Source organism: Chenopodium album, chromosome 4 (genome assembly GCF_948465745.1).
Source record: "Chenopodium album chromosome 4, dcCheAlbu1.1, whole genome shotgun sequence".
Taxonomy (NCBI): Eukaryota; Viridiplantae; Streptophyta; class Magnoliopsida; order Caryophyllales; family Amaranthaceae; genus Chenopodium; species Chenopodium album.
The window spans coordinates 72,949,036-73,021,124 of record NC_137837.1 but is presented as its reverse complement, the minus strand read 5'-3'; the positions used below and the strand labels follow the sequence as shown (position 1 = coordinate 73,021,124).

The window sequence follows — 72,089 nt, the reverse complement described above, 5'->3', positions numbered from 1 at the left end:
CACATATGTCATACAATGTTTTCCGTCGTAAATATCCACCTTAACGACGGAAAAAAATGTCCGTCGTAAGTATTCCGTCATAATTTAGCCTATTTCTAGTAGTGGATAACCTTCCAGAACCGGCAAATAAGGAAGACATACAATTGCTCACACTGTCTATGAAGAAGGCATCGCAACTACTACGTGAGGCTCTCAAAGTTATGAACGAACTCCATAAGAAATATGATGAGCTTCCATGTCCAAAGGAAGAAACTAAAAAATTCACACCAGTAAGAACGACTTATGAGGAAAAATATTTTCCCTTACAAGTCACCGAAAAACCCAAGAAGAGCAATAGAATTTACACTCCAATTGGGATCCCATATGCGCAAATGTTCGAAATGCTCTCCGAGAGTGGCGAGGTCAAACCTCTCGAACCGAGACCATTTGAGTCATTAAAAAGGACAGATAGATATTACTGCCAGTACCATCAATCAGGAGGGCACACCATAGAAAACTGTTTCAAATTCAAGGATTTGGTACAGAAAATGATTGATGAAAAGAAATTAGTCCAAGTTCAACAAGAAGAGGATATAACCGTTAATGGAGTGTGGGACAGTGATGAAGAAGATGTCTACCTAAAGGACATAGTAGGACCTTCACCTTCTGTATCATACACCACAGACGATATTTGGGCTGAAGAAGATTCATCAATAGACGTCCTCACAAGATTCGGGAGGATGCAACCTCCCGTCTCAACACAGCCTATACCTACCGTACAACAAGTTCCCATACCTATCATCGAAGACAACGACATTGTTAAACAGTTTAAGAAGACAAAAGTTGAGATGAATGTGTGGAAGCACCTGGCAACATCTCGAGAACATAGGTTGGTTGTAATGAATGCCTTGGATAAAATCGGGATAGATTCTGACACTACTCCTGAGGGACTAGCTAACTTCCTCACAAGTGACCTTCCTAGTCCGATTAATCTAATCACCTTCTCTGACAAAGATTTACCCCCAGAAGGTGACAAACACTACAAGGCATTAAACCTCACGGTAGTCTGCAAAAGGATGAATGTTCCCATGACTCTTGTAGACAATGGATCAGCTATCAATGTCTGTCCACTTAGAACTGCGAGGATGCTCGGCATAAGGGATGAGGATTTAACTCTGTCCACACAAGGAATAAGAGCTTACGATAATACTCGCCGTCAAGCTCTTGGCAAAATAACCCTAAATGTGACGGCAGGAGCAATAGAACATGCCACTACTTTTCAAGTAGTAGACATCAAAGCCTCATTCAATTTGTTGTTGGAACGCCCTTGGCTTCATGATCTAAAAGTCGTCCCTTCATCTCTCCACCAACAAGTGAAAGCCATAGTTGGAGGAATTCCAATCACTATTGATGCTTCGCCGATGAGAATCAAATCCATAGAAAATCCAATCATCAATGTGGAGCACGACGAAGATGATGAAGACCTATGGGGCTTTAACGAAAAAGTCTCCTTAATCCAAGAGGATGAAAGGACATCTCTTTGCCATGACCCCCATTCCAACATGATCGTCAATACCATGATGAAGAAACAAGGACACTTCCCTGGGATGACCCTAGGAAAGAAGAAGGGGATTGCAAAATCGCTGGAGTCACCTGGCCTCCCTAAGCTAGATACTTTCGGACTTGGTTTCGAACCGACTCGGAAAGATCTCAAGCGAGCCCAGGACAAGTTGAAAGCACGTAGGGACGCTCGCGTTCAAAAGAAAGCAATTCCAATGGATCAGTACCCTCTTACGCTTAATGGTCAGTTCATAAAAGAAGGAGAGGACTATCCATGCCATGAATTTCCCGAGCCATTTGTTGTAAATGGCATACGACAACCAGGATTCGAGATTTTCTTGGAGTGCTACTTCACCGATGAAATCCCAACTCCCGTCCATAAGGAGAAAGCACCCCCATGCTTTGACTTTAACGTCATGGGATTACTGTTTGGGCGAGAAAAGAATGAGCCAACTTATGAAGAAGATAACTCCTCGCTCATTCAAACAGTCCTACAAAGCGAAAACTTCGACCCCTCGAAGCTAATTACTCCAGCCGAAGGATCACTACAAGGGTGGCGCAAGACTATCAAAGTGACTACTCCAAGTGGAAGGAAGATATCAATCACGATAGGGCAAGGGCCGATGTTCGAAGAGTCGTCTGAGTTAGAGTTCGAGTCAGAGTCTTTCCGTTTAGAGTCTTCTAAGTCTTTAGCAATAACACCTCCCCTTCCTATTTCTCCTCCTATGATAGTTAGTGATCCAGTCCCTGAGGACATATCACTCTTTGATGTAATGATCTCAGAGTATAATAATATTTCTCATTTTCCTTACTTCTCGTGTTCTTCCCTAACCCAAGATGACGAGCATTGCTTAGCTAACGATGAAAAAGACAAAGAAATTATTAAAGCAATGGAAACACTCGAAAAGAAAACACCAGTAATCAAAGAAACTGAAACAGTTGACATCTCGAATGATTCAACTCATAGAAGAGAAGTTAAAATCGGACTAACGTTGAATAAACAAGAAAGAACCGATTTAATTAACTTGCTTAAAGAATTTATCGATGTATTTGCTTGGTCATATGAAGATATGCCAGGCATTAACAGAGAAATAGCTCAACACACTATACCACTAATCCCAGGAATGAAACCTGTAAAACAAAAGTTGCGTCGAATGAAACCTGACGTAGCACTTAAAATAAAAGAAGAAATTCAAAAACAAATAACTGCAGGTTTCATCAAGGTATCCAAATACCCCAAATGGGTCGCCAACGTCGTCCCAGTTCCAAAGAAAGACGGAAGGGTAAGGATGTGTGTCGACTATCAAGATCTAAATAAGGCAAGTCCAAAGGATGACTTCCCTTTGCCACACATCGATATTCTGGTAGACAACACGGAAAATCACGCGCTCCTCTCATTCATGGATGGATACGCAGGGTACAATCAGATTCTCATGGCAGAAGAAGACATGGAGAAAACGACCTTTATCACACCATGGGGCACTTACTGCTACATGGTAATGCCATTTGGGTTGAAAAACGCGGGTGCTACTTACCAACGTGCAGCAACTACTTTACTCCATGACATGATGCATAAAGAAGTCGAAGTATATGTTGACAAAATGATTGTGAAATCAAAGGACCGTCCAGGCCATCAAGTAGCCTTAAGGAAATTTTTCGAAAGGCTAAGAAAATATAATATGAGGTTGAATCCATCAAAATGTGCTTTTGGAGTTACCTTGGGCAAGCTTTTGGGATACGTCATAAGCTCTAGAGGAATAGAGGTAGATCCAACCAAGATTAAAGCAATCATGTCGATGTCACCGCCCAAGACTGAGAAACAGATTCGAGGATTTATTGGCCGGTTGCAATACATAAGTAGGTTCATATCAAAACTGACAACGATATGTGAACCAATCTTCAAGAAGCTCAAGAAGAATGTACCAGTAATATGGGATGACGAGTGTCAAAAAGCCTTTGACAAGATCAAAGCCTATCTCGCAAATCCTCCCGTATTAGCGCCAGCATTTCCCGGAATACCTCTTAGGTTATACTTGACGGTTACCAAAGAGACAATGGGAGCCATGCTAGCACAAGAGGTAGAAGGCAAAGAGAACGCAATCTATTACCTAAGTAAAAAGATGCTCGAATACGAAACACGCTATACACCGCTCGAGAAATTGTGCCTCGCCTTGGTGTGGGCCACAACTAAGTTGAAACATTACATGTTGGTACATATCGTTTTCGTAGTCTCCCGATTGGATCCACTCAAGTATCTGTTCGAGAAATCAACACTCAATGGACGTATTTCAAGATGGATAGTCAATCTAGCCCAGTTTGATGTACGGTTTATGCCACAAAAAGCTATTAAAGGATCCGTGGTGTCAGAATTTCTGGCAGACTTTCCAATAGAAGACTCGACACCAATACATGACAATGAATTTCCAGATGAAGATTTGATGATTACTGAAGATGATACTTGGACCTTTTATTTCGACGGAGCGTCAAACCAAAAGGGATGTGGCGTCGGAGTGCTACTAGTATCACCTAAGGAAGAACACGTTCCAATCTCAATAAAGCTTGATTTCGACGTTACTAACAACGTTGCTGAATATGAAGCATGCGTGGTGGGCCTTGAAACAGCCCTGGCATTGGGAGTAAAGAAGTTAAGGATATTCGGAGACTCTTCTTTGATCATCAATCAGATATTTAAAAGATGGAAAGTGAGGAGCGAAAGCCTAGCCCCTTACCAAACCTATCTGGAAACTCTTACCGATCAGTTAGAGAAGGTAGAATACACATATCTACCTAGAGAAGAAAACCAATTTGCTGATGCCTTGGCGAGATTAGCCTCAATGGTTAGGATTCCCACGGAAATCGAGCAAATGCCTCTAACTATCGAAAAAAGGCATAAACCAGCGTATATACAGGCTATAGAAGACGACGACTTAGTCCAAGATGAAGAAGAAGAACAAGAAGAAGAACCATGGTACACAGACATACTCAACTATGTCACCAATGGAAAATACCCTCCTCATGCTGACAAAAGAGCAAAGCGAGCACTGAGACTTTTGGCTTCTCAATATGTACTCATAGACAATGAGCTACCTAAAAGGGTACCTAAAGGTCGAGCTCTCCTATGTGTAGGAAAGGTGGATGCACAAAGAATAATGAGAATAGTTCACGAAGGAATCTGTGGAACTCATGTAAATGGAAAAATGTTAGTCCAGAAAATAATGCGAGAAGGATATTATTGGACTACAATAAATAGGGATTGCCATCAATACGTAAAAAGATGCCCTAAGTGTCAAATTTACGCCAATTTACAACAAGTCCCTCCATCTTTGCTCTACACCTACACATCGCTATGGCCATTCTCTACATGGGGAATTGACATAATTGGCAAAATCACTCCCCCAGGGACAGGAGGCCACGAATTTATTCTAGTAGCAATTGATTACTTTACAAAGTGGGTCGAAGCGCTAAACTCACTGCAAAACATGTAGCACTCTTTATCGAGAGAAATATTATTTGTCGATATGGAGTCCCACATGAAATGATAAGTGACAATGGAACTCACTTTCAAGCCGAATGTGAAGAATTGCTACAAAAATATGGCATCCAACATCATCATTCGTCCCCTTATAGACCTCAAGCAAACGGAGCAGTCGAGGCAGCTAATAAGAATCTAAAGACTATCATCGAGAAAATGACAGAAAATTATAAGGATTGGCCTGACAAGCTCCACTTCGCATTATGGGGTTATCGCACGTCAATCCGTACATCAACGGGAAATACGTCATTTTCCTTGGTATATGGAATGGAAGCTGTACAACCTGTCGAACTAGAAATATCATCTCTACGCATTGCGCTAGAGAGTAAACTCGATGAAGTTGAATGGACTAGGGCGAGATATGAAGAATTGATTCTACTCGACGAAAAACGACTAGAAGCCCTACATCACACTCAGTGTTATCAAACTCGTATGGCTAGACATTTTAATAAGAAGGTCAAGACAAGAAATATCAAAGTAGGGGATTTGGTATTAAAAACACTAAGGAAAAATGTTTTAGACCCAAGGGGAAAATTTAGACCTAATTGGTCTGGCCCCTACATTGTCAAAACAATCCTGTCAGGTGGTGCAGCAAAACTAACTGATATGGATGGCAATGAATTCTCAAACATGACCAATCTTGACCAACTTAAAAAATACTACCCATAATTACTTGAGTAGGATACTCAAGAGAGCTACGTTCGGCCTGATTCATTAGGAAAGGATACGTAGGCAACCCTTTACGGGTGCGGCCACTTTATTTTTCGACATCTCCGCATTCCAGAATCAATTAAAAAGTCAACAGAAAATCGGCAAATTATTGGCGTCGCAGAACAGAGCCTGGCGCCAGCCAGAGGTCATCAGCGCCAGCCGATGGAATTGGCGCCTGGCGCCAGACCTCAATAGCTGGCGCCAAACCTCAATTACTGGCGCCAATTCGGAAAAAAAATCTGGGCAAATTTCGGTGTTGTAGGGAATAGTTTCAAGCCTTTAAAATCCCACTAGCTTGAACCCCACTGTGATCATACACTAAAGTACGGTGGCGTCCAAAAGGGAAGAAGATAGAGCAAAAGAGTCGCCAACAAGTTTTTGAGGAACTTGTAAACCGTTCACGAGGTGAAGGTTACACCCCTTAACGATCCAAGAGATCGTCAACTCCATAAGGTCATGAACCAAATAAGGGTTCGGGGATGATGGTACAAATTCAACCTAAAAGAGATTGAACCTGCCCTAATAATAGGCCTCTACTTTATTCTGCTCGTATTCATGTGCGCTTTCTGACTAACATACAATCAATAGGATTAACCCTAAACCTATTTATCTATGTTGGTTGAATTTTAATGCACAAATAAACTATTATTGGCGATCACTTGAATTATAGTCACAATTAACCTAACAAGATTATTAATTATCTTATCAAGCGTGATTGCAAATACCAATTCCCTTTAAACATACATAAAAGGTGATCAAGCAATAACAATATATAATATATATCAAGAAACATAATAAATAATCAACATCATTAATAATAATATTACTAATCATAATCATAATCATCATAATCATGTTAAAGCACAGCAAGATCCTAGGCATGATACTAACAAGATTAATAACAAACCCTAGCATGTCACTAAGCAATAAAAATCAAATCTTTAACCCTAACATGATACTAACGATCATAAATATTAGAAAGATAATAAAAGGCATCATAACAATCATATTTAATATTAAAATTAACCTAGACATGATACTAGGAATATCATAATGACAATATAAACATGATTTCTACATCATAATATCAATTAATCAATTAAAGCACTTACTTGGATGCCTCGTACCTCTTTCTAATAACAAAATACACGCGTTAGTAACTTCAAGGAAAATAATAATCAAAACAATTAAATTAAATAATTGAAAGAGAGATTTGGGACCAAACCCTCAGAAATTAAAACCTTTCACGTCTAGGGCGAAGGCAACTTCGAATATGGCTAGATGTTTCTAGATCTTGTGAATGCGGAATTTTGTATTAAAAAGAAAGAAAGAATTAAAGGAAGAATGAATGAATGTTAAGAATTATTGATGAAAGAGATGAAGATGATGAAAAGAATTGATGAACGATTTGTTAATGAAAAGAGTTGATTATTGGTAATTAATGAATAATTTGTGAAAACTTAAGAATAAAGAGAATTGGTGACTCTTGGTGAATCAAAACGGAGTTTTTGATACCATATTTATAGAGAAAATCATCCAAAAAAGATAATTTATCAAAACAGAGTCTGAAGACCACAAAATCACCTTGGCGCCAGCCCTGGCTCATTGGCGCCAAGACCAGTGGCTAGCGCCAGGCGCCAATGGCTGGCGTCTGGCACCAATCCTGATTCCAGGCGCCAAGGCCTGGGGTTGGACGCCAAATTGGATTTCAACGCGTTTTCGAAAATCTGATAAATTTCCCGTACTGGAAGATAAAACAATATAATTTCAGTCAAAAATGCTATTTGATCTAATTAAAACTCTGAAGAGTCCTAATTGAATTAAGAATGATAAGACCTTCTAGAATGTTCTAGAAGACTAAAACCATTCCTAATTGCATTAGGAATGATAAATCATATTAGGCCCTCCCCTAGATCATTGGGCCGCACTTAAAACTCAAACCAGGCCCAGTTTAGTAAATTGGCCATAAATTCCTCAATATTCATCGGAATTGGGCTTATAATATATCATTGGAAAGGTCTTTGCAAGCCCCATCCAACTACACCACTATTGGATCCATATCATAGACCAACCAAACTGGATTGGCTGTTTTCTTAAAATAAAGTTTTCAAAAACAGGAAGAAGAGAAAAGAAATAAAACTTTCCGCAATACTAGACCTTTCCACACTTTCGTTTCATTCGATTATGATTCGACGTGAAAGGTACTCATCACTGGGTTTGGTTTTGGGGAGACACAAATGGGTGTCTACAGAAGCCCCCACTTTGACTGAGTTTGGAGAAACGCAAGTTTTTGAAAACGAAAGCCAAAGTAACGATAGGGACGGAGAATGATTCAGAACGTTCTGCGGTCCTAAACCAATCTTGTAACGCCGATACCTGCAAAACTAGCGTTAGTTAAACAGATAAAAGAGTTAAGAAACGTGTATCTTGCACCGTCGAGCACACGTCTCTGAAAGTAACCGATTGTTGCTATTGCTATTGTTGTGACGACCTCCTGCAAGCTAGAGAATGTCATCCCGCTTGAAAACTGCTACGCCTTGTAACTGCTTCCAAATTAGAAGATTGCTTTGCCTGAAACTATCCTCTCCGCTGTGATAATATTCCACGTCCAAGGGAATATCATCGAAAATTATTTCTCTTGAAATAATTCTCATCCGCATTATGATCATCTTCCATGCCTCAGGAATTATGATCGAAGACAATTCCGCCCTGAAATCACCTTTAGTTGTTTGTGACAAATTTCCGCAAGCTAGGGAATGATGCCGAAGACATCTTCTCTTGAAGTCATCCTCATTTGATGCGATAATTTCCCAAAGGAAAATACCGAAGATCCATGCCTGTCGATCCTTAAAAGTTCGCCTGAACTTTGCTCGTGCTATGCCTGTACGTCGGCGCTCTTTGCTCTTGAACCTGTATGTCGGTGCCCTATGCTCTTGAACCTATATGTCGGTGCTTTTTGCTAATGAGCCAATGCTTAGGCGCTTTAAGCTTAGTGAGACGATCTTTTCATCAGGTCGATCACTTTACGTAATCAAGCCGATTACCTAATCATGTCAAATTGCTTAGAGGGGCTAACTGGCGTACCAAGGAACCCAAAATATATTGCAGAAAGCTAGCACAACCCCAACAGGTGGTTGGCTGCTTTGGCGTCGCTGAAAATCAATCAGCGCCAGACTTATGGCATTAGCGCCATACGCTGGCATTGGCGTCTGGCGCCAAGCACAGAATGTGACGCCAATGCCTAGGGACTGGCGCCAGCACGGGAATCACTTTAAATTCCCGTTTTCAGTTCATTTCGTGCTCTGGTTTGTTGCGAACGCTGCTCGAAAGAAGTCGAAACTTCAATTGATCGTTGCTCATTCGTTTCTCAACCGAATTCGCTCAAATTTGTTGCAAATCAAAGCTCTTCTCATCCATATTCCCGATCTATGTAAGTTTTCCTCCAACTCACACCGGTTTTTATGAATTCTTGGCATGTTCATTCACGAATTTCATGAAAATTCGAAACTTATGATGCTCAATTTGCTTTGTTTATCAAGTTTTATTCCCTGAAATTGCTTGCTTATGTTTGTATGTTGCCTTGGGAGTAATTTGAGACTTGTTTGACTCAATTTGGTGAAGAAATGAGCAATCTGCCATTGTTGGACCTCCTAAGGTCGTGAAGAACAATGTGGCTCGTTCTTGTAGTTTTTGCTAGCAATTCTTGTTCAATTTGTCACAATAATCACTATAGTGTTGCAAGAAATTGTTTGATTGCTTGAAAAAATGTTGTCATGCTCAATTTGAATTTGTGCTCTGTTTTAGTACTACGTACTCTGTTTTTGCGAACATAGTATCATGCGGCCAGGCAAACCTTTAGATAATATAGAACCTTAATTTATGATGATTCTGCACAATGTAGCATGGCTAGACAACGAGGATCAAGTTCACGGTCCCGAAACACTAGACGGGAGCATGAGCCCGTGGAAGACGACACTACACCGTCCACTTCGCTTGGTCAGTTCCCAGAGTGGGATGAGCAGACCTTGTTCTTTGCCCCTGTCCACCATATTTCTGAGAGGGTGAGACGGGGAACCGAGCCTGGGAGGACACGGCATCACGGCTCTGGCTGTGATGGTCTAGGCAATTTGTATAGGATGCATATCGCCAGAGATCGAGAGACGAGACTCCTATGGGAGTCTTGCGGACTGGTTGCCCTATTCGAGACCTCCGAGGCTATGGTCGCCTCTAGCGGGGGTCACCACGTAGTACGCGCTCTGGTGGAGTTCTTCTGGGACACCACCAACACTTTTCATTTTCCATGGGGTGAGATGATGGTCACTCCTACAGACTTCAGTCTCATCACAGGACTGGAGTTTACTTCTGTGCCGCTGCCATTCGACGGCGGTATCGACGTATTTTCTCCAGAGGTCGAGGAACTGTTGGGGCCGACTGTTGTTCGGGCCCGAGCTGAGGTCGAGACGACTCAGTTCAGTGCTAGGGGGATTCGCCGCTCAACGCTGGCAGCGGCTCTTGACGACGATGCGACCACCCGAGAACAGCGGGTGCGCATCTTTGTGCTGATGTTGTTGTCAGGGACATTCTCCCCTGACAGGGGTAGTAGGGCGTTGCTTTACTACCTCCCTGCTGTTCGCGACCTCCGGCGGATCGGGACTTATGACTGGGCCAGCTTGGCCTATACTGACTTCGTTCGCGCACTAAGGGACTCGTGTCGCCATCGGTCCTTTAGGACGAACGTTGCTTTGTCTGCTTTCTGGAAAGTCGTAGAGGTAAACATTATTTCCTATAAAGTTTAGCCCTATATGTTAGGCAGCATTTACTCATGCTTTAGCTTTTTTGTAGATCTGGTTCTACGAGTATTTTCCTTCCATTGCGCCGGCGAGACCATCGTCGAGGGGGTATCCGGTGAGCGCCTCTTGGGGCGGCCACCACGCGGACCTGTCTACTGCACGTGTCCGGAGTCGGATCATCTCGGTACAAATTTTAGTGCTTATCTTGCTCTTCTGCGACGTTTTAGACATGTTCTTACCGATTGGTATTTTATAGGGACCTGAGGTAGTATACCGACCATGGGGTGGTTGGACAGTCCCTGGATTAGCCGCACAGTACTCTGCTGAGTGCCGCTACTTTCTGGGGACCTACGGAGCGGTTGCGTACTTAGGAGAGAGAGTTGCTAGACAGCACTCTTCTGATATTTTTGTTGTTCCTGCTCCTCCACCACATCACATGTTCGACGAGAGAGAGTTATCGAGCATGGCCGAGGAGTCTGGTTCCCTCTGGCGGTCCCATGTGATCCTTGGGCGGAGTTATGCTGAGGAGCTACTTCCTTTGTTAGCTCCAGCCCCTGTGCCGGCCGAGGATGTGAGGGTAAGATCCTTAGCTTTTTATTTTTCGCTAAGTAGCCCCCAAGTAATACCTTACTGATTTCTTTCCGTCTTATCAGGATGGTCCCACTGAGTTTGTGCCACCCCGTATGTCCATCCACTACCAGGGGATGTACGGGCCGATCGAGGAGATGATTTCTCCGGCTCCTGAGGGCGAGCGCTTCGTGGAGCGGTCGATTCCTCGTCACCAGACCAGGGTAAGTCTAGTTCTAATTCAGAATTTTGTATTCAGTTATCATGCATTTTACTGACTTAACTTTCCTTGACAGTTCTCACGCGAGGTGGTTTCGGCTATGGCACAATGCATAGATGCCTTCCGGAGCCAACTCGTTCGGATGAGGAATGCGGCTACCTGTCGTCGAAACGCCACTGTCCGAGAGGTAACTTTTCTTTACTTATTATTTCTGCACTATGCTTCAGTTTTTACCTTGCTTCTGATTTAATTCTTTTTGCAGGGTCAGCCGATTGCTTCTCACACCCGTACGAGGCCTGAGGGGCGGAGAGAGCTGGTGAGGTCTAGCTCGAGACGTCGTCGCACTTCGTCAGGAGGTAGAGGTGGTCGTTCCGAGGCTGCTCGAGCCGACGTTGCTGAGGGCTCAGGGTCTTCTTCTAAGGGTGCTCCTGCTGCACCGGTAGGAGAGGCTACCTCGGCTTTTAGAGATGATGGGATGCACGAGGTTGGCTCGTCATCGCAGCAGCCTCCGCGGTCTCAGCCTCAGGTTGACCTTGGCTGGAGCGGTCCTGTTTTGGGTTTTCCTCCTTCTACGGAGACTGGAACTGGTGCTGAGGCCGAAGCTGGTGGAGAGGTGACTCCTCGGACGGCGCAGTTTTATGGCATGATGGGCCTACGTCCTCCGGCGCCGTAGTTCATTTCTGTATATGCATTTTATTTTGACTTTTTATAGAACTTTGCCTTTGACTTATTATTTAGACACTTTGTTTATTGTAAATTCATTATTATCTATTATTATGTTAGTGTACGTTAGTGTGTGCAAATGTGATAACAATTTTGCGCAAAAATTCCGTCATTTTCATTATTGATGGAGGGTATTATCCGACTCTCTCCCCCAAAATAAAAAGGAAAAATAAAACGGAGAGAAAGGCTGATTTTCGAATTTTAATATAAAATCCAAAAAAGGAAATAAAAAATTAACTAAAAATAATTGCTATATTTAATTAATTAAGAAAAGGATAGAAAGATATTTAAAAGAAATTAAAACAGGGCCATAAAGTCATTAACCGACTCCAATTTAATATCAAAACGCAAACTGAGCACGCGCGGCTGTCCTGCTGACTTGGCGCCAGCTGGCGCCAGCCTGTGGCGCGTGGCGCCAGGCGCTATTTCTGGCGTGTGGTGCCAAAAGCTGATGGGTGACGCCAATACCCGGTGTGTGACGCCAATTGACGTTGACTCCGTATTCCAATTAGATTGAAATTCCTCGCAAATTGTGCATAAATAGCCCCCTGCTCAGCCGATTCGCTTTAGAATATTGGAACATTGATACACATTGTTTTAGAATAGGGTATGATGAAATTAGCCCTTTTCCAGAGGAATTTGGTGTTATTTTAGGCTTCCCTGCAATAGACCTGGTAGTAATCCCTAGAGTAGATGCATATTACTATAAGGATTTTGAGCGCTTTTTTAACTTGAAGGAAAGGGATGTATCAAAGATAGTAGATGGCAACGTAGTGAACTTAAAAGAATTCGCACGCTATTATTTTGATAAACCGCTTTCTGAATCTTTCCACATATATAGAAGAAGGGCGTTCTTATTCTACATGCTTAATCAATATTGTCTTAGTAGTGGTAAAATTAACGAGGGTCAATCAATTATAACCACTGTGCTAGAACAAATTGAATCAGGGAGAAATCCAATGCCATTGATAGTTGGAGAGACTATGATTAGTCTAGATGAGTTGAAAAGGGACCCAAAAGCACCTCTTCGCGGTTCTCCAATTTTATTACAGGTAGAAAAATAATATTTTTAATTACAGAAATCAAAAAATATATTTTTGTATTGTAATATTAATTTATTTGCATTGGAATTTCTTACAGATGTGGCTAATGGAGAGGCTAGGATTAATTAGCCCTCCGGACGACTTTGAAGATTATACGCCCACTTGCTTTGTGAGAAGAAAGAAGTGCATCCCTAAAATTGGGCGCCATGGGTGGAAGAAAGTCTTTAAATCACGTGATTTCGCTATCAAGTGGGTCATCCCATGGTGGAAAATAAAAAGGATGGTTGGTGTTAACAAGCAACCTTTCTGCCGTCTTCCAAGCTTGTTTCGCATGACATATTATTACCCCTGCAGAGTAAAGAGACAATATGGCTTGCTTCAAAATATTCCTTCCGGGGATCTTCGTCCTCCCTATGAGTATCCCATATCTCAAGAAGTAGATAAATTTGACACTTACTGGAGCGCTATACCTTTATGGGAAGTGATTACCCAAAAGGTTCCCCCTTCTTTACCTAATGATGTAAAGAAGTGGTTGCTGAAGAAGTCTTCCATTGATCAGGGTAGAACCGATGTGAAGAATCGTCTAGGTGACAGGGTAACACCGGCCAAGGAATGCTTAGGTGCAAGAATTGAGTTCAAGACACCTACAATGCCTAAGAAGAAGAATACTACTAAAGACAAGGGGAAAAGGAAAGCTACAGACAAGAAGGTTTGGGTGGAAAAGAAGCATGGGGTGCTAGCTGAAGGAGAAACAATCTATTCGAAAATTGAATGTAGGTCCTCTAAAGGATGCCTACTAGCTAAAGTAATGGATGAAGAGGAGGAGGCGGAAAAGAATTGGAAAAGGACAAAGAAGGAGAAGAAAGACTAGAACATTGCTTAGCTTTAGATTTATTAGATTCTTAATTTTTATTTAAAGTTAATTTATTTCAGCCTTATTTAAATTCCATTAACAATGCAATTTTATTTCATTAATGAAATTTCAGCTTTCAATTAAATTGTTACTTTAAATTTATTTTATTAAAGCAATGAACAACCGAACAAAATTACTTTTCGGAAATCTTTCGAGTACGGAAGTCGAAAATTTTTCGAAAAACACCGAAATTTGCCCAGATTTTATGACTGAATTGGCGTCAGTAATTGCAGATTGGCGCCAGCTATTAAGGTCTGGCGCCAGGCGCCAATACCGTCGTCTGGCGCTAATGGCTTTTGGCTGGCGCCAGACTCTGTTCTGTGACGCCAGTTTCTTTTTCGACTTTTGTTGACTTTTTGTTGATTTTGGAACGCGGAGACGTCGAAAAATAAAGTGGCCGCACCCGTAATGGGTTGCCTACGTATCCTTTCCTAAGGAATCAGGCCGAACGTAGCTCTCTTGAGTGTCCTACTCAAGTAATTATGGGTAGTATTTTTTAAGTTGGTCAAGATTGGTCATGTTTGAGAATTCATTGCCATCCATATCAGTTAATTTTGCTGCACCACCTGACAGGATTGTTTTGACAATGTAGGGGCCGGACCAATTAGGTCTAAACTTTCCCCTTGGATCTAAAACATTTTTCCTTAGAGCTTTTAATACCAAATCTCCTACTTTGATATTTCTTGTCTTGACCTTCTTATTAAAATGTCTAGCCATACGAGTTTGATAGCACTGAGTGTGATGTAGAGCTTCTAGTCGTTTTTCGTCGAGTAGGATCAATTCTTCATATCGTGCCCTAGTCCATTCAACTTCATCGAGTTTACTCTCTAGCGCAATACGTAGAGATGGTATTTCTAGTTAGACAGGTTGTACGGTATCCATTCCATATACCAAAGAAAATGGTGTATTTCCTGTTGACGTACGGATTGACGTGCGATAACCCCACAATGCAAAGTGAAGTTTGTCAGGCCAATCCTTATAATTTTCTGTCATTTTCTCGATGATAGTCTTTAAATTCTTATTAGCTGCCTCGACTGCTCCGTTTGCTTGAGGTCTATAAGGGGACGAATGATGATGTTGGATATCGTATTTATGTAGCAATTCTTCACATTCGGCTTGAAAGTGAGTTCCATTGTCACTTATCATTTCATGTGGGACTCCATATCGACAAATGATTTTTCTCTCAATAAAAAGTGCTACATGTTTTGTAGTGATTTTAGCATATGATTGCGCTTCAACCCACTTCGTAAAGTAATCAATTGCTACTAGAATAAATTCATGGCCTCCTGTCCCCGGAGGAGCGATCTTGCCAATTATGTCAATTCCCCATGTAGAGAATGGCCATGGTGATGTGTAGGTGTAGAGCAAAGATGGAGGAACGTGTTGTAAATTGGCATAAATTTGACACTTAGGGCATCTTTTCACATATTGATGGCAGTCCCTATTCATGGTAGTCCAATAATACCCTTCTCGCATTATTTTCTGGACTAACATTTTGCCATTTATATGAGTTCCACAGATTCCTTCGTGGACCATTCTCATTATTCTTTGTGCATCCACCTTCCCTACACATAGGAGGGCTCGACCTTTAGGTACCCTTTTATGTAGCTCGTTGTCTATGAGTACATATTGAGAAGCCAAAAGTCTCAAGGCTCGTTTTGCTCTTTTGTCAGCATGAGGAGGGTATTCTCCATTGGTGACATAGTTGAGAATGTCTGTGTACCATGGTTCTTCTTCTTGTTCTTCATCTTCATCTTGGACTGGGTTGTCGTCTTCTATAGCCTATATATATGCCGGTTTGTGCCTTTTTTCGATAGTTAGAGGCATTTGCTCGATATCCGTGGGAATCCTAACCATTGAGGCTAATCTTGCCAAGGAATCAGCAAATTGATTTTCTTCTCTAGGTAGATATGTGTATTCCACCTTCTCTAACTGATCGGTAAGAGTTTCCAGATAAGTTTGGTAAGGGGCTAGGCTTTCGCTCCTTACTTTCCACCTTTCAGATATTTGATTGATGATTAGAGAGGAATCTCCGAATATCCTTAACTTCTTTACTCCCAATGCCAAGGCCTACCACACATGCTTCATATTCAGCAGCATTGTTGGTAACGTCGAAATCGAGCTTTATTGAGATTGGGACGTGTTCTTCTTTAGGTGATACTAGTAGCACTCCGACGCCACATCCCTTTTGGTTTGAGGCTCCGTCGAAATACAAGGTCCAAGTATCATCTTCGGTGACCATCAAATCTTCATCTGGAAATTCGTTGTCCTGTATTGGTGTCGAGTCTTCTATTGGAAAGTCTGCCAGAAAGTCTGACACCACAGATCCTTTAATAGCTTTTTGTGGCATAAACCGCACATCGAACTGGGCTAAGTTGACTATCCATCTTGAAATAGGTCCATTGAGCGTTGATTTCTCAAATAAGTATTTGAGTGGATCCAATCGAGATACCACGAAAACGGTATGCACCAACATGTAATGTCTCAACTTAGTTGTGGCCCACACCAAAGCGAGGCACAATTTCTCGAGTGGTGTATAGCGTGTTTCGTATTCGAGCATCTTCTTACTTAAGTAATAGATTGCATTCTCTTTGTTTTCTGCCTCTTGTGCTAGCATGGCTCCCATTGTCTCTTTGGTAACCGTCAAATATAACCTAAGAGGTATTCCGGGAAGTGCTGGCGCTAATACGGGAGGATTTGCAAGATAGGCTTTGATCCGGTCAAAGGCTTTTTGACACTCGTCATCCCATATTACTGGTACATTCTTCTTGAGCTTTTTGAAGATTGGTTCACATATCGTTGTTAGTTTTGATATGAACCTGCTTATGTATTGCAACCGGCCAATGAATCCTCGAATCTGTTTCTCGGTCTTGGGCGGTGGCATTGACATGATTGCTTCAATCTTGGTTGGATCTATCTCTATTCCTCTAGAGCTTATGACGTACCCCAAGAGCTTACCTGAGGTGACTCCAAAAGCACATTTTGATGGATTCAACCTCATATTGTATTTTCTTAACCTTTCGAAAAATTTCCTTAAGGCTACTTGATGGCCTGGACGGTCCTTTGATTTCACAATCATGTCGTCAACATATACTTCAACTTCTTTGTGCATCATGTCATGGAGCAAGGCAGTTGTCGCGCGTTGGTAAGTAGCACCTGCGTTTTTCAACCCAAATGGCATTACCGTGTAACAGTAAATGCCCCATGGTGTGATGAAAGTTATCTTCTCCATGTCTTCTTCCGCCATGAGAATCTGATTGTACCCTGCGTATCCGTCCATGAATGAGAGAAGCGCGTGATTTGTTGTGTTGTCTACCAGAATATCGATGTGTGGCAAAGGGAAGTCGTCCTTTGGACTTGCCTTATTTAGATCTCGATAGCCGACACACATCCTTACCCTTCCGTCTTTCTTTGGAACTGGGACGACGTTGGCGACCCATTCGGGGTATTTGGATACCTTGATGAAACCTGCAGTTATTTGTTTTTGAACTTCTTCTTTTATCTTAAGTGCTACGTCGGGTTTCATTCGACGTAACTTTTGTTTTACAGGTTTCATTCCTGGGATTAATGGTATAGTGTGTTGAGCTATTTCTCTGTTAATGCCTGGCATATCTTCATATGACCAAGCAAATACATCGATAAATTCTTTAAGCAAGTTAATTAAATCGGTTCTTTCTTGTTTATTCAATGTTAGTCGGATTTTAACTTCTCTTTTATGAGTTGAATCATTTGAGATGTCAACTGTTTCAGTCTCTTCAATTATCGGTGTTTTCTTTTCAAGTGTTTCCATTGCTTTAATAATTTTTTTATCTTTTTCATCGTTAGCTAAGCAATGTTCGTCATCTTGGGTTAGGGAAGAACACGAGAAGTAAGAAGAATGAGCGATATTATTATACTCTGAGATCATTACATCAAAGAGTGATATGTCCTCAGGGACTGGGTCACTAACTATCCTAGGAGAAGAAATAGGAAGGGGAGGCGTTATAGTTAAAGCCTTAGAAGGTTCTAAAGGGGAAGACTCTGACTCAGACTCTGACTCTGACTCTGACGATTCTTCGAACATTGGCCCTTGCCCTGTCGTGATCGATATCTTCCTTTCACTCGGAGTAGTCACCTTGATAGTCTTGCGCCACCCTTGCAATAATCCTTCAGCTGGAGTAATTAGCTTTGAGGGGTCGAAGTTTTCACTTTCTAGGACCGTTTGAATGAGTGAGGAGTTATCTTCTTCATAAACTGGCTCATTCTTTTCTCGCCCAAACAGTAATCCCATGACGTTAAAGTCAAAGCATGGGGGTGCTTTCTCCTTATGGACGGGAGTTGGGATTTCGTCAATGAAGTAGCAATCCAAAAAAATCTCGAATCCTGGTTGTCGTATGCCATTTACAACAAATGGTTCAGGAAATTCATGGCATGGATAGTCCTCTCCTTCTTTTATAAACTGACCATTAAGCGTAAGGGGGTACTGATCCATTGGAATTGCTTTCTTTTGAATGCGAGCGTCTCTACGTGCTTTCAATTTGTCCTGGGCTCGCTTGAGATCTTTCCGAGTCGGTTCGAAACCAAGTCCGAAAGTATCTAGCTTAGGGAGGCCAGGTGACTCTATCGATTTGGCTATCCCCTTCTTCTTTCCTAAGGTCATCCCAGGGAAATGTCCTTGTTTCTTTAGCATAGTGTTGATAATCATGTTGGAATGGGGGTCGTGGTAAAGAGATGTCCTTTCATCCTCTTGGATTAAGGAGACTTCTTCGTTAAAGCCCCATAGGTCTTCATCATCTTCGTCATGCTCCACGTTGATGATTGGATTCTCTATTGATTTGATCCTCATTGGCGAAGCATCAATAGTGATGGGGATTCCTCCAACTATGGCTTTCACTTGTTGGTGGAGAGATGAAGGGACGGCCTTTAGATCATGGAGCCAAGGGCGTCCTAACAACAGATTGAATGAGGCTTTGATGTCTACCACTTGAAAAGTAGTAGCATGTTCTATTGCTCCTGCCGTCACATTTAGGGTTATTTTGCCAAGAGCTTGACGTCGAGTATTATCGTAAGCTCTTATTCCTTGTGTGGACGGAGTTAAATCCTCATCCTTTATGCCAAGCATCCTTGCAGTCCTAAGTGGACAGACATTAATAGCCGATCCATTGTCTACAAGAGTCATGGGAACATTCATTCTTTTGCAGACTACCGTAAGGTTTAACGCTTTGTAGTGCTTGTCACCTTCCGGGGGTAAATCTTTATCAGAGAAGGTGATTAGATTAATTGGACTAGGGAGATCACTCGTGAGGAAGTTAGCTAGTCCCTCAGGAGTGGTGTCAGAATCTATCCCGATTTTATCCAAGGCGTTCATCACAGCCAACCTATGTTCTCGAGATGTTGCTAAAAGCTTCCATACATTCATCTCAACTTTTGTCTTCTTGAATTGTTTAACAATGTCATTGTCTTCGATGACAGGTATGGGAACTTGTTGTACAGTAGGCATGGGTTGTGTTGAAACGGGAGGTTGTATTCTCCCGGATCTTGTGAGGACGTCTATTGATGAATCTTCTTCAGCCCAAATGTCGTCCGTGGTGTATGATACAGAAGGTGAAGGTCTTAATATGTCTTTTAGATAGACATCTTCTTCGTCACTGTCCCATACTCCATTAACATTTATATCCTCTTCTTGTTGAACTTGGACTAATTCCTTTCTATCAACCATTTTCTGCACCAAGTCCTTGAACTTGAAGCAGTTTTCTAGGGTGTATCCTCCTGACTGATGGTATTGACAGTAATATCTATCTGTCCTTTTTAATGATTCAAATGGTCTCGGTTCGAGAGGTTTGACCTTGCCACTCTCAGAGAGCATTTTAAACATTTGTGCATACGGGATCCCAATTGGAGTATAAACTTTATTGCTCTTCTTGGGTCTTTCGGTGACTTGTAAGGGAAAGTGTTTTGCCTCATAAGTCGTTTTTACTGGTGTGAATTCTCTCTTAGGTTCTTCATCATATTCCTTGTGAAGTTCATTCAAAATTTTGAGAGTTTCATGTAACAGTTGCGATGTCTCCCTCAGATACAGTGTGAGTATTCGTATCTCTACCTCATTTGCTGGTTCTAGAAGATTATCTTCGACATCGAAAAAGGTCTCTTCTTCTTCCTCTTCGACGTTGGTTGCTTTGACAGGTTTGATGAGGGATGAGGGGTCAACTTCGCTTTCTTCATCGGAGATAGCCAATGTGTGAGCTAGAGGTGCATTGTCAATACTCGGTTTCTTACTGGCAGGAGGCAACGGCAGCTTGTTACTGTCAATTAGGTCTTGGATAGCTTCCTTAAGCTTCCAACAGCTTTCAGTAGAATGGCCCCTACCTTGATGATATTTGCAATGCGCATTGGGGTTCCAATTAGGCGACCTCTTCTCGACTGGTGGATCTCCAAATGGTTCAATGGGAGTTATAAGACCTTTTGCATTTAGCCGATCAAACGCGGTGTCATAACTCATGCCAATAGGAGTGAAGTTTCTCCTAAACAGTTTCTTTTGTACTTGGTTGTTCATGGCGAGGACTTCTCCCAGATTAAAGGCGCTAACATTATTTGAGTGGGCGGTTTTGGAAGAAGAAGGATTGTCGTTCTTCTTTCCTTTCCAGCCACTGTTGGAGTTATTGTTGGCAGCTTTAGATTTAGCTAAGTCATCTTCAATATTAATCCCAATATCATAAACAGCCTTACAGGTATGAAGGTTATTTTGATATTTAAGATGTTTTGAATATTTTTCTTGGAGATTTTTAATGAACAATCTCACGGACTCTTTTTCACTTGGTACCTCAATCATTTTAGCTGAGGTTTCTCTCCACTTGTTAAAGAAAGATGTGAAGCCTTCATTCTCCTTCTTCTTGAGAATTTCAAGTTCTCTATGGTCAGTTTCGACTTGAACGTTGCACTTGTACCTATCGACGAAAGCGTTTGCTATGGATTCCCAGGTAGAGGTCTTTTCTTTTTCAAGAGGAAAAAACCATTGTTGGCAAACGATCTCGAGAGATAGCGAGAACAGAGAAGGGAAAACTTTCTTATCGATACCCTTGATACTCATTATTGTTTCAAATGCCCTTAGATGGAAGTAGGGGTTGTCGATTGCCCTAAACTTTCGGATGTCGTTGGCACTGAACTTCTGCGGAAGAAGATCCTTATCCACTGAGACCCCTTGGGATGTGATTTCTTGAAACTTGTAGTCGCTGGACAACTTCCTTAGGCTTTCTTGCATGAGGTCCATTTGTTGTTGCTTCGCGGGATCCTCGATCTTAAGTGCGAGAAGCTTCAGTGTCTCAGTTACAGTAGCCAATAGGTTCTTGAGATCGTTAACTTCTTCCTGAGTTGCCATTATAACTCTTGCTTTCCTCTTGCGAGCTATAGGTTTGTCGAAAAGTTGGACTTGTACGAAGAGGTTATCTTTGATTAATCGTCCTTCCTTTCTTGACCACGCGCTGTAAATTAAGCCAGTTTGCGTTTTAATTACTTGACTCGAATCAGTTTGACTTTATGGCTTTTATTTTAAAAAAAGTATGCATATTTTTAGGGAACAATAATGTACATGTGTTTAGGGAACTTAAGTATTATTATTTATTGGAGGATTAATATCCGACTTACCCCCCTAAAAAAAATGACAAAAAATAACGCGCGCACACAAGACTCCCTTAATCATGGTCAAGACATGTGTATTAGTGTGTGTATTGAGTGTAAGTGACATGCTTGGACTCTTGTGTAAGACCATGGGACTTAGTGCCTAACTCGAATATTGATTCAATTAAGCATTATTGCCGGCAAAATTAACCGGATTAAACTGGAAACTGATTAATTAGACATTAGGTGATGACTCGACAAATAATCCAAACTATCGGCCAAGCGACAGGACTGGCGTCACAATATGGTGGTTGGCGCCAGACTTTTTAGTAAATCTCTAGCGCTACACACCATACAGTGGCGCTACAGCCCAGATTTTGGCACCAATAATGGAGCCTCGGTCTGGGACTGTTTTCGATATTATTAGTCAACTAGGGTATGCCTAAAGTCGTACTAGGTCAATTCCGATTAAAAGAAGAAAAAACTTTATTGACTCGAATTAATTAATTAATTAGGCAAAGTTCTTTAAGTCATTAATTTTAATCTCAACACAAATCAACAAACGGTTAAGAGAACATAGAATATATATGCACAACAAATAATGCACAATTAGTCAAGTAAGCACAATATGATGCAATGAGTTCGCAACCTAACCATGGCTCTAGTTCTCTAAAGTTCGGTATATGGTTTAGTCAAATAGGGTCCATGGTTAATTGTCCAGATGCACCGCGTAGAAGCCTAACCGTGAAGGGTTAACGCGTGTGGATAGAACACCGCGAGTTTTTAGAAAAAACTCGCTTCCATGGTTTGGTGAATTCAACCTCTCAGATGTACCCTTTGTTGCCAGGAGCGTTCAATCAGGTAGATAGAGCATGAATTCCCAGAGGGTAGAACACATATGTGTTTCAGAAAAGTGAGAAAAAATTCAATCAGGAAGTAGGATCGAGCAAACAATACGAAAAACCGGTCGAAATTAGAACGCATATTTCTGGCTCGGTATTGGGGGAAATTGGCGCCAGCAAACAGAGACTGGCGCCAACTTTTAACTGTAGCGCCTGGCGCCAATATTGGCGTCTGGCGCTACGGCAAAAAGTGTGGCGCCAAGCTCTGGCCCCTGACGCTACTTCCCACATGCCTCAGCAGCTTTCTGTGCTCAATAAAATCATCCAGTTTCGCGCGGTGTTATTTCAGTCCTAGTTGTGAAAGACATTTCTCAAATTTCCTACGTGTAAAATCCTATGTTTTTGACTCATTACGGATGGTCTTTCCAATAAGAACCTTTTTATGCATATGACAATAATGTTAATCAAAATTACGCACATGAAATACTTAGAACTTTTCGAGTCTCATCCTTTCATTCTAAATCATTGCCGAAACAAATTCAGGAATTAAAATAGAAATCCTCCCCAGTGGAGTCGCCAAAAACTGTAGGGAATAGTTTCAAGCCTTTAAAATCCCACTAGCTTGAACCCCACTGTGATCATACACTAAAGTACGGTGGCGTCCAAAAGGGAAGAAGATAGAGCAAAAGAGTCGCCAACAAGTTTTTGAGGAACTTGTAAACCGTTCACGAGGTGAAGGTTACACCCCTTAACGATCCAAGAGATCGTCAACTCAATAAGGTCATGAACCAAATAAGGGTTCGGGGATGATGGTACAAATTCAACCTAAAAGAGATTGAACCTGCCCTAATAATAGGCCTCTACTTTATTCTGCTCGTATTCATGTGCGCTTTCTGACTAACATACAATCAATAGGATTAACCCTAAACCTATTTATCTATGTTGGTTGAATTTTAATGCACAAATAAACTATTATTGGCGATCACTTGAATTATAGTCACAATTAACCTAACAAGATTATTAATTATCTTATCAAGCGTGATTGCAAATACCAATTCCCTTTAAACATACATAAAAGGTGATCAAGCAATAACAATATATAATATATATCAAGCAACATAATAAATAATCAACATCATTAATAATAATATTACTAATCATAATCATAATCATCATAATCATGTTAAAGCACAGCAAGATCCTAGGCATGATACTAACAAGATTAATAACAAACCCTAGCATGTCACTAAGCAATAAAAATCAAATCTTTAACCCTAACATGATACTAACAATCATAAATATTAGGAAGAGCATAAAAGGCATCATAGCAATCATATTTGATATTAAAATTAACCTAGACATGATACTAGGAATATCATAATAACAATATAAACATGATTTCTACATCATAATATCAATTAATCAATTAAAGCACTTACTTGGATGCCTCGTACCTCTTTCTAATAACAAAATACACGCATTAGTAACTTCAAGGAAAATAATAATCAAAACAATTAAATTAAATAATTGAAAGAGAGATTTGGGACCAAACCCTCAGAAATTAAAACCTTTCACGTTTAGGGCGAAGGCAACTTCGAATATGGCTAGATGTTTCTAGATCTTGTGAATGCGGAATTTTGTATTAAAAAGCAAGAAAGAATTAAAGGAAGAATGAATGAATGTTAAGAATTATTGATGAAAGAGATGAAGATGATGAAAAGAATTGATGAACGATTTGTTAATGAAAAGAGTTGATTATTGGTAATTGATGAATAATTTGTGAAAACTTAAGAATAAAGAGAATTGGTGACTCTTGGTGAATCAAAACGGAGTTTTTGATACGATATTTATAGAGAAAATCATCCAAAAAAGATAATTTATCAAAACAGAGTCTGAAGACCACAAAATCACCTTGGCGTCAGCCCTGGCTCATTGGCGCCAAGACCAGTGGCTAGCGCCAGGCGCCAATGGCTGGCATCTGCCGCCAATCCTGATTCCAGGCGCCAAGGCCTGGGGTTGGACGCCAAATTGGATTTCAACGCGTTTTCGAAAATCTGATAAATTTCCCGTACTGGAAGATAAAACAATATAATTTCAGTCGAAAATGCTATTTGATCTAATTAAAACTCTGAAGAGTCCTAATTGAATTAAGAATGATAAGACCTTCTAGAATGTTCTACAAGACTAAAAACATTCCTAATTGCATTAGGAATGATAAATCATATTAGGCCCTCCCCTAGATCATTGGGCCGCACTTAAAACTCAAACCAGGCCCAGTTTAGTAAATTGGCCATAAATTCCTCAATATTAATCGGAATTGGGCTTATAATATATCATTGGAAAGGTCTTTGCAAGCCCCATCCAACTACACCACTATTGGACCCATATCATGGACCAACCAAACTGGATTGGCTTTTTTCTTAAAATAAAGTTTTCAAAAACAGGAAGAAGAGAAAAGAAATAAAACTTTCCGCAATACTAGACCTTTCCACACTTTCGTTTCATTCGATTATGATTCGGCGTGAAAGGTACTCATCACTGGGTTTGGTTTTGGGGAGACACAAATGGGTGTCTACAGGTGTTTTTCGGAAAATTTTCGACCTCCGTACTCGAAGAACTTCTGGAAAATTAAATTTTTTTTTCGATTTTCATTGCTTTAATAAATAAATTTAAAGTAACAATTTAATTGAAAGCTGAAATTTCATTAATAAAATAAAATTACATTATTGATGGAATTTAAATAAGGCTGAAATAAATTAACTTTAAATGAAAGCAACAATCTAAGTTTAATAAATCTAAAGCTAAGCAATGCTTTTAATCTTTCTTTTCCTTTTTAGCTCTTTTCCAATTCTTTTCTGCTTCCTCCTCTTCATCCATTACTTTAGCTAGTAGGCATCCTTTAGAGGACCTACATTCAATTTTGGAATAGATTGTCTCCCCTTCAGCTAGCACTCCATGCTTCTTTTCCACCCAAGCCTTTTTGTCTGTGGTGTTAGCTTTCCTTTGTCTCTAGTAGTATTTTTCTTCCTAGGCATTGTAGGTGTTTTGAATTCAATTCTTGCACCTAAGCGTTCTTTGGCAGGTGTCACCCTGTAACCTAGACGATTCTTCACATCAGTTCTACCCTGATCAATCGAAGATCTCTTCAGCAACCACTTCTTTACATCATTAGGTAAAGAAGGGGGAACCTTTTGGGTAATCACTTCCCATAAAGGTCTAGCGCTCCAGTAAGCGTCGAATCTATCTAATTCTTGAGATACATGGTACTCATAGGTAGGACGAAGATCCCCGGAAGGAATATTTTGAAGTAACCCGTATTGCCTCTTTACCCTGCAGGGATAATAATATGTTACGCGAGATAAGCTTGGAAGACGGCAGAAAGGTTGCTTGTTAACACCAACCATCCTTTCTATTTTTCACCATAGGATGACCCACTTGATAGCAAAATCACGTGATCCAAATACTTTTCTCCACCCATGGCGCCCAATCTTAGAGATGCGCTTCTTTCTTCTCACGAAGCAATTGGGAGTATATTTTTCAATGTCATCCGGAGGGCTAATGAATCCTAGCCTCTCCATTAGCCACATCTGTGAAAAAATTGCAATGCAAATAAAATTATTATTACAATACAAAAATATATTTTTTGATTTTTGTAATTAAGAATGTTATTTTTCTACCTGTAATAAAATGGGAGAACCGCGAAAAGGCGCTTTTGGGTCCCTTTTCAATTCATCGAGACTAATCATGGTCTCTCCAACTATTAATGGCAGTGGATTCCTCCCTGATTCAATTTGTTCTAATACAGTGCTGATAATTGATTAACCCTCATTATTTTTACCACTACTAAGGAAAAATTGATTGAGCATGCAAAATAAAAACGCCCTTCTTCTATATATATGAAAGGATTCAGAAAGAGGTTTATCAAAATAATAGCGTGCAAATTCTTTCAAATTAACTATATTGCCATCTACTATTTTTGATAAATCCCTTTCCTTTAAATTAAAGAAGCGCTCGAAATCCTTATAGTAGTATGCATCAACTCTAGGGATTACTACCAGGTCTATTGCAGGGAAGCCTAAGATAGCACCAAATTCCTCTGGCAAAGGGCTAATCTCATCATACCCTATTCTGAAACAATGCGTATCAACATTCCAAAATTCTAAAGCGGTATGTATAAAGTCTAGGTCTAGATCTACCCCTTTGATGCCATAAATTCCCCCCAAGTGAAATAAATCTAATTCTTTTTTGTCTCTAGCATTAAGGGATCGACACCATTCATGAGTGTATTGGGTGAAGGTTTTAGTGGCTAAAGACATGATTATTATTTTTTCTAAAGAAGAGAATAATTTTTTTTTTCGCTGGAATTATGAGAAGAATCGGCTGAGGAGGGAGCTATTTATGCACAAATTGAGAAGAGTTTTAATCAGACCGAAACACGGAGTCAACGTCAATTGGCGTCAAAGCCCCGACATTGGCGCCACCCTCCAGAGCTGGGCGCCACACGCTAAGTGTAGCGCCACGCGCCATAGTGTGGCGCCAGCTGGCGCCAAGTCACCATGACAGCCGCGCGTGCTCAGTTTGCGTTTTTGATATTAAACTCGAGTCAATTAATGACTTTATGGCTCCGTTTTTGATATTAAACCGTTTTTTCCTTTCTTTTCCTTTTTATTTTTTTCTTTTTGGGGGAGAGAGTCGGATAATATCCTCCATCAATAATAAAAATGACGGAATTTTTGCGCAAAAATTATTATCACACTTCTTTTGCACACACTAACATACACTAACATAATAATAAACAATCAAATAAATTTACAATAACATAAAAATACAAAATGTGTCTAAACAATGAGTCAAAGGCAAAGTTCTATAAAAAGTCAAAATAAAATATATATATACAGAAACAGACTACAGCGCCGGAGGACGTAGGCCCATCATGCCATAAAACTGTGCCGTATGAGGAGTCACCACTCCACCAGCTCCAGCTCCAGTCTCCGTAGGAGGAGGAAGACTCAAGATAGGACCACTCCAGCCAGGATCAACCTGAGGCTGAGACCGCGGAGGCTGCTGCGATGACGATCCGACCTCGTACATCCCACCACCTTTGAAAGCCGAGGTAGCCTCTCCTACTGGTGCAGCAGGAGCACCCTCAGAGGAAGATCCTGAGCCCTCAGCAACATCGGCTCGAGCAGCCTCAGAACGACCGCCTCTACCCCCTGACGAAGTACAACGACGTCTCGAGCTAGACCTCGCCGGATCTCTCCGCCCCTCAGGTCTCGTACGGGTGTGAGAAGCGATAGGCTGGCCCTGCAAAAAGAATTAAATCAGAAACAAGGTAAAACTGAAGCCATAACGCAGAAATAATGAGTGAAGAAAGGTTACCTCTCGGACAACGTCATCCCGACGACATGTGGCCGCGTTCCTCATCCGGACGAGCTGGCTCCGGAAGGCATCTATGCATCGTGCCATAACCGAAACCACCTCGCGTGAAAACTGTCAGAAAAATAAGTCAGTGAAAATGCATGATAAATGAACACAAAAAAAATTCTGAATTAAAACTAGGCTTACACTAGTCTGGTGGCGAGGAATCGACCGCTCCACGAAGCGCTCGCCCTCGGGAGCCGGAGAAATCATCTCCTCGATCGGCCCGTATATCCCCTGGTAGTGAATGGACATACGGGGCGGCACGAACTCAGCAGGACCATCCTGATAAAACAGAAGAAATCAGTAAGGTATTATTTGGGGGCTACTTAGCGAAAAATAAAAAAAAAAGCTAAGAATCTTACCCTCACATCCTCAGCCGGTACAGGGGCTGGAGCTAATAAAGGTAGTAGCTCCTTAGCGTAACACCGCCTGAGGATCACATGGGACCGCCAAAGGGTACCAGCTCCCTCAGCCATGCTCGACAACCGTCCCTCGTCGAACATGTGACGTGGCGGAGGAGCAGGAACGACGAAGACATCAGAAGAGTGATGTCTAGCGACTCTTTCTCCTAAGTACGCGACCGCTCCATAGGTCCCCAGAAAATAGCGACGCTCAGTAGAGTACTGTGCAGCTAATCCAGGGACTGTCCAACCGCCCCACAGTCGGTATACCACCTCAGGTCCCTATAAAAAGCACCAATCAGGCAAGAATATATCTAAGACACCGCGGAAGAGCAAGATAAACACTAAAAGTCATACCGAGATGATCCAGCTCCGGACACGTGCAGTAGACATGTCCACGTGGTGGCCGCCCCAAGAGGCGCTCACCGGAAATCCCCTCGGCGATGGTCTCGCCGGCGCAACAGAAGGAAAGTGCTCGTAGAACCAGATCTACAAAGAGTTAGAAGTGTGAATAAATGCTAACTAATATGTAGGGCTAAACTTTATAGGGAATAATGTTTACCTCTACGACCTTCCAAAAAGCAGACAAAGCAACGTTCGTCCTAAAGGAACGATGACGACACGAGTCCCTCAGCGCACGAATGAAATCAGCATAGGCCAAGCTGGCCCAGTCATAAGTTCCGATCCGCTGGAGATCACGGACAGCAGGGAGGTAGTAAAGCAATGCCCTACTACCCTTGTCAGGGGAGAATGTCCCTGACAACAACATCAGCACAAAGATGCGCACCCGCTGCTCTCGGGTGGACGCATCGTCATCAAGAGCTGCTGCCAGCGTCGAGCGGCGAATCCCTCTAGCACTGAACTGAGTCGTCTCGACCTCAGCTCGGGCCCGAATAGCAATCGGCCCCAACAACTCCTCGACCTCTGAAGAAAAGAGGTCGATCCCACCGTCGAACGGCAGTGGCACAGAAGTGAACTCCAGTCCTATGATGAGACTGAAGTCTGTAGGGGTGACCATCATCTCGCCCCAGGGAAAATGGAAGGTGTTGGTGGTGTCCCAGAAGAACTCCACCAAAGCGAGCACTACGTGATGACCCCCGCTGGAGGCGACCATAGCCTCGGAGGTCTCAAACAGAGTAACTAGCCCGCAAGAATCCCATAGGAGTCTCGTCTCAAGGTCCCTGGCGATGTGCATCCTGTACAAGTCTCCTAGACTGTCACAGCCAGAGCCGTGATGCCGTGTCCTCCCGAGCTCGGTTCCCCGTCTCACCCTCTCAAAAATGTGGTGGACAGGGGCAAAGAACAGAGTTTGCTCGTCCCACTCCGGAAGCCGACCAAGCGAAGTGGACGGCGTGGCGTCGTCCTCCACGGGCTCATGTTCCCGTCTAGTGTTTCGGGACCGTGAACCCAAGCCTCGTTGTCTAGCCATGCTACATTGTGCATAATCATCATAAATTAAGGTTTTATAGTATCTAAGGTTCGCCTAGCCGCATGATACTATGTTCGCAAAAAACAGAGTACGTAGTACTAAAACAGAGTAAATTCAAATTGAGCATGACAGCATTTTTTCAAGCAATCAGACAATTTCTTGCAACACTATAGTGATTATTGTGACAAATTGAACAAGAATTGCTAGCAAAAATGTCAAGAACAAGCCGCATTGTTCTTCAAGACCTTAAGAGGTCCAACAATGGCAGATTGCTCATTTCTTCACCAAATTGAGTCAAACAAGTCTCAAATTACTCCCAAGGCAATATATAAACATAAACAAGTAATTTCATGGCATAAAACTTGACAAACAAAGCAAATTGAGCATCATAGAATTCGAATTTTCATGAAATTCGTGAATATTCATGCCAAGAATCCATAAAAACCGATGTGAGTTTGAGGAAAACTTACATAGATCGGGAAAATAGATGAGAAGAGCTTTGATTTGCAACAAATTTGAGCGAATTCGGTTGAGAAATGAGCAAGCAATGAGCAATTGAAGTTTCGAACTTCTTTCGAGCAATTTCGCGACGAACAGAGCAGCAAATGAAGAAAAAACGGGCATTTAAAGAAAATCCCGTGCTGGCGCCAGTCCCTAGGCATTGGCGTCACAATCTGGGCTTGGCGCCTGGCGCCAACATCAGCGCCTGGCGCTAACACCAAATAGCTAGCGCTGATAGTTTTTCAGCGACGCCAAAGCACTCAGCCACCTGTTGAGGTTGTGCTAGCCTTCTACAACATGTTTTGGGTTCCTTGGTACGCCAGTTAGCCCCTCTAATCAATTTGACATGATTTAAGTAATCGGCTTGATTACATAAAGTGATCGACCTGATAAGAGATCGTCTCACTTAGCTTAAAGCGCCTAAGCATTGGCTCATTAGCAAAGAGCACCGACATATAGGTTCAAGAGCAAAAGGCACCGGCATACAGGTTCAAAGCAAAAGAGCGTCGACGTACAGGCATAGCAGAAGCAAAGTTAAAGCAAACTTTTTAAAAGATCGACGAGCGTGGATCTTTGGTAATTTCCTTTGGAAAATTATCGCATCGAATGAGGATGACTTCAAGAGAAGATATCTTCGACATCATTCCCTAGCTTGCGGAGAGTTGTCACAAACAACTGGAGATTGTTTCAAGCGAAATAATCTTTGATAGTGTTCCCTAGGATGTGGAATATTATCAATGCGGATGAGGATTATTTCAAGAGAAATAATCTTCGATGATGTTCCCTAGGATGTGGAACATTATCAAGGCGGATGAGGATTGTTTCAAGAGAAATAATCTTCGATGGTATTCCCTTGGACGCGGAATATTATCATTGCGGAGGAGGATCGTTTCAGGCGAAGCAATCTTCTAATTTGGAAGCAGTTACAGGCGTAGCGGTTTTCAAGCGGGATGGCATTCTCTAGCTTGCAGGAGGTCATCAAAACAAATCGGTTACTTTTGGAGACGTGTGCTCGACGGTGCAAGATACGCGTTTCTTAACTCTTTTGTCTGTTTAACTAACGCTAGTTTTGCAGGTATCGGCGTTACAAGATTGGTTTAGAATCGCAGAACGTTCTGAATCATTCTCCGTCCCTATAGCTACTTTGACTTTTGTTTTCGAAACTTGCGTTTCTCCAAACTCAGTCAAAGTGGGGGCTTCTGTAGACACCCATTTGTGTCTCCCCAAAACCAAACCCATTGATGAGTACCTTTCACGTCGAATCATAATCGAATGAAACGAAAGTGTGGAAAGGTCTAGTGTTGCGGAAAGTTTTTATTTTCTCTTCTCTCTGTTTTTGAACACTTTATTTTAAAGAAAACAGCCAATCTGGTTTTATTGGTCCATGATATGGGTCCAATAATAGTGTAGTTGGATGGGGCTTGCAAAGACCTTTCCAACGATACATTATAAGCCCAATTCCGATGAATATTGAGGAAGTTATGGCCAATTTACTAAACTGGGCCTGGTTTGAGCTTTGTATGCGGCCCAATGATCTAGGGGAGGGTCTAATATGATTTATCGTTCCTAATGCAATTAGGAATGGTTTTAGTCTTCTAGAATCTTCTAGAAGGTTCTTTTCATTCCTAATTCAATTAGCATTAATAAGTTGACTTTGTTGACTTTTCAGAGTTTTAATCAAGATCAAATAGCATTTTCGAAGAAATTACATTATTTTATCCTCCAGTACGGTAAACTTATCGGATTTTCGAAAACGCGTTAAAATCAAGACTGGCGTCCAACCCCAGGCCTTGGCGCCTGGAACCAAGCTTGGCGCCAGGCGCTAGCTATTGGCGCCTAGCGCTAGCCATTGGTGCCTGGCGCCAGCTAGCCAGGGTTGGCGCCAGCTCTGTTTCTTGAGCGTCAGACTCTGTTTTGTTAAATTATCTTTTTTGGATGATTTTCTCTATAAATATCGTATTAAAAAACTCCGTTTGGGTTCATCGTTCATCGTTGATCGGTCATCGTTCATCGTTCATCGTTCATCGTTGATCGTTCATCATTCATCGTTCATCGTTGATCGTTCATCATTCATCATTCATCATTCATCATCTACAATTCTCCTCATTCACAAGTTTTAATTAGCATTCTCTAATTCATTCATCTTTGATTCGATTCTTACTTTGTTTTTCGTACAAAATTCCGCATTCACAAGATCTAGAAACACCTAGCCATATTCGAAGTTGCCTTCACCCTAGACGTGAAGGTTTAATTTCTGAGGGTTTGGTCCCAAATCTCTCTTTCAATTATTTAATTTAATTGCTTTGTTTATTATTTTCCTTGAAGTTACTAACGTGTGTATTTTGTTATTAGAAAGAGGTACGAGGCATCAAAGTAAGTACTTTAATGGTTTTTATTGATGTTATGATGTAGAAATCAGGTTTAGATTGTTATTATGATATTACTAGTATCATGTCTAGGGTATTTTTTAATATTCTTAATATGATTGTTATGATGCTTCCTATTTTCTTCCTAATATTTATTCATGTTAGTATCATGTTAGGGTTAAAGATTTGATTTTTATTGCTTAGTGACATGCTAGGGTTTGTTATTAATCTTGTTAGCATCATGCCTAGGATCTTGCTATGTTTATTATGCTTTAATATTAACATGAACATGATTATGATTATAATTGTTATAATTTATGATAATTTATGAATATTATTATTATTATTTTGATAATGATTATTTTTATTCATGATTACTATTATTATTATGATGATTATTATTATTATTCATGATTATTATTGATTATGTTGCTTGATACATCATTTATTCTTTATTGCTTGATCACACCTTTTATGTATGCTTAAAGGGAATTTGGTACTTGTAATCACGCTTAATAAGATAATTAATAATCTTGTTTAGATTTAATGTGATTATAATTCAAGTGATCGCCAATAATAGTTTGTTTGTGCATTAATATTCAACCAACATAGATAAACAGGTTTAGGGTTAATCCTATTGATTGTATGTTAATCAGAAAGGGCACATGAATACGATCAGAATAAAGTAGAGGCCTATTATTAGGGCAGATTCAATCTCTTTTAGGTTGGATTTGTACCTTCATCCCCGAACCCTTATTTGGTTCTAGACCTTATGGATTTGACGATCTCTTGGATCGTTAAGGGGTGTAACCTTCATCCTATGAACGGGTTACAAGTTCCTTAAAAACTTGTTGGCGACTCTTTTGCTCTATCTTCTTCCCTTTTGGACGCCACCGTACTTTAGTGTATGATCACGGTGGGGTTCGAGCTAGTGGGATTAAGGCTTGAAATTGTTCCCTACAATCACAGTGGGGTTCAAGCTTGGGGTTATGATGCTTGAAATATTCCCTACAGAAACTGGCAATAAAATAAGGAAAATTGTCCTCCTCACTGGTGCGACCGGATTACTCACCGGCCGACTGACTGTCTGTCAGCCAATCAGATTTTTTGACTCTCTCGACATGCGGAGTCGAGAAGGGGCCGTCATTTTTTCTGGGGTCAACTTACCCCCGTCGTCCGCTTGCACGGACTCCTCATGGATCTGCTCCGCCGCAGGATCCACGGACTTGGAGGCCCCGCTTTGTCCCAGCCGGGGTTGATCTCCTTTAGACTGCTTAGAAGCAGTATGCGACTTTGTCTTGGACGCCATTTTGGAAGGGTTCTTAGAGGCGACCATCTTCCGTTATTTGGACGCGTTCCCGTCCTTAGCAGCCGCGGACGGCTGCTTCCTTTTAGCCCTGGGAGTTGGAGTGGCCAGCTGAAAAGAGCAAGTAAAAGTTAGCAAAATGTAAGTAGAGTAATGCATCAGCGTCCGTGTGAAATCGGGAAAGAGGTTCCTCCCAGCATACCAACACGGACGAAAAGACATGTCCGTGTGAAGTCAGGAAGGAGTTTCCTCCCAGCATATCAACACGGATGAAAAGGAAACATGAAGGAAGAAAGATATAAGTTTTTACCTCCTTGGTTTGCTCGTACATCTTTTGACAAGCCTTGTAGAGGGCCAAGTCGATTTCCGACATATCCACCTCTCCCTTTTGTTCAGGGTCCAGCATCCCGTATGCCTCAGCTGTAAAAAGCAAAAGTTACCAAAGCGATCATCAGGACTGCTTGTTGGTGGAACTTCAGCAATAGGAATGTATTTAGGTAAAACAGGACCAGTGTTAGGATTTAATGATTGAATTGCAGTTGATCCTCCAAATGACAAGTAATAGTCACCTTCCTTGTGACGATACATTGCGCTGGTGTTTCTTACTGGTGCATCTGCTATGATATACTCTTTCTCATGCTCTAAGATATGCTCAAAATTCTCGATTTCATCATCAAATAATGTGCCCCTAATTTAGTTACCCTATATATATATAGCAAAAAAGTCAAAAAAAGAACTTAACATCAAACTTTAAAATGAGAAATGCATCATCAGATTATTATACCTCATCATCTTCAAAGACAAGCTTTTGGAAAGCTTTCTTGTTTTCTGGGTATTTTGCAGGTGACTTTTCCTTAACCTTTACTTTGATCTTATATCTCTTATTCTTGGGAGTTAACTTGTCCAAAGGAACATATTGAGGTTTCATCTAATACAGAGGTATGGTTTTAAAACAATATTATAAGCAAACTATTATAGCAAACCAATAATTAAATAAGAAATGCACTGATCACAAGTCTTAGACAATAACACTCTAATGTAAAAACACCTGTTGTTAAATACAATCCTAACTAACAAGGCTAATAACATACTCTAAATAATATAAGCAACCACAACTATACAGACTTTAACATGATACACAAATTATAAGTTATGCTCATAAACATTAAACATAACATGTTATAAGGTTAAGCTGATATACAATATACGGGTGAAGAACTTTAGTCTATAGGAATTAGTTGACTCTTTTCAGTAAATTAAAGTCTCATATAATACAGGAACATATTTTAAATAGTGATTAATACTAATGACTATCATAGCAAATAAGTATAGGGAACGTTCATGCTGTGCTTACAAATACTAAACAATGTGCTGAAGTCAGTATAATTTTTAAAATGCACAGCAAATATAACACAATAAATACAGAAAACTACAAATATACATACTCTGCAATAGACAGAAAAACAATGAACTCATAACTCACAAATTATAGTTAAGCACATTAAATATGGCATGCTGTTACATAGAATTTAGTATTAGAAACACATTTCACATCCATGATAGGATTAAGCAAACAATGATATATAAATTTTCAATTTTACTGCACATTGTAAGGCACAACAAAAATGATTTATGTTAAATTATGACAATAAATTTGATCTAGCACAGCATTCCTAAAAAATACAAATCAACAATAAATAAGGAACTACAAATCATGAGAATTCAACCATTAATGCACTGACCTTAGCTGGTAGATATCAGAGAGAATAATCTGCAAAGAAGTTTAACTCTAAAAGAAATTTCAGGAGCACGTACTAAATGAGAGTAGTGATCTTTAAATAGACCAAGTAAAACCTTAAAACTGGCTCAATGATATAGCTGTAGCTTTTGTATTGGTCAGAAGCATAGAGCTATGCAATGTCCAATGGTTACACAGATACATTCACTTTATCTAGATAAAAGTAAGTTTCTTATATCTCAAGGTGTACTTGGATATAATTGCTTAGCTGTAAAATACTCTACTGAGCCAAATGTCTAATATGACTTTGACTTCTATATTGACATATGAAGTTATATATTTTTTATTCAAAAAATGACCTCTTTTTGTGAACTCTTTTTTTATCTATCTTTTTTTTTTTTTTTTTTTTGTCAGCTTGTTTTAAAATTAAATACAATTAAAAAGTGTTTCTTACTTAACCTAATACACTATGTATATTTACAAGGCATCAATACACAACGTATTTAAAAATGAGATAGTTGGATATAACATTAACTACTTAATTTTGTTCATTAATAATAAGCATGAGTACAAAAAAAAAACCATGTTAGCTCTCTACTTTCGCAAATCCTCATAAATGACCTTGTCCTTCTTATAATTGCAAAATTGTTTAAAATATGTGACATTTTTCCAAAATATCAGCTTGACATACCCTTGCAGATTTAAAAACCGCAACAAAGTAGCCTTGACATTAGCTGCAAAATAACAAACCATGCTAAAGCTAGTTTTTTTAAAAAAAAAAAATAACAATCAACATAGTAGCTTGACTTAGTTTAAGCATCTAACCGTTTTAAAAATGCAAATAGCTTACCTTAAAGTAATGTCTATATATTACTTGCTAGCCATAAAACATCATATGACACAATGTTCTTCACACTTGACTTAGGAACAGCAGTTGATGGTTGAGGTGTATAAACAGTAACCATAGCAGACTTCTTATCACGTGAAAGAGCAACATATAATTGACCATGTGAGAAGCATGGGTGTGGAAGATAGACTAACACTCGATTTAAGGTTTGACCTTGAGACTTATTCACTGTCATTGCAAAACTTAATTTCAATGGAAACTGTTTACGTTCAAACTGAAAGGGATACTTAGAGGAAGCTGAAGGCCTCAAGTTCACTCGAGGCACAAAATAAAACGTGCCTTTATAATGACCCGGTGATATTTCACATATAATAGAATTAGGAAGGAACCGCCTACAAATAAGACGTGTTCCATTGCACATGCCTTTAGATGGGGCTAAATTGCGTAATAAAAGAACAGGGCTGCCTATTTTCAACTCAAGCCTATGAGGACTCATTCCCCCAGGGCAGAGCGAATTCTTAAACTCAGTAGGGTATAGTGTGCAGCTATCATCAAGGACTGAGTCATAACTTAGATATATAGTAGATATACCAGGAAACATGCCAATCATATGCTCATTTATGATATCAACATCTTCATTCATAGGTGTGATGATTGCTCTTTCATTAAATATGCTACTATCAAACCCTTGAACCTTAATTTCAGGAAATATTGTTGCAGCCAATATAGAAATAGCATCTTCATTAGGAGCATAATAGCTAATAATATGCTGTGGAACCTGAACATAAGAATTTTCAATTGATTGTTGCTGTCCATTACCAAGAGAAAGAAGAAATGATGAATGTACAGGGTCTTCTTTGGCTCGAATGTTTTCTGTTAATCGAAATTTGATCAAAAGGGGCCAAATGTGAGAACTAACTACACTCACACCCACAGCCTCTTTTTGAGTTCGACGAGGCAGAATAGGCAACACTTGCCTAAAGTCTCCTCCAAAAACAACAACTTTCCCACCAAAAGGCACTTCAGGGTTACAAAGATCACGCAGCAATAAATCCAAGGACTCAATATTTTCTCTTCGTGCCATAGAAGCTTCATCCCAAATGATTAGAGCAGCATCTTTTATTAACGCAGCCAAACTCCCTTGCTTAGGAACATCACAAGCAAGAGATATGTCAGAATCCAAGGGTATTTTAAACCTAGAATGTGCTGTCCTCCCAGAAGGAATATTAGAAGTTGCTATTCCTGATGTTGCTGTTGGTAGCACTATCTTCCCTGACAAACGAACCTCAACATACAAAGCATTATACAAAAACGTTTTACCAATTCCACCTGGTCCATCCACAAAAAAACATCCAGGCTTGCCATCTTGGATATGACTCAAAATGCTATTAAATGCATTTGTTTGGGCCGCATTTAACTTGCTGCGACATTCAAGAGATTCTGGAGGAATTGGTGCCTCTAAAGCATCTGCAATATCTTTTGTAATGCGAATTCTGGCATCAGTCTCTTCTATCAAATGGCCCAACCCGAAATTCTCCAATGACTTGCCCATAGCTTCTAAGCTGTTTTCAACTTCCCTAATAGTTAAGCTCATGACTTTAGACTTGCAATTTGGATACTTATAATTGAAATCTTCAGATAAAGAAGTATAAAAGCGATCCCAAAGTGCACCTGGATTACTTGGCTTACAAAATATAAGCAGTGTTGCAAATAGTTGTCGCATTGCTGAAGGCATTTGTGCTTCTGCTGCTTCTTCCAAACAAGCAGTGGTGGCATTGTCCTCTTGAAACAACCCCTGTTTTATTGCAGCTTCTTGAAAAGTGGGATAAAGAATTCCATTCACAGTTCTAATATGCTCAAAAGATGTAGGGCTAATAATTTTACCAAGCAGCAAACGCAGAAAGAACCGTTCCCCTTCTGCGGGAACCACAAAGGCCATCCTGCCAACATTTTTTTTTGTGGCTTCTTTTAATCCATATCTTCTTGCTGGATTCCCATCTATATTCTGATACCACTTCATTATATCGCAGCCCTTTACCCCCATTAATGCGTGCATTTAAGCTGAAAAATTCTGTTAAAGCAATTCTGCTTCTTTTTTCATCTTGAACTAATGATTCAAGATTTTCATGAGACCTTAAATAAATTGTTTGCATATTAGGCAAATGAACTGGTAACACCATAACAGATGGAGTCATTTCAAACAGATCAAAACCAAATATTCTCCAGGCTGCTTCACATGGAGAAACCCACCTACCAGCCTGAAAATTCTCAATTTCATCAACACCTTGATTGTTTGCTCCATTAATATTGAATGAAACCCTATCATGTCCCTTGTAGACATATTTATAGAGATAATTCACTGCTTGAATAGTGGAACATACTTCAACATTTAAATGGCAATCAAACAACATTGACAAATATGGATTATAAGGAATGACCCAGCGGTTATCAAGAGTAGCACCACGTATCCTTACATGCTCTCTTGTATTCCGTCTCTTATACAATGGAAAGCCATCTTCATTAGTTGTGGTCTCTTCTAAATAAGATTTAGGGTAATTATATTTACAAACAACTTCATCTCCAATTTTCTTCTTCATGCATCCACAATTAGGGTGTAAACTACCACAAGGACCATGCATCATGTGCTTCAAAACAATTTTGCGCAATTCAGGAGAATCAGTTGGAGGAATTTATGCACTAACAAACCTATCATAGTCTGCAAGACCAGCAAGTTTATACCCATGATCTAGAATAATAAGAAAGTGAGCATGTGGCAGACCTCTTTTCTGGAATTCAACAACATATACCATGGCAGCCACCTTTCCAAAAACCCTTTCTTCTGTTATCTGTTTTTTCAAAGCAATCAACTTTGCTCTAAAAACACGAGCAACAACATCTGGACGGTCAGCTGCAACTTCTCCCTCAGAAATTTCAGCTGTTATCTCCGGCCATTTAGCATTACATGTCATTGTGACAAAGAGATCTGGCTTTCCAAACCGTTGCACAAGAGCCATGGCATTTAAGTATCGCTTCTTCATATCCCGAGGACCACTAATAAAAGTTGGTGGTAAAATAACACGCCGACCAACATTGCTAGCACTTTTCTCACCATCCTCAACATTATCTAGAATACCCTGATACAAATCTGCCTGTATTGTCTGTTGATTTTGCCGGAAAAAATCAAGTCTTGTGTTTTCAATCTTCACATACATATCAACAATGTATTGTTGAAAGCATCGGCCTCCACGAAGAAGCATGTTCCCCGGCCTAATCTGCAGTTTATATGCATAATATTCCCTGGGAGAAATATGCCTTTTAGAGTCTCCTGAAGAGTCAGCTGCACCTGCATATTTGAAATAACACATCAAATTAGAACTCAAATGCAACATTGTAACTATAAGACACTCAGCTAGCAAACTAATGTGCTTTAAACTAATTGCTCACGTTTTGCTTCTTCTTCTATAAAACTCTCTTCTGAATGCACAGCACATGAAGCAATAGGGTCTACATCCATTAAACCTTCCTGCACCGAATCCCTATAAATCTTTCGCATATCTTGAGTCCACCCACATTCACCATATGGGAACAGAAGAGGATATTGTAAGGGATCATAGCATCCATAATAATGATATATTCGATGAGGATCACTGGACCTGCTTGTCACAACAATATGTGGGCTGCTATAATCACTGGAAGACATGCTATCTGGCCATATAGCCGCCACTTCATCAGTTGATGGTGCATTGTACACTCGTTGATCTAATAATGTGCTCTAATTAATAATTATTTGTGTAGTATGAGTTATAGTTAACTCACTTAATGATCTGAAAAACCGAGCATATGGGTTTGCACTTGTAACACGCATTAAAATATCAACTATGTCTCCCCTCACCTCAGGAAAAGTTTCCGTCCTATGCTTGGCCTCTAACTGTGCATCATAAAAATACATCTGCAAGTATTGAGGTTTTGCATTTTCTGGTAACAAATCAGGCAAGTTATGGTAAATCTGACCATGCAATAAGAATACATAAATTTCGTTTTCAGTCTTTGCATTATAATTGCCACTAAGAGAGCAGAATGCAAATAAGTTATTGTACATGCGAGAATACTTCCTAAAATGCAATGCATCCTCATCATTAGATGTAAAGAGCCGATAAAGTTCCACAGGCAGGGCATTTGAAGCAATCTGAATACTTCCATTCCCACAACAAAAATGAAGCCATTCATACTGGAGTTTTTTAGCCCTACACTTTGGGCAATAATGTACAGCCTCCAACTGTAAAGGAGCCAGTGGAAGAGGTTGACCAATAGCAGCAGCTGGTTGTTCTGCAAAGTATTTCTTGTAAAATCAAGACTGCACAACATACATAACAGCCCACAAACAAATTTCAACACAAGCTTACTCTTTTTTTTTTTAAGTCGGAGCTTTAGGCGCTTTTGGCTTAGGCTGAGTTTTTTTTTTACAATTTCTTCGTGCACCCTTTGCACTTCTTTCACCAACCTCACTAAACATATAACCATGAATTAGGTGAAAATCTAAACATCAGTATTGTCCAAATAAATAAAAGGCAACAAAAAATGCAGCTGTCCTAACCTAACTGAATTGGCTGTTGAAAGACCATCTATTCGCTCTAAGTAAGTCACAGCAACTATCACCCTCTCTGTTAAAAATAACACATTAAAAACCTCAAACAAACCACACTTAATTGAAAATTATAATAAGAACAACATGCTTACTGTCTTTTGTTGGCTGAATCGGTTTTTGAATTGTACTTGACAATGCCTTAGTCTGATTGCTGATCAGTTGTGATTGTTTTGCACCATTGTCAATAGCAATAGTTCATTCAAAACTTTAAGATATTAACATATGCACAACCAACCCTTAAAATATCCGTATACATAAACTCATAAAACCTATTCCCAACCTGATCGTATTTGCACCTTGGAGAGACCCAACAGCACGCGAGCGTTTGCTAGCACGCTGCCTCACATAACCTCCACTCTCCTCAAATACATCTGTAATTAACCCTAGCAAAGCATTAAGATCAACACTCTGCACTGCTGTTAAATCTCCTACACATTAATCTAATAATTCTTGTAAACATATCTATTTACTAATACGCAAAATTCATTTTTTTCTGCTCAACATCTTTAATATATGCTTAGATATTCACCAAACAATTCTAAATAAACATAATTCCTTCCAAACAAACAACTGCAATAAACAGAAGGGGAAAAAAATAAAAAAAAAACACCATGCTCACCTTCTAACTCCACAAAAGGATGTTTAGATTTTGATTTTGACTCTCCCTTAGCGTGGACCGTACTGTCAAACTTTTTTTTTTTTTTTGCATTATTGCCAGCTCTTGGTATAGGCTGACCACTAACCTTGTTCGTGTTCTTTGCACCACCATCAGCTACCCCACTAAATAGGCAACCATAACCCATGAACATGTAAACATCTAACAGTAATAAGCACATTATTGATTACCTAACTAACCTGTTTTTATCTGGCTCCAAAAGGGCACTAATAGCACGTGATCGCTTGCTAACACGTTTTCTCACATTAGTTGTACAGTTTATCAAATTATCTGTAATGAACCACCACATCACATCAAGCTCAATAATATCCACTGCAATGCTTGCTTTCAAACAACTGTCTCATCTTCTAACCAAATCTTATGAACCCTTATGATATTTTTTTGACCAAAAATCCACCTAGAACATGCTAAATACATACCCATGTCAGAGGCCACTAAGCCAGTAATTTGAAAAGGTACAAAATAACATAAGCTTGTACGCTGCAACACATTATAGGCTGAAGTTACTAAAATTGGTAATGAAACTGTTAAGCAACACATAGATGCAGGCTGATATTAATAAGAAAACACCCATTTTAAAAAACAAAAAAAAAAAGTCATAATTCATTCCATTCAAACCAACAAAAGTACAGATCATTAGATGTTCCTGCTTGAAGCCAAAGATTACACACCATGGCACAACATCACATAAAAAGCTTAAACAATGTGGACCTAATCCGGCAGGAGTAAGCTAAAAACCAAAATAAGACCCAGAAAGCATAAATTGATAAACTTAAGGCCACCAAGCCCCTAACAAACTACTTAAAGCCTACTAAATTAGGCTACAGCTTTCTACGCTTAAACAGCTTCTAAGTTTTCAGGAACTGAAACAAATAAACCATCAGGAACTGAAAGAGAACGCTGAATAGCACGTTCACCAATTGAAGATGAGGCCTTAGGCTTACGAGGAGCTGCTGGAGGCAAAGCAAGAGTTGGAATCTTATGATAACCAGATTGGGGTGTCAAGCAATCATCCCCACCAATATAAGGAGCTAAATGCAAATCTCCTTGCTTCCCAATGACACGCTCCCTAACTGACATGTAGCTCTCCCTAGACAGTGCACACTTGATACCAGAGTACGTTCCCCTGCCATAATTCAAATCAACTATGTCCACATTGTAACAAATTCGCAAAAACTGAATAGCTCGTTTTGCAGCATCTTGTTTTGCAGCATTGCAACTACCAACCAACTGGCTGTAAATACACTCCATATTCATGCTACCAGGAGGATACACAGTCAACCAAGCAACCCACTTAGCTGCAGCAAGCTCAGCCACTTTAATAACAGAAACCCTTGCCTTGGTTACAACAGCAACAACCCGAAGTACATCAATGTAATCAATGCATATGTATTTGTCACCATGTGGCTTAGTTGGTGGAACAGGCCATCTATTCTTCTCTGCAGGCTTAGCCTTGTTCAATGAATCAACAGCTATACGCTTCATCTCATAAAGAAAAGCACAGAGGTCAAGCCTATACATGGCCTCAGAACTTAAGTCATGTATCTGCAGTCCATACTCTACTCGCAGGAAGCGAATAGCTTGTTCAGCAGCATTTTCGCGAGAGGCATCAAGAGTAACAGCAGGTCCACCCTCAAAAGTATAGGGAGAAAGGATACAATCAGTAACCAAGGTAAGGGTCACAGCATTCCCAGCAGCACCAGTCAAACTGTAAGTAGGAGCTGCCAGCTTCAAGAATCCAATAACCTGATTCAGCATACTTTGTTTTTATTAATTCATATCCCACATGAACGAGTAGGATTCCTTCAATAACTTACAACTTTACGAGAAAGCAAAGCATACTTTACAATAAATATGAAACTAAAGAGCTAATGAATAATTGTATAATTTGTTTTTATTAATTCATATCCCACATGAACGAGTAGGATTCCTTCAAATCTGTAATGACATCTTGGCGTAGATGAAGACCACCCAATTCTCGAAAAGCCTTGGATGAGTTGGATCCACAATCATAAAGGTGATTATGAGCTCGAAAAGAACAAATCTTTCCATCTGATCCAAATTTAAGCAAGGTTTCAGGTGCAGCCCTATACCTGAAAAATATTCTCTTCACTAAAATTTCTGAGTGCTCAGGATCATAGGGACATACACACAAAGGCTCCATGGTTTCAGCTACTTCGAGATCATCATAATTTTTAAAAAGCACATTTAGTTAACCTAACAACCACCACTTCAAGATCACCCACATCTGCCTTAATCTCATGATACCATTTTAACACTAAATGATAATAATCAGGACCGTGGTCTTCAGCAGACATATAATAAACAAGGACATTCTTTCCTTGGAGACGAGACAGAGGAAACGTCGTGTTGCCTTTATAAACATAATTTGTTGACCCAGTAACCAACAACGACTCCAAGGTGAGTTCTTCAAGTTGCTTCAGTTCCTTCTGGAGCAAGGCCTCCCTAGTGAACGGATAATACTCAACATTGCATTCTTTCAGGATTTCCCCTGCATACTTATCCACATATTCATTATCAGGTCCTACTATCATGACCTTAAAGTCTTCACGATCAGAGCCCATAAGTCGGCAAAACTTTTGGCAAACATTGATATTGAAGGGCAAGCGCCACCATGACATCGATATCCCCTTCTTCTTTAACAATCTATCAATTTTATCCTTGTGAACCTGAGGGTCAAGGCGGGTGATAAAAGGCACATAGACCATCACAATCTCAAACGGCAGCTGAGCTTTTATACATTGTTGATGAATATCATGGAGAGTTGAAGCAAAATTTCCATCAACGCACAAGTAGAATGTAACAACGTTCTTGTTAAGTTCTGAGATGGTAATCTTTTTCTTGTTGTAATCTTCAAGAACATAAGAGGAATTGCACCCCAAGAGTCCTTCGAGACTCAATGTAGAAGTTTTGTCCTTGTCAATTACTTCCGAGATTTTCTCTTTAGTAAAGGGAAAGGCATCAGTTCCACAACGGTGGACAAAGCTGTTAGGAAATCCATAAAACAAAACCTTTATGTTGACATCGGCATCCAAAATAAGACATTTAATATACCAAGAATCAACCAAGTCAAGATACTTGCATATGAAGTCGCGATGCATTGATTCCTTGTATGGTATCACAAGACAAGAGGGTAAAGAGGACAAGAAGTGATCAAAAACTACCTCATAATCTGCCATGGAACTCATCTTTACAGCCACAACCATCTCAAAATCGTTTCTTGTAGCATACAGATCGAAACACATGTTAACTAGCTCCTGCATCCATCTTGCATCAGAGGAGTCAAGAAAGATAGGCACATGAACACAGCAAAGCATGATATATTTTCCGACAAAGGTTTCCTCCTGAACTGCAACCTTGTTGCCCAGATTATTCCGATCAAGGTAGCTCAAACCCGACAACAAGGACATAATATCAAAAGAGTGACCAATTTGAATAGGGCGTGATTCATGTGCTCCAGAAACCTTGCTGATTATATCTTGAGAATATACTGGCAACACTTTGATGGAATTGACAAAAGGACAAGTTGCTCCAAGTATAACAGGGCCTTTGGCCACAGAACTGACAACAGGCCATGTTGATTTTTTTAGCCTGTTAGAGAATGTATCAACATCTAGAGAGGGTTTGGGTATAAGATGCTGCAGATACTTTTGTGCATCAGCAGAACCGCGACACAGAACGTTTTGATCGGCATTGATAAGAATACAACTATGATCACCCCAATCACGAATACCAAGATAATCACATAGAGATTCACTATTGCTGTGATGGTGAAACGGTAAAGCAAGAGTGGAGTGATGAAACTCACAAAGCAAGTAGTTGTACAAAGGTGCAGATGTTTCCGAGACAAAGCCCTTTAAAGCCACAACCATCTCAAAATCGTCTCGAAAGTAGTACAATTCTGAACATAAAGCCACCAAGTCCTGAGGAAAGAACTCATCATGGAGGCTATCCATAAGATGTACAGGCCTCATCACTCCAAAAACAAGAACATACTTATTGGATCGAAACAAATCACTAAGTCTAACTTCATCGCCATTCATTCGATCAAGATAATCCAAACCAGAAAAACAGGACAGCAAAGATGCAACAGTGAGGTCAACTTCTTCATCATAAAATTTAGAGTCTAAACCACTTTCCATCCAAATCAAACCTGTAATTCAATCAATTTCAACTTTTAATTAATTCCAGACCAATGTCAGTAGATTAATCCACTTTACTAATATTGAAATTCAACAATAATAAACTTCAATTAAAGAATTACTAATTAGTTGATGATAAAGAACTCACCTTTTGGATTGATATTGAAACCCTAAGTTCCCAATCAGAATTGGAGCTTTATTTCAGTAATATACTGGTAGCCACTACTCGATGTTATCGATGATGATTGTGAAGGTCGACTAACTTTAGCATATAAAATATAACCTAAACAGCATTATACCATATGTAAACTTTCTTTCTCCCCTCAAAAAAAAAACTATGTAAACTTTCTTAATCCTATTTACCAAAAAAAAAAAAACAAACAAAAAAACAAACAAAAAAACAAACAAAAAAAAAAAAAGCTTTCTTAATCCTCTGATCTCTTAGTATATTTCTAATAGGATTAGGGATAAGGGTCAATATTATAATTTATATTAAATTACCCTAGAAATATACGAAGTGTAAAGTTATTCTTATATTATTCGTATACTAGTAAAACTACAATTCTTTTAAAGAAAAAATAAATAAAATCTTATACTACAAAAGTTATCATTTTCTAAATATAAATCTTACCCTTTATTAACACTTATAAATTCCCTTTCTGAGAAAGACTTTCTAATAATATTTCGTCTTACCTTTTCAAAAAAAAAAAAAAAAAAAATTATAATGTACGTAGTATTAAATCAATTTATATTACTCTTCATATGTATCCATTTGAAATTACATGTTAAAATACAATCAAACCCATTAACTGTCTATCATTAAAATAATAAAGAAAAAAATCATTACAAATTAGAAGTTACCCTACAAACAATATTACAAGACAAAATCGTGGTTTTACATTTGTGAGGAAAATTAATACAAAGTATTAAAATTAAGGAAAATTTGCAAGGATGATCCTTTTAATTGGTTAACTTTGTGAGGAAGGTCATTTTTTGAAAAGGGTGGCACAAAAGGTCCTTTTATCGACATTTGGGTTGTGGGGAGGGTCCTTTGACCAAACTCCGACGTATTTTTTTTTTCTTTTATTCCCCTTTCCCTCTTTTCCCTCGATTTTCATTTTCCCCCTTTCCCCAATTATTAAACCCTAATTTCATAACAAAGTTAATCCCAAATCTTCAATTCTTATCCTTGAAATTACAATTGAACGCCAATCAAAGCCATTCAACGTGAGTCGAAGAGGTGTAATTGCGGTCTTCCTGTTACTTGAAATTATGGTTTAATAATGGGGTGAAAATGAATATTGAGGGAAAAAGGAAGGGAAAAAAAAGGTCATTTAAGTGGTCACGTGATTTTTTTGCCAGAAAAATTTGCTCAACGCCAGAGCTGGTCAAAGGACCCTCCCCACAACCCATTGCCAATAAATGGATCTTTTGTGCCACCTTTTTTAAGAAAAAGATCTTTCTCACAAGGTCGACCACTTAAAAGGACCTTCATCGCAAATTTTCTTAAAATTAACTTATTTTTACCGTATTTATTATTATTATATTCAATGTGCAACCACTTTGTCTAATACAAGAAGGATCTAAAACCATAGGAAATAATCTAGACTTAAATAATTTAACCTTGTAATTTAGACAAGATCAATCTTAATTGAACTTAAATTGTTATACCATTACAAACTTAATTGGAACTAATTGAATGTTATCAAATTTGATTAAAAACTTAGGTCATGTTTAATAATATTTTCTATCACACTTTATTATTTTTATGTTACACCTGAATTTAATATTTGATCAAATCAGAAAATCAAATCAGATCAAACCAAAATCATATTATACTAATCAAATTAGATTAAAATAAGCAAGAATAAAGTGAACAAAACAAGTCATTATTAGAATGTGATTGAAACTTTTTATACTATGTACGTAGCAGGCCCGGCCCTTATGGTTGCAGGGTGAGCAACTACACAAGGCCCAAAAGTCAATAGGGCCTAGGTTGCTCAATGGTCAGATGCAAGAGAATATGTACAAGTGGTTCGAGGTTCGATAATTGTTGTGAGTTTCACTCTTTTTTTTTTTTTTTTTTTGGGTGACACAATTATAAATTGAATGGGGGGCCCACTTATTTTTAATCGCACGGGGCCTCCGTATACTTTTGGGACGGCCCTGGTACGTAGTATTATTAAAATTTCTTATACCTTATTTTTGCACACCTAATCAAACTCATTGAACTTATAAGAGCTCATAACACATACGTAGTATTTAAACTTATTGTACTTATTTGAATTTATTTGAAACTAGATAGTGTCCATGCGATGCCCTTATATTAGTTCTATTTTTTTTTTAAAAAAAATATGTCTTGTACAAACAAATTGTAGGCAATTATTGTTTACTCCCTCCGTTTTTTAATACTTGCTCCATTTCTCCATGCGCGGAGTTTTAGGAGAAATTGGAGAAAGTATTAAAATATAGAGGTAGTGGGGTTAGTAGAAGGTAAATTGGAGGAGAGAAAATCTAAAAGTAATAAAATTGGGTCCTACTAGTTGAGAAAAATGAATTAAATATTATAAAAGCTTTCCAAATAAGGAAATAAAGCAAGTATTTAAAAACGGCCGCAAAAAGAAAGTGAAGCAAGTATTTAAAGATGGAGGGAGTATTTGATAAATTTTAATTGGCTTGGAGATTGTTGTCATATCATACTAGATTAGTACCCGTGCGATGCACAGTTAAACATTTTATATCTAACATATAATTAAATTAATTTGTGAGAGTGAGGCGTGATTAAAACTTCATTTTCGATTTAAGGGATCATAACATTGTTTTTTTTTTTTATCACCGGTTCTTATATATCTCTAAACATCAATAATAAAAAAAAAAAAAAAATTGTTGGTTAATAAATTACTATAAAAATATTACTAAAAGAATTAAGACGCAACCTCTAAGTAAAATAAAGGGAAAAAAATTAAGATGTAACTCTAAGTAGTAAAATAAAGGAAAAAGAATTAAGATGCAACTCCCACCAAGTAAATTAGGAAAAGCAAACCCATTTACCATTATTCAAAGTTCTGACATATCTTCTACCAAATAAAATAAAAAATAAACACTTAAAAAAAAAAAAAAGACCCCAAACAAAATAAAATCAACTTCCTAAAAGTTTATCCTTCTTGAGTCAAATGATATGATCATGGTAGAACAATAAACAATCTTAATTCAAAATTAGATATAGTGATAGATCCAGTCCATTGTACGAACAATGAAATTTCAGATATTTTATCTTTTCCTCTTCAAGAAATTGTAGAACATGAGCATATCATACTCGCAGGAGATTCAGTTCCGAGATCTTAAGCCTTATTAATGTCGAAGCTCGATTCGATTCCTGCATGCAGAAAGTTTAATTGAAAGGTAATAATCATGTTTTTTACATTCATATAATTTTTTAGTCCACTTAAATTATTTAACATACTATTTTGCTCTGGAAAATAAGGTACTGTGTACTTTATTTTCACTCCTAAAAATTTGGTAATTGCAATTTTGGATCATGTGTTAGAGTTTGATAAGAGTAATCTTGATATTAGCTAATTAATAAGTATCATGAGACATCTGCTTTGTTTTATATATGTATCTTCCTCAAAGTATAGTCTTGGTTTGATAAGGATTACTTTTTAATGATATTAGTATCAACTTTTTTGACATTGTTTATTCTAAACGATTATAGCAATTGAGCATAGTTGTATTATTAATTCTAATTCAATAATTAGTTCTATAATAAGCTTATAGCTCTTGATTTACCTTCTTTTGGGAAGGTCGACAACCCCTTCTTGCTTAACGGAATGTGTGCAATGTCTGTAGCAAAAAATCAGAAATAATATCAAACACGTTACTGTAGAAATCATCAAAATATGTAGTTAAAAATGACAAATCTTTTAATTTCTTCTACAAAAATATTAGATAGTTAACGGCAATACCTAGTCACAAATTTTGGAAAACCTCCTTGTATACTACATTAGTAGTAGTACAAACAGTCTGACCTTTCTCGTCACAAATAAAAATCAAGTGTATGATAAAAGGAATTTATTTTCATTTAATTAAGAAAATAAAGAATATTTTCTCAAAAAAAAAAAAAAAAAAAAAAATAAAGAATAGAAGAGATGCATACTTATGTTTGCGAAACAGAGGTAATACGTATTTTCATAAAATGGATAAGTTATGATTTCGTAAGATGCCCATCTATTTATAGTAAAAATTAATTGATTTAAATTTTAAATTATGATGTTGATAAAATTATGATGTTGATAAAATTAATTGATTTAAGTTTTAAATTTTAAATTATGATGTTGATAACTATACTCAATCTGATAAGATTAGTACCTGTACTCAGGATAAAGAATATCATGTACACCTCAATTTTAGGAAAAGTAGCTTATTATTATAGATTAATTTTTTTTTTTTTTTTTTTTTTTTTTTTTTTTTTTTTTTACGTATAAAAATAATAATGATAATTAATGTGTATCAAGATAGAGAACATCACGTACCCCTCAATTTTAGGAAAAGTAGTTTATTATTAATAATCTGTATCAAGAGTTATCAAGTGATAATAATTTTTTTATTATTATATAATATTTTCATAGCATGCAAGACAGTTTTGGGCGGGAAAACTTTTTATAATAAGTTGCCACGTGTCCAGGTTTGAGGAAAAATGACGTCAGCGGTTTCTACTTTAGTTATAGTTATAGATTATTTATATACAAAGTACGTACTTAAAAATAGAAATATTTACATTCAAAGTACATTACAGAAGGAAAATTTAAGGGAATATAAATGGTAGATAACTAGATTAATCTCGTGCGATGCACGTTTTGATCAAATAAAATTTTCTAATTTTTTAAAGGGGCGGGGCGGGGCATGCGCGGAGGGTGTGTGTGTGTGGGGGGGTGTGCAGGTAGTATTCCCTACCGTGGGGTGTAGGTAAAAATTTGTAAGTAGGATTGTTGTTTGGGCTTGAGTAAAATTTAAGTATTGGGCTACTAAACTTAAAAGGGGATTTTGATTTCAACCAAAAACTTAATAGTTTAGTTTAATAATAATGAAAATCTTATTACTTTTACATCAAAATAGTTCATACTTATAAAATCGAAATAAAAATATTTGTATAAATAATAAATAAATATATTAAAAATATGGGGGATTACAATATAAATGGTAGATAACTAGATTAATCTTGTGCGATGCACGTTTTGATCAAATAAAATTTCTAAATTTGTTTATTTTTTCATACTCCATCCGTGTTTTAATAAGTGTTACACATTTCGAATACGACCGTGTTTTAATAAATGTTATATTTCTTTTTTTTGGCAAAAAACTACATTAAAATATTTTATCTCTCTCCCTTCATGGTCCCCACTCAAACCCACTACTACTTTTTTTTATTATATCTTTCCTCTCACATTAATTACTTTTCAATAAAATATTAACCCTACCCGGTCAAACTGTAACACTTAAAAAAAACACGGAGGAGTACCAAACGTTAAACAAAAATATTCTAAAAACAAATAAAACATCCAATATTAAAAAAGAAAATAAAACTCTTAGAAAAAACTCTACGTAACTAATACTCCGTATCAATCAATCAATATCAATATATAATACTCAAACAGACACCAGGAATAACACGTGTCAATTCCTGGTGCTGTTTTTTTCCCTCCAAAAATCCTCTTTATCTTTTTTTTTTTCATTTTTTGTCAATATATACTATAACCTACTTACTATAAAATTTGCACAATTGTAATAATTTTGATTCATATAGTTTCCATATTTATATTACAATATTATCTTTATCTTTTACTTTATATATTTTCATTTTTAAATTAGAGCTGACAATTGCGTCTTACATGTCATGTTGTGTTTTGGTTTGAGATTAAACGGGTTGGGGTACTTGAGAAGCTTCAACACTAACCCAGGTCAACCCATTTAATGAACATGTTGTGTCATGTTGACCCGTTTCATTAACAAGTCAAAAACCCTTGACACAAAACCACTTTTTTCGTGTCCATTTCCCGTCATGGTGTCGTGCTATATGAAAAATATTAGCCTCACTCAATAAAATTATCAAAATTTCCATAATTTATCAGGTTTTTTTTCTTAGTCAGGTTGAGTCGTGTTAATAAATACTTGTATATTATAATTGTATTTTTTTCATGATATTTTTGTTACAAAAATATTATTTTAATTAAAGGAAGTGAAATTACCGTGCATGGCACGGGTCCTAATCTAGTTAAACTATTAAAGTACGAACGATTGACACTATGTTAAAATTGAACGCATGTCATGTTGTAATTAAAAATCACAAATTTTTTAAAAAAGTCGGTGTTCATTAAATTAGTGAATGGCGGAAAATTTGGACAACCAACAACTGCCAATTAAGTAGGGTGGCACGTGCGTCATAATGATTGCCAAAATAAAGAACAAATAGAACTTTCTCTCTCCTCGATTTTCTCTCTTCATTCATTCACCACTAGCTTTCTCTCTCCTCGTTTTTCTCTCTCTAAAAAGCAATTAACTGGCAATTTCGAGCGTGTTCTCTCTCCTTCATTGTTGATTTTCGAGCTTTTTCTCTCTTCTCTTTCACTTGTGAAGTTGTTATTTGCTAAATTCAGGTTCGTTTACTTATTTTTTTTTTAGATTTTTGTTAGTTTAAATTGTTTTGGTTCTTCGATTTTTAGGTTTTTTGATTTTGTTTTCGATTTTCGTAGTGTTTGATTCTGCAATGGTGAAGAAGAAGATTACAAAGAAGGCTGTAGATGCTGAAGAAGGTGTGTATATTTAAATTTTTCATCATTTTTTCAAATTTTCAATTGAATTTTCGCTTATATATGTCGAATTAGTAGTGCATGTTATTTTTTATAGTTTTCTGTTGATTTTTTATGCATATTATGATAATTGAATTTTAATTTTGAAGTTATTATGTTTAATTTTGCTTTATTTTATTGTTCATTGTGTATAATTGGTTCAAAATTTGTTATACATGTGTTGTGGTGTTGTTATATGTGAAACAAATTTTGCATGTTTGTTTTCAGAAGTTTTATTCATTGCTTATTATTCTTCAAATTTTGTATGTTAGGTTTTAGTCAGAGAATGCTAATTAAACTGATTATTTGTTTAGGTTTTAGTTAGATTATGAGAATAGTATGCATATCTGCATTGTGTTTGTGTATATGTGTTTGAGTAACACTAATATGTGCATTGTGCATTGTGTGTGAGTAATAGATATATGTGTCATTTATATGCATGACAAAGGTTATTTTATGCTATTAAAAGGGTCACTTTATGCTGTTAAAAGGGTCACTTTTTCATTTAAAAGGGTTACTTGTTGTAGTTTAAAGGCGACTTTATGCAGTTAAAAGGGTTACTTTATATATTTAAAAGGGTCACTTTATGCTGGTTAAAGGGTTACTTTTTCGGTTAAAAGGGTTACTTGTTGTAGTTTAAAGGGTGACTTTATGCAGTTAAAAGGGTCACTTATTCATTTAAAAGGGTCACTTTTTGCATTTAAAAGGGTTATTATGCATATATTCTGAATTTTCCCATGAGTAATTTGTGAATTTGTAATTTATGGTTATTTCTCTGTATTAATTAGATATAGGTGGTTCAATAGGTGGAAATCGTTATAAATCGCCTTCAAGAGGAAAAGCAATGGATAAAGAGCCTGCTAAGGGAAAAACAGTACCTAAAAAGAGCAAGACAGTTCCTGAGAAGGACAAACCAGAGTCTAAAACTGTGAAGGCTAAAACTGTTCTTAAGAAGGCCAAAGCAGAGTCTCAGAAGATTAAAGCAACTCCTAAGAAGTCTAAAATTGTATCTAAGAAGGCTAAAACGGTAGCTGATTCTGAATTGCAAGTGGTTTCTAATACTGTTGTGTAAGTATACATGTTTTTTTATTTGCAATTTTTAATTATATTTTGTTTTTAGTTTATATTGTTTAACTTATTTTTTTATTATTATTATTTAGGGAAGAAAGACCATTGATTGCAAGGTGTAGACCACACACATTGGAATTTATGTTGAGTACTTTTAGTCCTAACCAAAATAAAGCTGTTGAAAAAATTGGTTTTGGTGATTTATTACATTTGAAATTGAAAACTTTGAATCGTCAAATGGTACATTGGCTTATTGAACACTTTAATGGTGGTAGCTGCATGTTTACTATTGCTGCTGGTAAAGAGTTTGTAGTTACTAAAAATGATATATGCGATGTCTTTGGCTTGCCTATGAGTGAGATTGCTGTTCCTGAACTTCAGAAAAATCATGAAGAAGGTAGTGTAGATAAACGTATCATTTAGGCATGGAGATCTGATTATGGTCTTATTGAGAAGCAACCTCTACATTTGTCAAAATTGGAGTCTAGGATGGTTGATTTGGTTAATGGTGGGGAAGAATTTAAGAGGTGTTTTGTGCTTCATGCTATGTCTAGCTTCTTAGCTCCTACTACTAATAGGACTGTTTCATTGAAGTTGCTGAAGGCTGTTGAAGAAGTTGATGAAATCAAAACATTTGATTGGTGTTCATATGTTTTGAATAAGTTAAAGAAGGCTGTTCTGAAGTATAAGAATGATGAAAATGCTCAAAATGTAAGTGGTTGTTTGCTATAGCTTTCCAAATTATGTATTTTCATCGATTAAATTTTCAAGGAGAAAAGGAAAGTAGTACCCTTCCTTTGATTCAACATTGGACTGATGCGAAGATTAAGAAGCGGATCAATTTGGAGATCAAAGCTGGTGATTTTGGGCAGGGACCATTGTATACCCTCACATATCCTGTGTCACAGCCTGAAATTAGGGATCCTGTTGTTAAGCAAACTTGTGGTTTGGGATATGGTCAGGGGGCTTCTACAAGTGGTAGAAGTAGCCGCATTCTTGCATTTGAGCTTCCGGAAAATGTGATGACGACTGATGATGAAATTAAAGAAATTTCAACTGATGTAAGTGTTTTTTTTTTTTTTTTTTTTTTAACATTTAGTTATTAATGTGCACTAAAGTAACCCTAAATATTCAGTTATAAGGGTTACTTTATGCATTTAAAATGGTCACTATATGCATAATAAAGGGTAACTTTATGCATTTAAAAGGGTAACTTTATGCGTATATCCTGAATTTTCACTTATTTTTTATTTTTATTTGTTACATTTGTATAGTTTCTTATTAGTTCATATGTTTACATGTTGTTCATGAAACATTTCTTTTGGTTAAAAGAAATATGGATGTATTATTGTTGGTTCAGTCACAGGGTTTTCAAGCCTTGAGATGATTTCTTCTCGTAGAATCGTTTCATTATCCTCTGATGATGTTGTTCAGTTTCTCAAACTGCAACAGCTACTCTCTGATCCTCATTACCTGAAGCTTTTAGATGGTTTAATTGAGGAGTGTAATAAGATGAAGTATGTCCATGAATTGTTTCGTGGTTTTTATGAACCTGAACAAGGTCATAAAAATAATGTTCCTGGAGATGAACCTGCACAAGCTTTGAATTTGAATAAGTCTGAGGATGATGTCAATGGTAATGGAAAAAGTGTTGATGAAGGTGTTCCGATGAATAATAACAAAGAAGTTGCTGGGCTTTCTGTAGAAAATGTTTCTGGAAGTATCATCAGAGGCAATAAATCTTTATGCTCACTGGACTGTGGCCAGTAGGTGTGGATGTGCCTTTTGTGACACTGTTTTTGAGGGCTAATGCTCGGATTTACAAGAATTTGCCTAAGTTACATTTGGAAATTCTTGATTATTGTTTACTGAAGGATGATTCAATGATGAGGAAGTTAAGTGTCATTTTTTATGATAATTATATTTTTATATGTTTTTTTTCCTTTATTTTTTTTTAATGCTTATCTTATTTTTTATTGTTGCAGTGAGAACCTTGTTACTTTTGGGATGAATTTTTTAATTCCAAGAGAAGACATGGTGTCCCTTGCTGCTCCACTTAGGATTCGATGGTTACTACATTTTTGACCTATTGCAACCCCCAAATCCGTTGCATTAGACGTCAAAATCCGTGGCATTAGGCCTAATGCAACGGCTATGTACCGTGGCATCTGCTGGCGTTGCAATAGGTCTAATGCAACGGTACTTGACACCTAACACCACGGCATCTATGGTCTGTTGCGTTAGCTCAATACCTAATACAACGACATAAATAATCCGTGGCAATAGATTACTAACTAAAAATTATGATGAAATTGACACCTAATGCAACGACAATTCATATAATTTTTTTATTAGTTTTATTATTATTATTATTATTATTATTATTATTATTATTATTATTATTATTATTATTATTATTATTATTATTATTATTATTATTATTATTAACCATGAACCTAAGTATTTCGTACATAGATATACATAAATTTATAAAAATATGATAATAAAGGGAATTTTCATTAAAAATTAATAGTACATACAAAATGTCGTACTTAGAAAAATAAATTACAAATAAATATCACTTAGAATTATATGTTTATTGCGTTAAAACATAATTCTGACAATAGTTTAGAGCAAATAGTATGACAACAACACAAGGAGAAATCTTTTATCTTCTACAAGATCTCTTGAATCTCTTGATATATTAACACAGCTCTCACGATGACATTAAAAGGAGGCCCTGAGAAGATAAGATCCGAAACAGTACATGTCACTACTCCACATAGACGTTTCCTGACTTGCTATTGTTGGAAATTTTCATACTTGGTCTCTGTAGCATATTAAAAAATTAGTCATGAGCCATCAGAAATAATCAAATAGGTGTAAAATATATACAGATATAAGATAGACACTATATATCAATATAAGTTAGGGACTGCCATAATAATTTTGATAAATGGATGAGGTGATCTGACGTAACTAGGAGATTGCATTTTGCACTAAAGAAATCATAAAAGAATTTATAAAGTACCATATTATATAAGTATCAGAAAATATAAGTGTGTAAAATAATAGTTGTTTGAGTTACTTGTAGCATCAATATGTAGTGCATAATATCAATATTTTATGTATGATTCATATCTAGATCCTACAACATTTTTAACAAAATACTCTTTGGGATAAAGAGAGATGTCACTTCATCACAAATAAGATATCATACTATAGGTTCCCTTAAACATGATTAATTAGGGAATTAAGGAAAAAAAATGGACTTAGAAGTCCTGATTATAACCATAAATAATTTGTGCATTACTAAAACTTCAAGAATGGGAAGAATTATCCAAACCAATTTTCCTCACCTAAGTGTGCACACCCCCCAAGAAAGTTAAACTATACTCGAGGAAAGACCAGATCATACAAAACTCATGGTCTTACTTAACTAGTTCCAGGTAGAGGGACAATTAAAATATCAAATACTCAGGCTCATAATGAGCTGCAAATTATTAGTAATTTATATAAATTTAAAAACTTTTATTAAATCAATCAACACTTTTAAAGATCAAACCGTTAAATCATAAAATTATGTATTTTTAACTCATAAAAAAAATCATTAATTTAAATATTCATACGCAACATTTATCTAAACAATTATTAAAATAAATATTTACCAAAACACGCATTCAAAGGTTGTATCAAGGACCTAGCCACCTATATGTACCTTGATCACGTGAATAATTAAGTACGATCACTAAACTTGACCATGATCGAGAGACTCCTACACAATTAAAATAACCTTAATTAATATAAGGTTCACAAAAATTAATAGTACACAAGACTATAACAAATACTCTATTTGTGCATGAACTACCTAAATATTAAATCTTATAACTATTATTATTATTATTATTATTATTATTATTATTATTATTATTATTATTATTATTATTATTATTATTATTATTATTATTATTGTTATTATTATTATTGTTATTATTATTGTTATTATTATTATTGTTATTATTATTATTATTATTATTATTATTATTATTATTATTATTATTATTATTATTATTATTTCAAAAAACACAAATTATATAGTATCAAAGTTGTAATATAATATTAAACGGCTATTTCACCAAATACCACTGAGCACTTTAAAAATTCACCAAATGGCATCGGACTTTTTAGAAATCACCAAATGCCACCGAGTCTATAAAAAATTCACCGAGTGCCATTAATGAGTAACGGCAGTTAACTCCGTTAGTCATTAAGACTAATTATGCCACGTGGTGGTTTATGATTGGTTGCTTATTGAATTCGTAAATTAAATACTTAATAAAAAAACTTTAAAAAAAACCCCCACCCACCATGACCCAGCCCCAACCACCATATCCCCGCCTCTAGCCAGCCCCCACCGCGGTGCAACCCAGCCCTGAACAACCGCACCTTCGACCTAGCCTAGCCAACCCGACGACGACGCAACCCAGCCTAGCCAACCCGCACCGACGACGCAACCCAGCCACCCTTCCCGCGATTCACAAACTCTCTTTCTACCTCGACAATCCCTCCCCTCCCCACCGCCGACGACCAAACTCCCGGCCCCCTCCCCACGCCGGAGAACCCAAATCAGTTCATCCCCTCCGAGCTCCACCCCTTTCAATCGCCCAACGGAACCCTAAATCAAAATCCCCAAAAAATCAAAATCTAGGGTTTCGACACTTAAACCCCCAATATCGATTTCCCTAAATTCTAAGCCACTCCCCACTGTTGGCGTCCAAGAATCCATCCCCGCTCCGGTGAACCTAAACCGCCCCTCCCCCTCCCATTTCCACCCCCTGAACCACCTCGCTTAAATCCCAAAATCGAAAACCTTAAAATCGAAATTAAGGGTTTTGATTTCAATTTTGGGGTTTTAGGATGTCGAGGATGGTGGTTTAGGGGGGGGGGGGGGAAGGGTGGCCGCCGACACCGAAGAGGATGTTGGTCGTCGGTGGGGGTGGGGGCAAGGGGTTGGGCTGGCGTAGGGGCGGTGGGAAGAGCGGTGGCTGGGGTTTAGTTTTTTTTTTAATTTTTTTTGATAAATAAAATAAAAATAAAATGAACCAATTAGAATATGCCACGTGGCATATTAACTTTAATGACTAACGGATTTAACTGGCGTTAGTCATTAATGGCACTCGGTGAATTTTTATAAACTCGGTGGCATTTGGAGAATTCTGAAAAGCCCGATGGCATTTGGTGAATTTTTAAAGTGCTCAGTGGCATTTGGTGAAATAGCCGTATGGAAAAATGGCCTCAAACAGGTCAACACAACACAATATACATTCAGCAAGATAATGCAAAGGCTCATATTACTCAAGATGATTATGTTTGGCAAGAACATTGTGAACAGCCAGGGTTCACTTTTATATTAACTCAGCAGCCACCAAACAGTCCAGAAATGAATGTTCTGGACTTGGGATTTTTCAGAAGCATCCAATCACTTCAACACAAAAAAATGGTTAAAACACCAGATCAGTTGATAAAGGCTGTGGAGGATGCATCTGCTGAGCTACCTCCTAACAGGTTGTTCAAGGTATGGGTGACTTTGTGCCACACCATGAACCAAATTATGAAAAGCAACGGTTCTAACAGGTTTGAACCACCACATGTGAATAAAGAAAAGTTGGAAAGAGAGGGCAAACTACAAGATGACATAGAAGCTCCTATGTGGGCTGTGATTGATGCATGGGAGAGAGTGTACATGGACAAGCCAGATTCAGATGATGAAGAAGATACTTTGGAGCATCACAATGAGAACACACAAGCACATGAAGAATAGAACACACAAGCAAATACAGAGCCTTATAGGCCTGTTATGCCCAATGATCATGAGGCATCTACCTCAAATGTCAATGCAAACTAATGTATGGGGGCCTAAGTCTTTAGAATTATGACATGTATTCTTGCAAATGTTTTGCCTATGACATTAGGTCATTTAAAAGATGTAATCACACCCTATGTTATGAAATGAAACATGCACTTTTTATTGCAAAACTTAGTGCTCTAAAAATGTCATTGCACTATTTTTTAAATAAACTCAAATTGTCCCCAAGCATCACTGACAATCCAACCTCAACTTCCAGTAACATTCCATAGTCAGCAAAGGAAATAAATCAGGAACATACTGATTTATTCTCTAAGGACAGCAGAATGTAAGGGGTTTTAGGGTTGGGTATCTCAACAAAAAAGACTCATCATTGTAAATAAAAACAAGGTCTCAGGCCACTTAATGCATATCATTGAAGGCATATACAGGGGAATACAAGGTATAACCTTGACACATAAGCAAGCTCATCTAACCACACAAGAAAATGAATCACAACATCAAGTTACATGGCAAAAACAAAAACCTTTCCACATCATACTCCCATCACTCATCACTGACCTCAACAAGTCACAAACAGTAAACATAATATTCTTCTACCAAATGGGATATTTGTAAACAGTTCAATAATCTGAAAAGCTAAACAAGAATCCAATTTGCAGAAGAATACTAAGTCATTTAAGGGAAGAGGTCTCATAGTCTAATATTTTTATCATTACAGGAAAAATGAGCAGCCAAATGTAACTGGATATCATGCACATTTCCTAATAGGAAGATTGTACCTTATGGTCTACATTAAATGACCAAGATCCCTAGTGCCTTCTAAAATGCATAAAGCTTTCATCATAGACCAGAACATGCTCAAGACATATTAAGCAAAACCCCAAAGGCACCAACAACAAGGCAACCCATCATCATTCCCAAATTGCAACAACAACAAGGCAATTCATCATCATCATGAAGAACAAAAACATACACAACCACACTTGAAAATAGGCAACAAAACCAAACACAGGGCAACACAACCAAACACACTTGATAATAGGCAACATAACCAAGAACACATGATAATAGGCATTACCAAATTAAAGCAACATAATCAATATAAGAACCAACAACTGAAATCCAAAAAAGGTACTCATGTAGTCATGTTCATCAAACAACCAATCATCATGTTATAATCTGTCCAAACACAAACACTGTACAAAATGCCAAGGCATACCGATACTTAGCTGTGTGATTCATTATCAGAATCCTTTTTAACAACCAGCTTAGATGGAGAGCATCCAACTGATGAGAGTGTGATTCTTCTGAACCAGGGGATTCACTCATGTACACAGGCAACCTGAAAAGCAAAAGCATCCAACTGAATCATGCATCAATGAATAAGCAAGTACTCATGACAGCCAAACATCCAACCAACAAATTTAAATGCATATGTAAGCACTCATGAAAGCCAAACATCCAACCAGCAAGCCTAATTGAATATGCAATCACTTGTGACAGCCATACATGAGATCAAGAGGCTGTAACAATAGGTCCTCTATTTTTGTTTCAACCATGAAACATTCAAACAACAGGACTCATGTTATAACAATGTCAACAAATTTAATGGCTAACCACATTATTGTTTCATAATTGAAAGCCCTCAATCATTGAACAGTGAACAATACATGCAATGAACAGTGAACCCTAAATCAAGTGAACACTGAACCCTTAATCAAGTTCAGAATCATACATCATCAACAAGGCCACATAACAACTGTGATTTAGGCTTAAAATCAACTAAGCAATTTGTACTTACATGATCAACAATAATCCGTAATAATCATGAATTATATTAAAAAAAATCACAAAATCGCAATCATTTATCAACAACACCACATACGAATCATGATTCAGGGCAAAAAACAAAACTTTACAAATTCAGCAAACGTTTATCAACAAAGCCTCATAATAATCATAGTAATGGACAAAATCAAGATCCATGGCAAAGAAGCACACTAACTGATTTTTTTTTTTTTAACAATTATAGTCTGATTATTTCAAAAAAAATTGTACAGAGTACAAAAAAAACAGATACAGGGAAGCGAAGAACATAATCGATACCTATCACCTTTAAAAAGGGCGGATTCACAAAATTAGTTGAGGGGTTTGATCCGCTTGAACAAGTAAAGTACCGATCCACAATTTTTCCAGCGATTTTGAACCCCAAATTGCACAAATTGAAGAGAGAGAAAGATGAAAATATTCGTTCTTCAATGGAAGAGGATAGAGAAAGAGTGAAATGTAGATCCAGAAATGAAGAGAGAGAAGTGAAGAGAGAGAAATGAATGTTACAAAGTGAGTCAGAGTAGAAAAATTCAAGGGAGACAATACATTTAATTATGGCACAAGTACAAAGGCAAATATAAGGGCATTTCCGGAAGCACATATAATACAGCCAAAAAATTGAGGGTATATTTGTCATTTTGTGTTGTTGTTTGGCACCTGAAATTGTGAAATGTGACTAACATTTTGGGTCACTAAAATTGGCAAAAGTGACTATCATTCGGGGCCGGAGGGAGTAGTTTTTAAATTTCTTAATTTGGGATAGATAAATTAAGAAATAGATTATGGACCAAATTTTTTTATATTTAATTACAGTTTGAATTGATATTCTCTAACAAATAGTGAAAAAATGTGCATAGCATGGGAGCTAATCTAGTATAATAATTAAATTAGTCCTGTGCGGTGCACTGTTTTACCAAAAAAAAAAATTGCAGTATAGAACTACAAATACAAATAATCTTTTCAAAATTGTTACTGTATAAATTCATGAAGGTGAAAATCCTAACACAATAATTTTTATACTCGTATTTCATAAGTATGTATATATAAATAGCTTTAATTTCTTGTTAAATGATCAAACATCTACTCGTATAATAAATTGATAGATAAAATCATAAGCCTATTTAATGATATACTTATAATACATTAGTGTAGCCAACTTTAAATTAATTAATACAACATCCAAATTGATGAATAACCAAAACCCTTTGATGTAGGAGCTGTAAAGACTCTGCAAAATCAAAATCTAAGTCAAAATTTTATAACTATCAATCATCCTACTGTTGGAATAAGAAATAAAAGAGAACACAGATAAACGTTGAAAATAATATTGATATTTGTTTTAATAGAAAATAATACTGATACTTGCATACTTCATTCAATCATGAAATACATAGATGCCTCTTGGCCTACAATAACAAACTTAAATTAAAAAATAGATTATGCTAGTACTTAGTGGATAAACATGAGCCATAATTTACTCTACCAAATAAACTGATTTTTAATACTCCTGAAAATCTACTACGTACTTTATTTGAGGTCTTGAGGAGATTAATATGCCACTAAAGCACTAACAACCTAATATCCATGAATTCCTAACTTTTAAGCTCATAAAATAATCAATTACAAATTGTACCCTTCATATCCAACAACGCATAATATAAGATATTGAAAATAAAATTGGGTTTACAAATTTGGTCAAAGAAACTCAATTAATAAGAAGCTAAAGTTGTTTCAAAAAAAAAAAAAAAAAAAAAAAAACTAATCCTAAAGTAAAGTTGATTGTACTCCATAATTTAGGAGAAAATACGTATTATTAAAAATAAGTATATTTAAAAATTATCTTTCAACATCGCAATGCATAATCCCAAGCTCAAAATAGAGTTAATGCAAAGACAAATCCGATAATTAAAAGTAGATAGTTAAAAATCGAATTGAAGAGTTGTATTCCAAATTTCTAGAATAAACTTGTTGAAAGATTATACTTAGCTTCTTATGGAATATCACAAAAAAAAATAAAAAAATAAATGACATCAAAGCTTTTAGGCGGGAAAAAAAATTAATAGAAAAGCAACACGTGTACAATTTTGAAGAGAGATGATGTCAACTGTGACGTCAGCGGTTGCTACTTTAGTATTTGTTATAGATATAGATGTTAGCCTCATCTTTAGATTTTAGGATGTTTAAAAGTTTTATTACTAAAACAGATTGATACGTGTGGCTATGTGATTAAAAAACTTCCCGCTTAATTTTCCACCCCTAAATATATCAAATAACTCAAGATTATTTGCAACGAGATAATGTAAATTAAATATATCGACGAGATATTATATAAGCATGGTATAATAAATTCTTCAAATAGATATTTTATAAAATTTACAGTATTATTTGAACATTTTACTTTATACGAAATAAAATACTACTACTTGTCATACTAATGTTGTAGGCCTTAGGGATGCTTAAGCTGCTAAGCATTAAAAGATTATAAGCTCACAAAACAATACATTGTAAAGGCATCATCATCATTGTCTTTTGGCAGGTTTCATTGTAAAAGCATTGGGTAAAGTGCTAAATATATATATAAATTAACAAAATTATGTAACTTACCCCAATGTCAATATGAAATTCAAATTGTTGTAACGGATGGGTGGGAATTTTGATTCCGGGTATCCTGCTTTGAGATTTAGAGCAAACTCATTCTGGTCTCTTGCAGCTGATGAGCAAGTGAACGTCCAACCTGAATGAATAATCACGAAAATGAAGAATAATCCAACTTTCTCTCCCTCTATTTTACCTCACTTCAACTTGGCCGAAATCAAATTTTCAAGATTAACTGAAAAATAATCGAAAAATTAAAAAGAAAAAAGAAACATACCACAAGAAGATTTTCTAATTACAGTTTTTACTCTTTAAGAATTATAATAAGGATTAATTTAAAACCCTCAATTCTTTTTCTTGGTGGTGGACTTTAGACAACATAATATTTACATGATTATACGTAATTTGTTATTTTAATAATAATTTCACGTAATTTTTTAATGTATAAATAATTTTAATTTTATTTATTTAATTTTAGGAAAATTTGTTAATTATTACCTCAAAAAAAGGTCTTTGTGAATTACTACCCCTAAAAAAAAGTTGTTAATTACTACCCTAAAACTGATTTACTATAACAACTACTACCTTTTTTACTAATCCGCCTACTTAATTTCATAATGATATCATTATTCATCTAAATTCTAATTAGTAGCTCTAAAACCTTAATTAATTAGATAAACCTTAGCACCACCTTTCCACCACCATTGTATCACCTCCGGCGGCCCCTCTTTGGCCCCTTACCGCCTCCGACAACTCCTCAACCATGAAACTTACTCCCTACGCTCAATCCCCCATACCACCACAAAACCCTCACGTTCTCCCACCACAAAATCCACCCTCTTCCTGTTCCCCCACCAGATTTTCATCTCTATATCGCTTTCCCGGCACACAATTCCCACCCCCTCACCTTCCATCACCACTAAACCCATCATCCCTATCATTCCCCACAACGAAACAAAGCCCTGTCCCGTGGATGGGCTATTTTCGGGGGCTAGAAGAAGGGAAGAGGCGGTAATCAGGATTGAGGAAAAGGGAGGGGTGGGTTTTAAGGTTTGGGGCAAAGGAAGGGGCGGTAATTGCGGTGGGTTTCGCAGTGGAGGTGAGTTTTTTGGTGGATGACAAAGAGAGAGTGGATTTCGTAGTGGGGGAGCCGCCGGAGGTGGTAAAAGAGGGCTGTTGGAGGTGGTGGGTAGGTGGTGCAAGGGTTTATCTAATTAATTAGGGTTTAAAAGCTATTAATTAAAGTTTAGACAAATAATGATGTCATTAAGAGCTTAAGTAGGTTCATTAAGAAAAAAGGTAGTAGTTACTAGAATTAATCTGTTTTTGGGGTAGTAATTAACAACTTTTTTTTTAGGGGTAGTAATTCACAAAAGACCCCTTTTTGAGGTAGTAATTAACAAATTTTCCTTAATTTTATTTCAACAATAATAATAATAGATTACACAAACCTAGATTCACTATTTATATTACATAAATACACTAGATGAAGCCCGTGCGATGCCCGGTTTATTTGATTTTTTGTATTTCGGTGAGCTGATTTGTGATTTTTTATTTTTCTTTTCTTTAACAATTTCCAATAAAGAATTTAATTTATGCATATATGCAGTTTGTAAAGGAAGCAGTTTATTCCCAAACACTTCGGCGATCTTGGACAAAGGACAAGTTAGGTATTCTACACCACATCATCCACGGACTGTGGATGATGGGTGATGAAAAATTAAAGAGAAATGGAATTCCATATGATGACAAGGTAATGTATCTCCTGCTACTTAAAGTTAATCCTCCATTCTATCTCAAGCTCACTCTCTTCCTTTTCACCTGCACTTGCCCGCACCCTCCCTATGACCTCTTTCTTGTTCCATCTCTTTCAACAAGAACAATAAGCTAGCATGTGACAATCATCCTGCTGTTGTACTAATGTGCCATTGCAATCTACATATCTTAAATCTCAAAACAGAGCGACATATCAACAATAATCTAGAATCTAAATAATATTTGAGAAACAAAAACAACCTAACTAAAATGTTATTAGCCACAGTAGAATATGTGGCATATAATTTGTTAGCCACATTAATATTCGTGGCAAGTCAATTTGTTTGCCACATGAATACTCGTGGCATAAAATATAAAATTTGCCATGACATCCATTTTCCCATGGCAAATTCCTAGCCATGGTCTCTTATGCCACATGAGTAAATTTCTAAATTCCCGTAGCTAAATTACATAGCCACGGGAATTTCAAAGTTGTGCCACAATTCTACTCGTGGCACAAAGGTTAACTTGTTATAGACTTATAGTGCACCCACACCATAATAATCAACACAATTCTTTAAAACTATCTCTCCTTCAACGCAAAGAAACATTATACTTCGTAATTATTATTATTATTATTATTAATATTATTATTATTATTATTATTATTATTATTATTATTATTATTATTATTAATAACGAGTAAAATTTATAAAACTTTCCAAAAACGTATACTATGTGTGGAAAATAGTACGCAAGTCACCAAAAATGTATTTTGAGTAATATTCTATCTATATTTATTACTATAGTTTTATAAATTATTTTTTTTTCAAAATACATATTGTATTAATAATTTCCTTTACAATCAAACTAATAATGCATGCCCACTCCTTTGTTAGGTTTTTTTTAAAAAAAAAAAAAATAAAATTGTTAATATGTATTTAAATAATTTATTTCAAAATACATGTAGTGATTATTTCTACTACTAGTCTACCACACAATAGTAAATAGGGTATTTTTAATTTAATCAGTTTCAAAACATGTGTAAAAAATTCAAAAAATTCCCTACATTATTATGGTTGGTGAATGTGGGAAAATTTCGGATATTTTGAAACTAATTATATCAACATAGTAATAAGGAAAAAAAATACGCTATTTACTATTGTGTGATGTAGAAATTACTATATGTATTATGAAAAAAAAAAAAATTAATTACATATTGATTTTTTTTTTTTTAAAAAAACCTAACAAAAGGGTGGAGCATTATTAATTTGGATTGTAAAAAAAATTGTTAACGTAATACTATGTATGTATTTTGAAAAGAAAACAGAAAATTAATATAAAAAATAGGAAATTTTGTCAGATAACACCTTTTAAAACCAAATTGTTGTGAAAAAACACCTTGTAAACTTTTTTTGTTAAAACACACCTAATACCAGAATTTTTTTGCGAGAACACACCTTAGGGCGATTTTAGGGGGATTGACTCGGTTTTCCGGCGTTGACCATCACGTGAAGGTCACGTGCCGACAACCTTCCTTTCTTTTTCCCCTTTTTTCTCCAATTATTTTCTCTCTCCTCAAGACCACCAAACCACAACCTAGCCAACCCACCCGCCAACACCAACACCACTGCATAGCCAACATGACCGCTGACACCACCACACACCAACCTAGCCGCCATCACTAGCCACCCAAATCATTCTAAACCCATCACGTACACCATACATCACCCACAAAAACCACTAGATCCACCATGAAAACTACCCCAAAAAACCCTAAGCATCTCCATAAACACCCCTAACCACCTCATAAAACAACCTCAAACATCTTGACAAAAACCCTTAACACCCTAAAACAAAATAATAGTGAGAGAAGAGAGTTGGTAGTGGTTTATCCCCCTTTCATACCTCCAATTGAAAACCCTAAACTAAGGTAAATAAAAACAAAAACAACGAAATTAACAATTTATTTCATTAAATTTAACAACTTACCTTCCTCACAATTAGGTTAATTAAGGTTCTTTGCAGCAATTTGAGCAAAAAATGGAGTTTACCCCTTCAATTGATAGAATTCGAAGATTCGTTGCTAGGAAGAAGAGCGAAAGTAGTCTAATTAGAAGGGAAAGGGGAAAAAAGAAAGGAAGGGGTTTTCTCAAGTGGCTGGTGATCAGGTGTTGGCGGTTGGGTTGGCTAGGCGGTGGTGTTGTTGTCGGCGGCTAGGTTGTGGTTTGATGGTTTGGTGGTTTTGAGGAGAGAGAAAGTTATTGAAAAAAAAGGGGGAAAAAGAAAGAAAGGGTGTTGGCACGTGACCTTCACGTGATGGTCAACGCCGGGAAACCGAGTCAATCCCCCTAAAATCGCCCTAATGTGTGTTCTTGCAAAAAAAATCTGGTTTTAGGTGTGTTTTAACCAAAAAAAAATTATAAGGTGTTTTTTCACAACAAAAGGGTTATAAAAGGTGTTATCTGACAAAATTTCTTGACACCAGTTGCAGTTCAGGAGGAAACCTTTATGGGAAAATATATTATGTTTTGTTGCATTCATGTGCCTATCTTTCGTGACACCGCTGATTCAAGATGGATGCAGGACCTAGTTAACATGTGCTTCGACTTGTATTCTACAAGAAACGATTTTGAGATGGTTGTGGCTGTAAAGATGAATTACAATGCAGATTATGAGGTAGTTTTTGATTACTTCTTGTCCGCTTTACCCTCTTGTCTTGTGATACCATACAAGGAATCAATGCATCGACTTCATATGCAAGTATCTTGACTTGGTTGATTCTAAGTCTATTAAATGTCTCATTTTGGATGCCGATGTTAGCAGAAACGTTTTGTTATATGGACATGCTAGCAGCTTCGTGGGCGGTTATGGAACTGACGCCTTTCCCTTTACTAAAGAGAAAATCGTGGAAGTACTTGACAAAGACAGAGCGTCTCTATTAAGTCTTGAAGGACTCTTACGGTGTGTTTGGATTGAAGGAAATGGAGGGAAAGGAAGGGAAGAGAAATGGAAGGATGGAGTATCTTTCATTTGGATAGCAAATGAGGAAGGGGGGAATTGGAGGGGAGAGAAATGGAAGGATTAAATTGTAGGAAATTGATCCCTCCAACAATAGAGAGATTTGGAAGGAAAACTCATCCTTCTTCCCTCCCCTCCCCTCCCTTTCCCTCCCCTCTTCTTCTCCTCCCTCCCCTTCTTTTCCTTCCCTTTTCTTTATCCAAACAAACCATTAGGGTGCGATTCCTCTTATGTTCTTGAAGATGGCAACAAGGAAAAGATTACCATCTCGGAACTTAACAAGAAGGTTGTTGCATTCTACGTGTGCGTTAATGGAAGATTTGCTTCAACTCTCCATGATATTCATCAACAATGTATAAAAGCTCAGCTGCCGTTTGAAATTGTGATGGTCTACATGCCCTTTATCAGCCACCTTGACCCTCAGGTTCACAAAAGAAGAAGGGGATATCGATGTCATGGTGGCGCTTGCCCTTCAACATCAATGTTTGCCAAAAGTTTAGCCGACTGATGCGCTATAATTGTGATGACTTTAGGGTCATGATTGTAGGACCTGATAATAAATATGTGGATGAGCATGGAGGGGAAATCCTGGAAAAGTGCAAAGTTGATTTGTATCCGTTCACTAGGGAGGCCTTGGTCCAGAAGGAACTGAAGCAACTTGAAGAACTCACCTTGGAGTCGTTGTTGGTTATTGGGTCAACAAATTATGTTTATAAAGGCAGCACGACGTTTCCTCTGTCTCATCTCCAAGGAAAGAATGTCCTTGTTTATTATATGTCTGCTGAAGATGATCCTAATAAATATCAACTAGTGTTAGAATGGTATCATGAGATTAAGAAAGATGGTGATGATCTTGAAGTAGTGGTTGTTAGGTTAAATAATGGGCTTTTCGAAAATTATGATGATCTCGAAGTAGCTGAATCCATGGAGCCTTTGTATTTATGTCCCTACGATCCTGAGCACTCAGCAATTTTAGTGAAGAAAATATTTATCAGGTATAACAATAAGACTGCACCTGAAACCATGCTTAAATTTGATTCAGATGGAAAGATTTGTTCTTTTCGAGCTCAAAACCACCTTTATGCTTGTGGATCCAAGGCTTTTCGAGAATTAGGCGGTCCTCATCTACGCCAAGATGTCATTACAGAATTGAAGACATACTACTCGTGTATGGAGGATATGAATTAATAAATACAATTGTTTATTTCTTAGAATTATTAACTTAGCTCTTTAATTAGTTTCATATTTATTGAAAATTATGCTTTGCTTTCTTGTAAATTTTATGCAATACCATTGAAGTAAACTGTGAACTTAACTGGTGTCCTTTCTGTGTTGAGTAAGCTTTTCCTACTTAATCAAGGATTGTTGTGTTGTGTTTTATCAACATGTTTCTAGGTGCTGTAATTTTAAGCTCTATTAATGTCATTTTTGTATTTGCAATATTCCAGTTAATCGTGTCTGATTACCTCCTTCCTATTTATGATTATGTTACTGCTTCGCTTTGTGCTATGTGCTACTTTTCAATATTAATAGTTTAAGAGATCAGTAGTCATATACAACCAGACCATAACACAGTGGCTCAAGTGTACGTATATTCATTCAGACTATAATCTATGTATTTAGCTTAATTTGCTTTGGATTTCCTTTCTTTATATTTTAGTTCCATTAACTGCTGCATATTCCACGAAAGGCTGCAAGTTTTGATCAAACAAGGACATTTCTAGCTGGGAGATGACCAAATGCTGTTTCATACCGAAAAGTACAGAATATCAACAAAGACAAAAGTAATCCGCTAGTTTCCAATATGTTCTTACTGCACATCATCTAGAGCTCAATGCATACAATATTCTGATTTACTATTTCTCATCATTATATTATCATAGTGTACATTAATGTGTCAGTATAAGGTTGTCAATATGATTTACTATATCTCATCATTATATTATCATCATCATCATCTACGGAGTACAGCAGGAAGGGAGGCTGGTCGTGAAACTTGATTGATATAATCAGTAAATCACAAGCATTTTGGGTTATCAGACTCCGAGGGGAGTGAAATTTATTAGTTAATGAACAATGGCACCCTCTCAGCTACAAACAACCTTCTACAATGAAATTTATTAGAGAAGCAGAGGAGTAGCCCCTTTATGTATGCTGCTCAGGTTTGGTAGCCTCGGCATAGTACTCTTACACTACGGAGGAGAAGTGTGGGTTTGGCTGCTTCAAAAATACGCTATATCTTCAAATATATGCTGTAGATTAATAATTTATTTTCCTTTTGAAGAAGTTGATTAATAATTCAAAAAAAAAAAAAAAAAAAAAAAAAAGAAAAAGTGTTGAATTCAAAATGAATGAGCTATATAAGTCACAGAATATAGTTTCTGAAGTAGTTATTCATTAAGTCTACAAACTAATTCATCAGCTTCTGTTTAGATTTTTCTTTCTATATGTTCTGTGTTCATTATAGCACAGTTGCATAAAATTTACCAAAGGATGGAAGTTTTGATCAATCGATAAGTGGACATCTCTAGCTGGGAGACAACTTTATGTACTTCAGAGATAATATTACAGTAGAAATAAAATCTATTTATAAACATAGTAGTAATAACTACTAACTGAGAAAAAAATCAAAGTATGCCGTAATCACAAAATCTATTAAAATATGATGGAAATGCCTGCTTAATGATTATCATGACAGTAGGTAGATTCTGCAATGTTATTCTTCTGTAAATGAGTCAACAAATGAAAAACAATGCGACACTGGCAGACAGTTCTGAACCTCATACTTCATTTTTCTATCAGTTGGTCAATGGGAATAGAAGCAATGGAGCATAGAAAGTGAACCAGATTACCAGAAGCTTCAGGTTTTTTCATAAAATAGTAAAAGTACGCTACCTTATCATGGGCGAGCTTCATAGTTCAGACCCTTTTCTTGAAGGTAACAGTGTGCAGCAAGTTTTGGAATTGAAGCTTTTTTTTTTTAACATTAATGGCATACATACGATACAGCCGTTTTCTTTATTTAAACAAACCCTCCAAGCCTCTGTTGTGCTGTGTGTACTTCTGCTGAACCATGAATACTGGCATCTTCAAGAGGAAAGGGTGAAAAGAAATGTAATGGTCTTTGAGGTTTTCCAAAG

The 72,089-nt window shown here is 37.4% G+C and overlaps 1 protein-coding gene across 1 annotated transcript; it reads right to left on the bottom strand.

Moving 5' to 3' along the window:
* Positions 1–43,572: 43,572 nt before the first annotated feature.
* Positions 43,573–46,822, bottom strand: LOC145627238 (putative nucleoredoxin 1-2). The gene is made up of 2 exons (XM_081679627.1): positions 46,115–46,822; positions 43,573–45,977 (listed from the first exon to the last, which is right to left on the bottom strand). Exon 2 carries the CDS (start codon positions 45,964–45,966, stop codon positions 43,999–44,001), a length of 1,968 nt encoding a protein of 655 aa, XP_081535753.1. The 5' UTR covers positions 45,967–45,977; positions 46,115–46,822; the 3' UTR covers positions 43,573–43,998.
* Between the last annotated feature and the right edge of the window lie 25,267 nt (positions 46,823–72,089).

Coding starts and splice junctions, on each gene's coding strand:
- LOC145627238 (XM_081679627.1), bottom strand. CDS start 45,966: ATGGAAAGTGGTTTAGACTCTAAATTTTATGATGAAGAAGTTGACCTC.